Here is a 72089-nt window from a genome sequence, read left to right as displayed (position 1 = left end):
ACACAGAGAGTGGGGTCCACGCACCGCGAAGGGTCCCCGACCTCCACACAGAGAGTGGGGTCCACGCACCGCGAAGGGTCCCAGCCTCCACACAGAGAGTGGGGTCCACGCACCGCGAAGGGTCCCAGCCTCCACACAGAGAGTGGGGTCCACGCACCGCGAAGGGTCCCCGGACCCCACACAGAGAGTGGGGTCCACGCACCGCGAAGGGTCCCAGACTCCACACAGAGAGTGGGGTCCACGCACCGCGAAGGGTCCCAGACTCCACACAGAGAGTGGGGTCCACGCACCGCGAAGGGTCCCAGACCCCACACAGAGAGTGGGGTCCACGCACCGCGAAGGGTCCCAGCCTCCACACAGAGAGTGGGGTCCACGCACCGCGAAGGGTCCCCGACTCCACACAGAGAGTGGGGTCCACGCACCGCGAAGGGTCCCAGCCTCCACACAGAGAGTGGGTCCACGCACCGCGAAGGGTCCCAGCCCCCACACAGAGAGTGGGGTCCACGCACCGCGAAGGGTCCCCGACCTCCACACAGAGAGTGGGGTCCACGCACCGCGAAGGGTCCCAGCCTCCACACAGAGAGTGGGGTCCACGCACCGCGAAGGGTCCCAGCCTCCACACAGAGAGTGGGGTCCACGCACCGCGAAGGGTCCCAGCCTCCACACAGAGAGTGGGGTCCACGCACCGCGAAGGGTCCCCGACCCCACACAGAGAGTGGGGTCCACGCACCGCGAAGGGTCCCCGCCTCCACACAGAGAGTGGGGTCCACGCACCGCGAAGGGTCCCCGACTCCACACAGAGAGTGGGGTCCACGCACCGCGAAGGGTCCCCGACTCCACACAGAGAGTGGGGTCCACGCACCGCGAAGGGTCCCAGCCTCCACACAGAGAGTGGGGTCCACGCACCGCGAAGGGTCCCAGCCTCCACACAGAGAGTGGGGTCCACGCACCGCGAAGGGTCCCAGCCTCCACACAGAGAGTGGGGTCCACGCACCGCGAAGGGTCCCCGACCTCCACACAGAGAGTGGGGTCCACGCACCGCGAAGGGTCCCAGACTCCACACAGAGAGTGGGGTCCACGCACCGCGAAGGGTCCCAGCCTCCACACAGAGAGTGGGGTCCACGCACCGCGAAGGGTCCCAGCCTCCACACAGAGAGTGGGGTCCACGCACCGCGAAGGGTCCCCGACCTCCACACAGAGAGTGGGGTCCACGCACCGCGAAGGGTCCCAGCCTCCACACAGAGAGTGGGGTCCACGCACCGCGAAGGGTCCCCGACCTCCACACAGAGAGTGGGGTCCACGCACCGCGAAGGGTCCCAGCCTCCACACAGAGAGTGGGGTCCACGCACCGCGAAGGGTCCCCGCCTCCACACAGAGAGTGGGGTCCACGCACCGCGAAGGGTCCCAGCCTCCACACAGAGAGTGGGGTCCACGCACCGCGAAGGGTCCCCGCCTCCACACAGAGAGTGGGGTCCACGCACCGCGAAGGGTCCCAGCCTCCACACAGAGAGTGGGGTCCACGCACCGCGAAGGGTCCCCGACCTCCACACAGAGAGTGGGGTCCACGCACCGCGAAGGGTCCCAGCCTCCACACAGAGAGTGGGGTCCACGCACCGCGAAGGGTCCCAGCCTCCACACAGAGAGTGGGGTCCACGCACCGCGAAGGGTCCCAGACTCCACACAGAGAGTGGGGTCCACGCACCGCGAAGGGTCCCAGCCTCCACACAGAGAGTGGGGTCCACGCACCGCGAAGGGTCCCCGACTCCACACAGAGAGTGGGGTCCACGCACCGCGAAGGGTCCCCGACTCCACACAGAGAGTGGGGTCCACGCACCGCGAAGGGTCCCCGCCTCCACACAGAGAGTGGGGTCCACGCACCGCGAAGGGTCCCAGCCTCCACACAGAGAGTGGGGTCCACGCACCGCGAAGGGTCCCCGACTCCACACAGAGAGTGGGGTCCACGCACCGCGAAGGGTCCCCGACTCCACACAGAGAGTGGGGTCCACGCACCGCGAAGGGTCCCAGCCTCCACACAGAGAGTGGGGTCCACGCACCGCGAAGGGTCCCCGACTCCACACAGAGAGTGGGGTCCACGCACCGCGAAGGGTCCCAGCCTCCACACAGAGAGTGGGGTCCACGCACCGCGAAGGGTCCCAGACTCCACACAGAGAGTGGGGTCCACGCACCGCGAAGGGTCCCAGCCTCCACACAGAGAGTGGGGTCCACGCACCGCGAAGGGTCCCAGCCTCCACACAGAGAGTGGGGTCCACGCACCGCGAAGGGTCCCCGACTCCACACAGAGAGTGGGGTCCACGCACCGCGAAGGGTCCCAGCCTCCACACAGAGAGTGGGGTCCACGCACCGCGAAGGGTCCCAGCCTCCACACAGAGAGTGGGGTCCACGCACCGCGAAGGGTCCCAGCCTCCACACAGAGAGTGGGGTCCACGCACCGCGAAGGGTCCCAGCCTCCACACAGAGAGTGGGGTCCATGCACCGCGAAGGGTCCCAGCCTCCACACAGAGAGTGGGGTCCATGCACCGCGAAGGGTCCCAGCCTCCACACAGAGAGTGGGGTCCACGCACCGCGAAGGGTCCCCGACTCCACACAGAGAGTGGGGTCCACGCACCGCGAAGGGTCCCAGCCTCCACACAGAGAGTGGGGTCCACGCACCGCGAAGGGTCCCCGACTCCACACAGAGAGTGGGGTCCACGCACCGCGAAGGGTCCCAGCCTCCACACAGAGAGTGGGGTCCACGCACCGCGAAGGGTCCCAGCCTCCACACAGAGAGTGGGGTCCACGCACCGCGAAGGGTCCCGACCTCCACACAGAGAGTGGGGTCCACGCACCGCGAAGGGTCCCAGCCTCCACACAGAGAGTGGGGTCCACGCACCGCGAAGGGTCCCAGCCTCCACACAGAGAGTGGGGTCCACGCACCGCGAAGGGTCCCCGACTCCACACAGAGAGTGGGGTCCACGCACCGCGAAGGGTCCCAGCCTCCACACAGAGAGTGGGGTCCACGCACCGCGAAGGGTCCCAGCCTCCACACAGAGAGTGGGGTCCACGCACCGCGAAGGGTCCCCGACTCCACACAGAGAGTGGGGTCCACGCACCGCGAAGGGTCCCAGCCTCCACACAGAGAGTGGGGTCCACGCACCGCGAAGGGTCCCAGCCTCCACACAGAGAGTGGGGTCCACGCACCGCGAAGGGTCCCCGCCTCCACACAGAGAGTGGGGTCCACGCACCGCGAAGGGTCCCAGCCTCCACACAGAGAGTGGGGTCCACGCACCGCGAAGGGTCCCAGCCTCCACACAGAGAGTGGGGTCCACGCACCGCGAAGGGTCCCCGACCTCCACACAGAGAGTGGGGTCCACGCACCGCGAAGGGTCCCAGCCTCCACACAGAGAGTGGGGTCCACGCACCGCGAAGGGTCCCAGCCTCCACACAGAGAGTGGGGTCCACGCACCGCGAAGGGTCCCAGCCTCCACACAGAGAGTGGGGTCCACGCACCGCGAAGGGTCCCCGCCTCCACACAGAGAGTGGGGTCCACGCACCGCGAAGGGTCCCAGCCTCCACACAGAGAGTGGGGTCCACGCACCGCGAAGGGTCCCCGCCTCCACACAGAGAGTGGGGCCCACGCACCGCGAAGGGTCCCCGACCTCCACACAGAGAGTGGGGTCCACGCACCGCGAAGGGTCCCAGCCTCCACACAGAGAGTGGGGTCCACGCACCGCGAAGGGTCCCCGACTCCACACAGAGAGTGGGGTCCACGCACCGCGAAGGGTCCCAGCCTCCACACAGAGAGTGGGGTCCACGCACCGCGAAGGGTCCCCGCCTCCACACAGAGAGTGGGGTCCACGCACCGCGAAGGGTCCCCGCCTCCACACAGAGAGTGGGGTCCACGCACCGCGAAGGGTCCCAGCCTCCACACAGAGAGTGGGGTCCACGCACCGCGAAGGGTCCCAGCCTCCACACAGAGAGTGGGGTCCACGCACCGCGAAGGGTCCCAGCCTCCACACAGAGAGTGGGGTCCACGCACCGCGAAGGGTCCCAGCCTCCACACAGAGAGTGGGGTCCACGCACCGCGAAGGGTCCCAGCCTCCACACAGAGAGTGGGGTCCACGCACCGCGAAGGGTCCCAGCCTCCACACAGAGAGTGGGGTCCACGCACCGCGAAGGGTCCCAGCCTCCACACAGAGAGTGGGGTCCACGCACCGCGAAGGGTCCCCGACTCCACACAGAGAGTGGGGTCCACGCACCGCGAAGGGTCCCAGCCTCCACACAGAGAGTGGGGTCCACGCACCGCGAAGGGTCCCCGACTCCACACAGAGAGTGGGGTCCACGCACCGCGAAGGGTCCCAGCCTCCACACAGAGAGTGGGGTCCACGCACCGCGAAGGGTCCCAGCCTCCACACAGAGAGTGGGGTCCACGCACCGCGAAGGGTCCCCGACTCCACACAGAGAGTGGGGTCCACGCACCGCGAAGGGTCCCGGCCTCCACACAGAGAGTGGGGTCCACGCACCGCGAAGGGTCCCCGACCTCCACACAGAGAGTGGGGTCCACGCACCGCGAAGGGTCCCGACTCCACACAGAGAGTGGGGTCCACGCACCGCGAAGGGTCCCAGCCTCCACACAGAGAGTGGGGTCCACGCACCGCGAAGGGTCCCCGACTCCACACAGAGAGTGGGGTCCACGCACCGCGAAGGGTCCCCGCCTCCACACAGAGAGTGGGGTCCACGCACCGCGAAGGGTCCCAGCCTCCACACAGAGAGTGGGGTCCACGCACCGCGAAGGGTCCCAGCCTCCACACAGAGAGTGGGGTCCACGCACCGCGAAGGGTCCCCGACCTCCACACAGAGAGTGGGGTCCACGCACCGCGAAGGGTCCCCGACTCCACACAGAGAGTGGGGTCCACGCACCGCGAAGGGTCCCAGCCTCCACACAGAGAGTGGGGTCCACGCACCGCGAAGGGTCCCCGCCTCCACACAGAGAGTGGGGTCCACGCACCGCGAAGGGTCCCCGGCCCCACACAGAGAGTGGGGTCCACGCACCGCGAAGGGTCCCCGCCTCCACACAGAGAGTGGGGTCCACGCACCGCGAAGGGTCCCCGACTCCACACAGAGAGTGGGGTCCACGCACCGCGAAGGGTCCCCGCCCCACACAGAGAGTGGGGTCCACGCACCGCGAAGGGTCCCCGACCCCACACAGAGAGTGGGGTCCACGCACCGCGAAGGGTCCCAGCCTCCACACAGAGAGTGGGGTCCACGCACCGCGAAGGGTCCCAGCCTCCACACAGAGAGTGGGGTCCACGCACCGCGAAGGGTCCCCGACTCCACACAGAGAGTGGGGTCCACGCACCGCGAAGGGTCCCAGCCTCCACACAGAGAGTGGGGTCCACGCACCGCGAAGGGTCCCAGCCTCCACACAGAGAGTGGGGTCCACGCACCGCGAAGGGTCCCAGCCTCCACACAGAGAGTGGGGTCCACGCACCGCGAAGGGTCCCAGCCTCCACACAGAGAGTGGGGTCCACGCACCGCGAAGGGTCCCAGCCTCCACACAGAGAGTGGGGTCCACGCACCGCGAAGGGTCCCGACTCCACACAGAGAGTGGGGTCCACGCACCGCGAAGGGTCCCCGCCTCCACACAGAGAGTGGGGTCCACGCACCGCGAAGGGTCCCAGCCTCCACACAGAGAGTGGGGTCCACGCACCGCGAAGGGTCCCCGCCTCCACACAGAGAGTGGGGTCCACGCACCGCGAAGGGTCCCAGCCTCCACACAGAGAGTGGGGTCCACGCACCGCGAAGGGTCCCCAGCCTCCACACAGAGAGTGGGGTCCACGCACCGCGAAGGGTCCCAGCCTCCACACAGAGAGTGGGGTCCACGCACCGCGAAGGGTCCCCGACCTCCACACAGAGAGTGGGGTCCACGCACCGCGAAGGGTCCCCGACTCCACACAGAGAGTGGGGTCCACGCACCGCGAAGGGTCCCCGACTCCACACAGAGAGTGGGGTCCACGCACCGCGAAGGGTCCCAGCCTCCACACAGAGAGTGGGGTCCACGCACCGCGAAGGGTCCCCGACTCCACACAGAGAGTGGGGTCCACGCACCGCGAAGGGTCCCCGACTCCACACAGAGAGTGGGGTCCACGCACCGCGAAGGGTCCCGACTCCACACAGAGAGTGGGGTCCACGCACCGCGAAGGGGCCCCGACTCCACACAGAGAGTGGGGTCCACGCACCGCGAAGGGTCCCAGCCTCCACACAGAGAGTGGGGTCCACGCACCGCGAAGGGTCCCCGACCCCACACAGAGAGTGGGGTCCACGCACCGCGAAGGGTCCCCGACCTCCACACAGAGAGTGGGGTCCACGCACCGCGAAGGGTCCCAGCCTCCACACAGAGAGTGGGGTCCACGCACCGCGAAGGGTCCCAGCCTCCACACAGAGAGTGGGGTCCACGCACCGCGAAGGGTCCCGCACTCCACACAGAGAGTGGGGTCCACGCACCGCGAAGGGTCCCAGCCTCCACACAGAGAGTGGGGTCCACGCACCGCGAAGGGTCCCCGACCTCCACACAGAGAGTGGGGTCCACGCACCGCGAAGGGTCCCAGCCCCACACAGAGAGTGGGGTCCACGCACCGCGAAGGGTCCCCGACCTCCACACAGAGAGTGGGGTCCACGCACCGCGAAGGGTCCCCGACCCCACACAGAGAGTGGGGTCCACGCACCGCGAAGGGTCCCCGACCTCCACACAGAGAGTGGGGTCCACGCACCGCGAAGGGTCCCAGCCTCCACACAGAGAGTGGGGTCCCACGCACCAAGAAGGGTCCCCTGACTCCACACAGAGAGTGGGGTCCACGCACCGCGAAGGGTCCCCGACTCCACACAGAGAGTGGGGTCCACGCACCGCGAAGGGTCCCAGCCTCCACACAGAGAGTGGGGTCCACGCACCGCGAAGGGTCCCCGACTCCACACAGAGAGTGGGGCCCACGCACCGCGAAGGGTCCCCGGCCTCCACACAGAGAGTGGGGTCCACGCACCGCGAAGGGTCCCTAGCCCCACACAGAGAGTGGGGTCCCACGCACCGCGAAGGGTCCCGCCTCCACACAGAGAGTGGGGTCCACGCACCGCGAAGGGTCCCAGCCTCCACACAGAGAGTGGGGTCCACGCACCGCGAAGGGTTCCCGACTCCACACAGAGAGTGGGGTCCACGCACCGCGAAGGGTCCCAGCCTCCACACAGAGAGTGGGGTCCACGCACCGCGAAGGGTCCCAGCCTCCACACAGAGAGTGGGGTCCACGCACCGCGAAGGGTCCCCGACTCCACACAGAGAGTGGGGTCCACGCACCGCGAAGGGTCCCCGACCTCCACACAGAGAGTGGGGTCCACGCACCGCGAAGGGTCCCAGCCTCCACACAGAGAGTGGGGTCCACGCACCGCGAAGGGTCCCCGACTCCACACAGAGAGTGGGGTCCACGCACCGCGAAGGGTCCCAGCCTCCACACAGAGAGTGGGGTCCACGCACCGCGAAGGGTCCCAGCCTCCACACAGAGAGTGGGGTCCACGCACCGCGAAGGGTCCCAGCCTCCACACAGAGAGTGGGGTCCACGCACCGCGAAGGGTCCCAGCCTCCACACAGAGAGTGGGGTCCACGCACCGCGAAGGGTCCCCGCCTCCACACAGAGAGTGGGGTCCACGCACCGCGAAGGGTCCCAGCCTCCACACAGAGAGTGGGGTCCACGCACCGCGAAGGGTCCCAGCCTCCACACAGAGAGTGGGGTCCACGCACCGCGAAGGGTCCCAGCCTCCACACAGAGAGTGGGGTCCACGCACCGCGAAGGGTCCCAGCCTCCACACAGAGAGTGGGGTCCACGCACCGCGAAGGGTCCCCGACTCCACACAGAGAGTGGGGTCCACGCACCGCGAAGGGTCCCCGACCCCACACAGAGAGTGGGGTCCACGCACCGCGAAGGGTCCCCGGCCCCACACAGAGAGTGGGGTCCACGCACCGCGAAGGGTCCCCGACTCCACACAGAGAGTGGGGTCCACGCACCGCGAAGGGTCCCAGCCTCCACACAGAGAGTGGGGTCCGCGCACCGCGAAGGGTCCCCGACTCCACACAGAGAGTGGGGTCCACGCACCGCGAAGGGTCCCCGCCCCACACAGAGAGTGGGGTCCACGCACCGCGAAGGGTCCCCGACCTCCACACAGAGAGTGGGGTCCACGCACCGCGAAGGGTCCCCGCCTCCACACAGAGAGTGGGGTCCACGCACCGCGAAGGGTCCCCGACCCCACACAGAGAGTGGGGTCCACGCACCGCGAAGGGTCCCCGACTCCACACAGAGAGTGGGGTCCACGCACCGCGAAGGGTCCCCGGCCTCCACACAGAGAGTGGGGTCCACGCACCGCGAAGGGTCCCCGACTCCACACAGAGAGTGGGGTCCACGCACCGCGAAGGGTCCCCGACTCCACACAGAGAGTGGGGTCCACGCACCGCGAAGGGTCCCCGACTCCACACAGAGAGTGGGGTCCACGCACCGCGAAGGGTCCCCGCCTCCACACAGAGAGTGGGGTCCACGCACCGCGAAGGGTCCCCGACTCCACACAGAGAGTGGGGTCCACGCACCGCGAAGGGTCCCAGCCTCCACACAGAGAGTGGGGTCCACGCACCGCGAAGGGTCCCCGACCCCACACAGAGAGTGGGGTCCACGCACCGCGAAGGGTCCCAGCCTCCACACAGAGAGTGGGGACCACGCACCGCGAAGGGTCCCAGCCTCCACACAGAGAGTGGGGTCCACGCACCGCGAAGGGTCCCCGACCCCACACAGAGAGTGGGGCCCACGCACCGTGAAGGGTCCCAGCCTCCACACAGAGAGTGGGGTCCACGCACCGCGAAGGGTCCCAGCCTCCACACAGAGAGTGGGGTCCACGCACCGCGAAGGGTCCCAGCCTCCACACAGAGAGTGGGGTCCACGCACCGCGAAGGGTCCCAGCCTCCACACAGAGAGTGGGGTCCACGCACCGCAAAGGGTCCCAGCCTCCACACAGAGTGTGGGGCCCACGCACCAAGAAGGGTCCCTGACTCCACACAGAGAGTGGGGTCCACGCACCAAGAAGGGTCCCCGGCCCCACACAGAGAGTGGGGTCCACGCACCGCGAAGGGTCCCAGCCTCCACACAGAGAGTGGGGTCCACGCACCAAGAAGGGTCCCCGGCCCCACACAGAGAGTGGGGTCCACGCACCGCGAAGGGTCCCAGCCTCCACACAGAGAGTGGGGTCCACGCACCGCGAAGGGTCCCCGACCCCACACAGAGAGTGGGGTCCACGCACCGCGAAGGGTCCCAGCCTCCACACAGAGAGTGGGGTCCACGCACCGCGAAGGGTCCCCGACCCCACACAGAGAGTGGGGTCCACGCACCGCGAAGGGTCCCCGACTCCACACAGAGAGTGGGGTCCACGCACCGCGAAGGGTCCCCGACTCCACACAGAGAGTGGGGTCCACGCACCGCGAAGGGTCCCAGCCTCCACACAGAGAGTGGGGTCCACGCACCGCGAAGGGTCCCCGACCCCACACAGAGAGTGGGGTCCACGCACCGCGAAGGGTCCCCGACTCCACACAGAGAGTGGGGTCCACGCACCGCGAAGGGTCCCTGACTCCACACAGAGAGTGGGGTCCACGCACCGCGAAGGGTCCCCGACTCCACACAGAGAGTGGGGTCCACGCACCGCGAAGGGTCCCAGCCTCCACACAGAGAGTGGGGTCCACGCACCGCGAAGGGTCCCCGACTCCACACAGAGAGTGGGGTCCACGCACCGCGAAGGGTCCCCGACCCCACACAGAGAGTGGGGTCCACGCACCGCGAAGGGTCCCAGCCTCCACACAGAGAGTGGGGTCCCACGCACCGCGAAGGGTACCAGCCTCCACACAGAGAGTGGGGCCCACGCACCGCGAAGGGTCCCTCACTACACACAGAGAGTGGGGTCCACGCACCGCGAAGGGTCCCAGCCTCCACACAGAGAGTGGGGTCCACGCACCGCGAAGGGTCCCCGACCCCACACAGAGAGTGGGGTCCACGCACCGCGAAGGGTCCCCGACCCCACACAGAGAGTGGGGTCCACGCACCGCGAAGGGTCCCCGACCCCACACAGAGAGTGGGGTCCACGCACCGCGAAGGGTCCCGACCTCCACACAGAGAGTGGGGTCCACGCACCGCGAAGGGTCCCCGACCCCACACAGAGAGTGGGGTCCACGCACCGCGAAGGGTCCCAGCCTCCACACAGAGAGTGGGGTCCACGCACCGCGAAGGGTCCCGACTCCACACAGAGAGTGGGGTCCACGCACCGCGAAGGGTCCCCGACTCCACACAGAGAGTGGGGTCCACGCACCGCGAAGGGTCCCAGCCTCCACACAGAGAGTGGGGTCCACGCACCGCGAAGGGTCCCCGACCCCACACAGAGAGTGGGGTCCACGCACCGCGAAGGGTCCCCGACTCCACACAGAGAGTGGGGTCCACGCACCGCGAAGGGTCCCCGACTCCACACAGAGAGTGGGGTCCACGCACCGCGAAGGGTCCCAGCCTCCACACAGAGAGTGGGGTCCACGCACCGCGAAGGGTCCCCGACCCCACACAGAGAGTGGGGTCCACGCACCGCGAAGGGTCCCCGACTCCACACAGAGAGTGGGGTCCACGCACCGCGAAGGGTCCCGACTCCACACAGAGAGTGGGGTCCACGCACCGCGAAGGGTCCCCGACTCCACACAGAGAGTGGGGTCCACGCACCGCGAAGGGTCCCAGCCTCCACACAGAGAGTGGGGTCCACGCACCGCGAAGGGTCCCCGACCCCACACAGAGAGTGGGGTCCACGCACCGCGAAGGGTCCCCGACCCCACACAGAGAGTGGGGTCCACGCATCGCGAAGGGTCCCAGCCTCCACACAGAGAGTGGGGTCCACGCACCGCGAAGGGTCCCAGCCTCCACACAGAGAGTGGGGTCCACGCACCGCGAAGGGTCCCTCACTCCACACAGAGAGTGGGGTCCACGCACCGCGAAGGGTCCCAGCCTCCACACAGAGAGTGGGGTCCACGCACCGCGAAGGGTCCCCGACCCCACACAGAGAGTGGGGTCCACGCACCGCGAAGGGTCCCCGACCCCACACAGAGAGTGGGGTCCACGCACCGCGAAGGGTCCCCGACCCCACACAGAGAGTGGGGTCCACGCACCGCGAAGGGTCCCCGACCCCACACAGAGAGTGGGGTCCACGCACCGCGAAGGGTCCCCGACCCCACACAGAGAGTGGGGTCCACGCACCGCGAAGGGTCCCAGCCTCCACACAGAGAGTGGGGTCCACGCACCAAGAAGGGTCCCTGACTCCACACAGAGAGTGGGGTCCACGCACCGCGAAGGGTCCCCGACTCCACACAGAGAGTGGGGTCCACGCACCGCGAAGGGTCCCAGCCTCCACACAGAGAGTGGGGTCCACGCACCGCGAAGGGTCCCCGACTCTACACAGAGAGTGGGGCCCACGCACCGCGAAGGGTCCCCGGCCCCACACAGAGAGTGGGGTCCACGCACCGCGAAGGGTCCCTGACCCCACACAGAGAGTGGGGCCCACGCACCGCGAAGGGTCCCCGGCCCCACACAGAGAGTGGGGTCCACGCACCGCGAAGGGTCCCAGCCTCCACACAGAGAGTGGGGTCCACGCACCGCGAAGGGTCCCCGGCCCCACACAGAGAGTGGGGTCCACGCACCGCGAAGGGTCCCCGACCCCACACAGAGAGTGGGGTCCACGCACCGCGAAGGGTCCCCGACTCCACACAGAGAGTGGGGTCCACGCACCGCGAAGGGTCCCCGACTCCACACAGAGAGTGGGGTCCCACGCACCGCGAAGGGTCCCAGCCTCCACACAGAGAGTGGGGTCCACGCACCGCGAAGGGTCCCAGCCTCCACACAGAGAGTGGGGTCCACGCACCGCGAAGGGTCCCCGACCCCACACAGAGAGTGGGGCCCACGCACCGCGAAGGGTCCCAGCCTCCACACAGAGAGTGGGGTCCACGCACCGCGAAGGGTCCCAGCCTCCACACAGAGAGTGGGGTCCACGCACCGCGAAGGGTCCCAGCCTCCACACAGAGAGTGGGGTCCACGCACCGCGAAGGGTCCCAGCCTCCACACAGAGAGTGGGGTCCACGCACCGCGAAGGGTCCCAGCCTCCACACAGAGAGTGGGGTCCACGCACCGCGAAGGGTCCCGACTCCACACAGAGAGTGGGGTCCACGCACCGCGAAGGGTCCCCGGCCCCACACAGAGAGTGGGGTCCACGCACCGCGAAGGGTCCCAGCCTCCACACAGAGAGTGGGGTCCACGCACCGCGAAGGGTCCCCGCCTCCACACAGAGAGTGGGGTCCACGCACCGCGAAGGGTCCCAGCCTCCACACAGAGAGTGGGGTCCACGCACCGCGAAGGGTCCCCGACCTCCACACAGAGAGTGGGGTCCACGCACCGCGAAGGGTCCCAGCCTCCACACAGAGAGTGGGGTCCACGCACCGCGAAGGGTCCCCGACCCCACACAGAGAGTGGGGTCCACGCACCGCGAAGGGTCCCCGACTCCACACAGAGAGTGGGGTCCACGCACCGCGAAGGGTCCCCGACCCCACACAGAGAGTGGGGTCCACGCACCGCGAAGGGTCCCAGCCTCCACACAGAGAGTGGGGTCCACGCACCGCGAAGGGTCCCCGACCCCACACAGAGAGTGGGGTCCACGCACCGCGAAGGGTCCCCGACTCCACACAGAGAGTGGGGTCCACGCACCGCGAAGGGTCCCAGCCTCCACACAGAGAGTGGGGTCCACGCACCGCGAAGGGTCCCAGACTCCACACAGAGAGTGGGGTCCACGCACCGCGAAGGGTCCCAGCCTCCACACAGAGAGTGGGGTCCACGCACCGCGAAGGGTCCCAGCCTCCACACAGAGAGTGGGGTCCACGCACCGCGAAGGGTCCCAGCCTCCACACAGAGAGTGGGGTCCACGCACCGCGAAGGGTCCCCGACTCCACACAGAGAGTGGGGTCCACGCACCGCGAAGGGTCCCCGACCCCACACAGAGAGTGGGGTCCACGCACCGCGAAGGGTCCCCGACCCCACACAGAGAGTGGGGTCCACGCACCGCGAAGGGTCCCCGACCTCCACACAGAGAGTGGGGTCCACGCACCGCGAAGGGTCCCCGACCCCACACAGAGAGTGGGGTCCACGCACCGCGAAGGGTCCCAGCCTCCACACAGAGAGTGGGGTCCACGCACCGCGAAGGGTCCCCGACTCCACACAGAGAGTGGGGTCCACGCACCGCGAAGGGTCCCAGCCTCCACACAGAGAGTGGGGTCCACGCACCGCGAAGGGTCCCAGCCTCCACACAGAGAGTGGGGTCCACGCACCAAGAAGGGTCCCCGACTCCACACAGAGAGTGGGGCCCACGCACCGCGAAGGGTCCCCGACTCCACACAGAGAGTGGGGTCCACGCACCGCGAAGGGTCCCTCACTACACACAGAGAGTGGGGTCCACGCACCTCGAAGGGTCCCAGCCTCCACACAGAGAGTGGGGTCCACGCACCGCGAAGGGTCCCAGCCTCCACACAGAGAGTGGGGTCCACGCACCGCGAAGGGTCCCCGACCCCACACAGAGAGTGGGGTCCACGCACCGCGAAGGGTCCCCGACTCCACACAGAGAGTGGGGTCCACGCACCGCGAAGGGTCCCAGCCTCCACACAGAGAGTGGGGTCCACGCACCGCGAAGGGTCCCAGCCTCCACACAGAGAGTGGGGTCCACGCACCGCGAAGGGTCCCCGACCCCACACAGAGAGTGGGGTCCACGCACCGCGAAGGGTCCCAGCCTCCACACAGAGAGTGGGGTCCACGCACCGCGAAGGGTCCCAGCCTCCACACAGAGAGTGGGGTCCACGCACCGCGAAGGGTCCCCGACTCCACACAGAGAGTGGGGTCCACGCACCGCGAAGGGTCCCAGCTCCACACAGAGAGTGGGGTCCACGCACCGCGAAGGGTCCCCGACTCCACACAGAGAGTGGGGTCCACGCACCGCGAAGGGTCCCCGACCCCACACAGAGAGTGGGGTCCACGCACCGCGAAGGGTCCCCGACTCCACACAGAGAGTGGGGTCCACGCACCGCGAAGGGTCCCCGACTCCACACAGAGAGTGGGGTCCACGCACCGCGAAGGGTCCCAGCCTCCACACAGAGAGTGGGGTCCACGCACCGCGAAGGGTCCCAGCCTCCACACAGAGAGTGGGGTCCACGCACCGCGAAGGGTCCCAGCCTCCACACAGAGAGTGGGGTCCACGCACCGCGAAGGGTCCCCGACCCCACACAGAGAGTGGGGTCCACGCACCGGGAAGGGTCCCCGACCCCACACAGGGAGTGGGGTCCACGCACCGCTAAGGGTCCCAGCCTCCACACAGAGAGTGGGGTCCACGCACCGCGAAGGTGTCCCAGCCTCCACACAGAGAGTGGGGTCCACGCACCGCGAAGGGTCCCAGCCTCCACACAGAGAGTGGGGTCCACGCACCGCGAAGGGTCCCCGACTCCACACAGAGAGTGGGGTCCACGCACCGCGAAGGGTCCCCGACTCCACACAGAGAGTGGGGTCCACGCACCGCGAAGGGTCCCCGACTCCACACAGAGAGTGGGGTCCACGCACCGCGAAGGGTCCCCGACTCCACACAGAGAGTGGGGTCCACGCACCGCGAAGGGTCCCCGACCCCACACAGAGAGTGGGGTCCACGCACCGTGAAGGGTCCCCGACCCCACACAGAGAGTGGGGTCCACGCACCGCGAAGGGTCCCCGACTCCACACAAGAAGTGGTGACAGTCTCCACAGCGAGACCAATGCACAATTCCACACAGGGAACGCTGCAAGACTCCACAGAGAGAGTGACACAAGCTTCCACAGCGAGCTCATGGACACACTCCATGATGAAAGCAACGCAAGACTCCAGGGCGCAGTCCTTGCATGAACAAGACCATGAGGGTCTAGCAACCTTATCTTAGCAACCAGCAGCAGATGATGCGTGTCTGCCATGCTCAAGTGAACAACAAGAAGACTATGACAGTCTACCACGCTACAGTTGTGATGTTGTACGTAATAAGTAATGGCATGATGGGAAAACTGGTCAATTACTTGGTACAATGTAAGAGAAACTGATTTTGCATGACTCAAAACCTGAATACGATCAGAGAAGGTCAAGCTGTTCCAAAATGCCTGACCTCCGCAAATTCTGATAAGACTAACTCGCCATAACCCAAAGCAGTCTAAATACAAGATAAGGTCAGGAAAGAACAAGTCTCCTCTGACTTTTTAATATTCCATCAAAGGACAAAATAATGGTCTGAGTGATGAGACAAAGAGTCCTGGAAGGTCAGCAAGGTGAAGCGTGTTTTATGATATTGCTTATGTTTGTACTTCTGAGTGAATTCCTGACCAAGCTGTAGCCACGTAATCCTGATTCTGATAATGTATAAATACTGAGCTGATTCTCTGTGAAAGCGCCAACGTAGGAAGGAATCAGCAGTGATAGTAACTGCTCTCTGACCTCAACTTTCAGCCATTACTGCATGCAGTCTTTCGTAAATAAAGTCTTGTTATTTTTCCATAACGGGCGTTGTTGAATCTTTCTACCACAGTCCAGAAGCGGGAAAAATATTGACTTCTACATTTGACGCTGCGAAGCAAAAACCAATACCCTGAGTGAATTCCGTGGGGGACTGAAGAAGTGATCGAGCCACGACCCGGAGGGAAGAGACGGACGCTGGCACAAGGTAAGATTCACTTTGATCTCGCTCTCTCTCTGGGATCTGTGAAGCCACCCCTCGTCCCTGACGGAGGAAACTAACAGGTGACGGTTCTCGAATCTAAATGTGACTGTGAGTAGGGTATTTAGGGTCAGATTGTGGTTAACCTTAGGTCAGAGACCTCCTGCTCTTGTTTTCAAATCCACATCAGGTTTATACAGGTTTACCTTGGGCCAGGGGCCCTGTGAGGTGATTTTGCAAAAAGGACTTTTGTGTGAAACATTTTTTGCCAGGGGCATAATACACTGACGTTATGGGACAAACTTTAGACAAGATTGGGGGCAATTCTCCTCTGTTCTTTATGTGTTCAGAAACCCCTTCTCAAGAACATAATTTCTGTAGATTGTCAGCTGCTTTAAACAATAAATTAGGGAACGATATCTGGCCGCTAGGTGGCACTTGGCACTTGGAACTTTGACAATTGCTTTGCTGCAGAAAAAGCGATTTGGGAAAAAAACACGGCCTTCAAATGGAAAGCTTTAGGGCGCGATTCTCCGCTCCCCACGCGGCGTGGGAGAATCGCGGGAGGGCCCCCCCCCCCGACAAAATTCATGCCCCCCCGGTGCCCCCTGCGATTCTCTTGTGGGGGGTGTACAGGGGAAAGAGCACCACGACTGTGCTCGGGAGGGAACAGGTCCACGATCGGTGCCCACCGATCGTCGGGCCGGCGTCTCAATCGGACGCACTATTTCCCCTCCGCCGCCCCGCAAGATCAAGCCGCCACGTCTTGCGGGGCGGCCGAGGGGAAAGACGGCCACCGCGCATGCACGGGTTCGAGCTGTCAGCCGTAGTGACGTCAGCCGCGCATGCGCGGGTTGGAGCCGGCCGGCCGCGTCATTCTCGGCAAGACGCCCCCCCGACAGACAGTTACAGAGCGCCGCTCCTAGCCCCGGCGGGAGGGGAGAATAGGGGGAGGGGAGCGGCCTCCAAGGCCGTCGTGAAACTCGGCCAAGTTCACAACGGCCCTCCCCGATTGTTCCTGGAAAAACAGTCCACTAAACGCCATGAGCAATCACTCTGGATGAGTTGGAGGGATAACGCCTGCAGAAAAGGGATTGATGAGTGTGTGGACCGTAAAGTAAAAAATGAGGAAACTTTAAAATTGGAATGTGAGCTTTGGGATAGAAAACATCAACACACTAAACAGCAATTCGGCAATAAGAGACCTCCTCTCACTAGGCAAGTAGGGCTAGCCCATCGGGTTCAATGAAAGGAGGATCCTCCCAGTTGCTCTGACATGCCAATGTTTCCCTTTTCAGGCCACACTGAGGACGAGGAGGAGTTGACCCCTAGACCTCCCCTATGTCCCACATTCCCTGCTCCGTCAGTGCAACCACCCAAGTCCAGCCTCCCCATTGTGATGTTGTGCAAGATATTTTTATTGTACTGACACGGGGGAACAGCCCGAGCCGCTTTGCCTCCTTGCTCCCTGGCTCAAAACACGCAGGGAACTGCCATACGCCTGTCGTACGCTTGCACTTTTCAAGGAGACACATCCGGAGTGAGGCACATCTAGAGTGGGAATTGCAACTTGGTAATTTGGTGCAGTGAGGTAATTCAGTGCAGAGTGAAAGAAGGTGCTTTTTCAGAGGTGCCTTTTTAACCCTGGTGAGTGACTGGTAAGTAGTTTTTCTTTTCATTGTCTAATTTATTTATTTTTATTTTGAAATTGTAGTTGTATAAGTTTACCTAAGGTTTAAGACATGGCAGGCGATCCCAGACCCATGTCATGCTCCTCGTGTGCGATGTGGGAGCTCAGGGACACGTCCACTGTCCCTGGCTCCTTCACGTGCAAGAAGTGTGTTCAGTTGCAGCTCTTGTTAGACCGCTTGACGGCTCTGGAGCTGCGGATGGACTCACTTTGGAGCATCCGCGATGCTGAGGAGGTCATGGATAGCACGTTTAGCGAGTTGGTCACACCGCAGGTGAAGGTTACTGAGGGAGATAGAAAATGGGTGACCAAAAGACAGAGCAAGAGTAGGAAGGCAGTGCAGGTGTCCCCTGCGGTCATCTCCCTGCAAAACAGATATACCGCTTTGGATACTGTTGGGGGAGATGGCTCACCAGGGGAAGGCAGCAGCAGCCAGGTTCATGGCACCGTGGCTGGCTCTGCTGCACAGCAGGGCAGGAAGAAAAATGGCAGGGCTATAGTGATAGGGGACTCGATCGTAAGGGGAATAGACAGGCGGTTCTGTGGACGCAATCGAGACTCCAGGATGGTATGTTGCCTCCCTGGTGCAAGGGTCAAGGATGTCTCGGAGCGGCTGCAGGACATTCTGGGGGGGGGGGGGGGGGGAGGGTGAACAGCCAGCTGTCGTGGTGCACATAGGCACCAACGATATAGGTAAAAAACGGGATGAGGTCCTACAAGCGGAATTCAGGGAGTTAGGAGTTAAACTAAAAAGTAGGACCTCAAAGGTAGTAATCTCAGGATTGCTACCAGTGCCACGAGCTAGTCAGAGTAGGAATGTCAGGATAGATAGGATGAATGCGTGGCTCGAGAGATGGTGCAAGAGGGAGGGATTCAAATTCCTGGGGCATTGGGACCGGTTCTGGGGGAGGTGGGACCAGTACAAACCGGACGGTCTGCACTTGGGCAGGACTGGAACCGAAGTCCTAGTGTTTTCTAGAGCTGTTGGGGAGGGTTTAAACTAATGTGGCAGGGGGATGGGAACCGATGCAGGAAGTTGGAAGGTAGTAAAACAGGGACAGAAGCAAAAGGAAGTAAGGGGAAAAGTGCAAGGCAGAGAAGACATAGTCAAAAATCTAAAAGGGCGACAGTACAAGGTACAGTGACTGAAGGGAGCTCAGTGAATAGGCCCAGTAATAACAAAAGGAATAAAACTGGAGATGTTAAGATTCAAAACAGAGGTAAAAAAAAACAACATAAGTGTACTTTACCTGAATGCTCATAGTATTCGGAATAAATTAATGAGTTGATGGCACAAATCATCGTGAATGACTATGGTTTAGTGGCCATTACTGAAACATGGTTAAAGTATGGTCACGACTGGGAGTTAAATATCCGAGGGTATCAAACTATTCGGAAGGACAGAGTGGATGGTAAGGGAGGTGGTGTTTCTCTGTTATTTAAGGATGACATCCAGGCAATAGTAAGGGATGACATCGGTGCTATGGAGGATAAGGTTGAATCCATTTGGGTGGAAATCAGGAATAGTAAGGCGATAAAGTCACTGATAGGAGTAGTCTATCGGCCACCAAATAGTAACATTATGGTGGGGCAGGCAATAAACAAAGAAATAACTGATGCATGTAGAAATCGTACAGCAGTTATAATGGGGGATTTTAATCTACATGTCGATTGGTTTAACCAGGTCAGTCAAGGCAACCTTGAAGAGGAGTTTAACGAAATGAAAAAAAAGAAAATCGCTCATTGTCACGAGTAGGCTTCAAATGAAGTTACTGTGAAAAGCCCCTAGAAACATGTTTATAGAATGTATCCGCGATAGTTTCCTAGAACAGTATGTAATGGAACCTACGAGGGAACAAGCAGTCCTAGATCTTGTCCTGTATAATGAGACAGGATTGATTCATGATCTCATAGTTAGGGATCCTCTCGGAAGGAGCGATCACAATATGGTGGAATTTGAAATACAGATGGAGGGTGAGAAATTAAAATCAAATACTAGTATTTTGTGTTTAAACAACGGAGATTACAATGGGATGAGAGAAGAACTAGCTAAGGTAGACTGGGAGCAAAGACTTTATGGTGGAACAGTTGAGGAACAGTGGAGAACCTTCCATGCGATTTTTCACAGTGCTCAGCAAAGGTTTAAACCAACAAAAATGAAGGACGGTAGAAAGAGAGAAAATCGACCGTGGATATCTAAGGAAATAAGGGAGAGTATCAAATTGAAGGAAAAAGCATATAAAGTGCCAAAGATTGCTGGGAGACTAGACGACTGGGAAATCTTTAGGGGGCAACAGAAAGCTACTAAAAAAGCTATAAAGAAGAGTAAGATAGAGTATGAGAGTAAACTTGCTCAGAATATAAAAACAGACAGTAAAAGTTTTTACAAATATATAAAACAAAAAAGAGTGGCTAAGGTAAATATTGGTTCTTTAGAGGATGAGAAGGGAGTTTTAATAATGGGAGATGAGGAAATGGCTGAGGAACTGAACAGGTTTTTTGGGTCGGTCTTCACAGTGGAAGACACAAATAAACTGCCAGCGACTGATAGAAATGAGGCTATGGCAGGTGAGGACCTTGAGAGGATTGTTATCACTAAGGAGGGAGTGATGGGCAAGCTAATGGGGCTAAAGATAGACAAGTCTCCTGGCCCTGATGGAATGCATCCGAGAGTGCTAAAAGAAATGGCTAGGGAAATTGCAGATGCACTAGTGATAATTTACCGAAATTCACTAGACTCTGGGGTGGTCCCGGTGGATTGGAAATTAGCAAACGTGACACCACTGTTTAAAAAAGGAGGTAGGCAGAAAGCAGGAAATTATAGGCCAGTGAGCTTAACTTCGGTAGTAGAGAAGATGCTGGAATCTATCATCAAGGAAGAAATAGCGAGGCATCTGGATAGAAATTGTCCCATTGGGCAGATGCAGCATGGGTTCATAAAGGGCAGGTCGTGCCTAAATAATTTAGTGGAATTTTTTGAGGACATTACCAGTGCAGTAGATAACGGGGAGCCGATGGATGTGGTATATCTGGATTTCCAGAAAGCCTTTGACAAGGTGCCACACAAAAGGTTGCTGCATAAGATAAAGATGCATGGCATTAAGGGTAAAGTAGTAGCATGGATAGAGGATTGGTTAATTAATAGAAAGCAAAGAGTTGGGATTAATGGGTGTTTCTCTGGTTGGCAATCAGTAGCTAGTGGTGTCCCTCAGGGATCCGTGTTAGGCCCACAATTGTTCACAATTTACATAGATGATTTGGAGTTGGGGACCAAGGGCAATGTGTCCAAGTTTGCAGATGACACGAAGATGAGTGATAAAGCGAAAAGTGCAGAGGATACTGGAAGTCTGCAGAGGGATTTGGATAGGTTAAGTGAATGGGCTAGGGTCTGGCAGATGGAATACAATGTTGACAAATGTGAGGTTATCCATTTTGGTAGGAATAACAGCAAACGGGATTATTATTTAAACGATAAAATATTAAAGCATGCCGCTGTTCAGAGAGACGTGGGTATGCTAGTGCATGAGTCACAGAAAGTTCGTTTACAGGTGCAACAGGTGATTAAGAAGGCAAATGGAATTTTGTCCTTCATTGCTAGAGGGATGGAGTTTAAGACTAGGGAGGTTATGTTGCAATTGTATAAGGTGTTAGTGAGGCCACACCTGGAATATTGTGTTCAGTTTTGGTCTCCTTACTTGAGAAAGGACGTACTAGCGCTGGAGGGTGTGCAGAGGAGATTCACTAGGTTAATCCCAGAGCTGAAGGGGTTGGATTATGAGGAGAGGTTGAGTAGACAGGGACTGTACTCGTTGGAATTTAGAAGGATGAGTGGGGATCTTATGGAAATATTTAAAATTATGAATGGAATAGATAGGATAGATGCGGGCAGGTTTTTTCCACTGGCGGGTGAAAACAGAACTAGGGAACATAGCCTCAAAATACGGGGAAGTAGATTTAGGACTGAGTTTAGGAGGAACTTCTTCACCCAAAGGGTTGTGAATCTATGGAATTCCTTGCCCAGTGAAGCAGTTGAGGCTCCTTCATTACATGTTTTTAAGGAAAAGATAGATAGTTTTTTGAAGAATAAAGGGATTAAGGGTTATGGTGTTCGGGCCGGAAAGTGGAGCTGAGTCCACAAAAGATCAGCCATGATCTCATTGAATGGCGGAGCAGGCTCGAGGGGCCAGATGGCCGACTCCTGTACCTAGTTCTTATGTTCTTATGCACGTGAGATTTTAGTGGCTTCCAATAAATTAGATGAAAATGGTATAAAAGATGCCAAACAGCAAGAACTACATAGTTGGAGTGAATTTGGGTATACACGGAAGTACCAGATAGGGGACAAAGAGCTCTATCCCACATAGGGATTTGCACGGAAAAGGTTTTTCCGGATGGAACTTATAAGGCAAAGGCCAGGCTTGTGGCAAGGGGATTTGAAGAAAACTTAGAAGATCAGGATTTAAGGGTAGATTCACCTAAGGCAGGAAAGGTTATTTTAAAGATCTTCTTGTCTCTATTAGCCACAAAGGCATGGGAATGCAAATCTATAGATATAAAAGCTGCCTTTTTGCCGGGGCATCAGCTTCAGAGACACATTTTTCTCCATCCTCCTAAAGAGGCAGCTAACACAGAAGGGCTACTCTGGAAGTTGAACAAATGTTTATATTTCAGGGGCTTTTCACAGTAACTTCATTGAAGCCTACTCGTGACAATAAGCGATTTTCATTTTCATTTCATTTCATTTCATTTTCATATGGATTAAATGATGCGTCTGGAGTCTGGTATTTTTCGGTAAGGTCAGTTTTGTTAAAGTTTGGCTGTTGCCAGTTGAAAGCAGATCCGGCAATGTTTTACTGGCATTACAAGGAAATCTTTCTGGCTTCTTTCTGATGCATGTCGATGATTTTTTGTGGGGTGGGACTAGTGATTTTGAAGCTTTTGTAATCTCTGGTTTGAGGAAAGAATTCAGGGTTGGAAGTCAGGCTTCCGGTGCATTTAAATATATTGGACTGGAAATCGGACAGACTAAGTTAGGGGCAACTTTACGTCAGCAATCTCATTTGGAGAGCATCAGCCCAATAGCAATTAGTCGGAGTCCGGTTTCACAAAAAGACGCAGTGGTTTCAAAGATGGAAAAAGAGCGACTGCACAGTTTAATTGGGCAACTGAACTGGTTAGGCAGACAGACTAGACTGGACATGAGTTTTGATGTCTTAGAGTTGAGTACAAAAATTAATGATCACAAAGTGGAAGACATAATAAGGGTAAATAAAGCGTTGGTCAAACTAAAAATGCAGGAGTGTGTTTTGAGGTTCCCAGTTTTAGGTTTATAGTTTATAGAGATGTGTCCTATGCACATTTATGTGATGGGGTTTCAAGCGCAGGAGGTTTTATAATTTTCCATTTGGGGAACAATGGTAAATGTTGCCCTCTTATGTGGAAAACAATGAAAGTAAGGAGAGTGGTCAAAAGCACTTTGGCTGCTGAGACGTTAAGCCTTGTAGAGGCGGTGGATATGGCATTTCATATATCTCCGATATTGACAGAAATTTTGGGATTAGGGGATTTGGGTAACATACCCACTGAGTGTCACATTGACAATAAGTCCCTGTGGGGAAAAAGTGCACTCTACAAAAAGTGTCAATGAGAAAAGGCTCAGGATAGACATCGTAAGTTTGAAGCAGATGTTGGACAGAGGAGAGGTAGCAAAAATTAAATGGGTCGACAGAAGCTATCAATTGTCAGACTGTTTAACATAAAGAGGGGCTAGTTCACAGAAACTTTTGAATATTGTTCATGAAGGGCACCTGTTTCTGTGACTTTGTTTTTTTTTTCCTTCCAAAACGTAAAAAAAGAAGGGGGGGAAATTGCGTATGTTTTTGAGTTTCTTGTAATTTTGTTTTCACAAAATTATTTTTTTTCTCCAAGGAAGGGGAAACTGTTAAGGAATAGGTTAAGAGACATTCCAATTAAATGTCTCATTTATGTTAAGTATCCAATAATTGACACTGATATGTAAAGAAGCTTCAGGCATTTGATGTGATGATAGAGTTTTTGGACAGAAGTGTGTGAAAGGAAACTAAAGGTGTTTGTGAGAAGGAGCAGAACTTTTGACTCTTTATACAACAGCAGCTAGACAGCTGACATTTTGTCCTTCATACTGAGAGGATTTGAGTCTCGGAATAGAGATGTTTTACTGCAATTGTGTTGGGCATTGGTGAGGCCACACCTGGAGTATTGTGCCCAGTTTTGGTGTCCTTATCTGAGGAAGGATGTTCTTGCTATGGAGGGAGTGCAGCAAAGGATTACCCGGCTGATTCCTGGGATGGTGGGACTGTCAGATGAGGAGAGACTAAATCGGTTAGGATTATATTCATTGGAGTTTAGGAGAGTGAGGGAGGGTCTCAGAAAACTCTAAAATTCTAACAGGATTAGACAGATTCAGAAAGAATGTTCCCGATGGTGGGGGAGTCCCAGAACTCGGGGTCATAGTTTGAAGATAAGGGGTAAACCTTTTAGGACTGAGGTGAGGAGAAATGTCTTCACCCAGAGAGCGGGGAATCTGTGGAATTCACTCCCACAGAAAGTAGTTGAGGCCAAAATGATTAGCGGAGCAGGCTAGAAGGGCTGAATGGCCTCCTCCTGTATCTCTGTATGTTTCTATGTCGGGATTCTATGAACCAGATCCCAAATTAAATTCCTCCCCGACCCACCCAGATTGGGGAGATTTTCTAAACAGGGAAGAAATTCCCAACACCAGATCGATGACTGATCCATGAATTGTTGAGTGTCGGTCTCTATCTCTCCAGTGATATCCCATTGACAGAGTTAGAAACACTGCTCAGAGTGGAGTTTGACAGGTTGACGTGTCGGACTGCACGCGGTGTGAGCTGTCACCTGACCAATATGGAGCTCGCTCTCCAAGTGTCACATCTCCCAATAAATTACTCTCCGTCTCTTCATTCTTTCTCATTCTTTAATTTTACATCTCAACATCTTAACAGAATCATTTCACTGAAATGTGGAGAGTTTATCTGATGTGAAAGTAGTGATGTGATCATTGACCCAGATTGATTTGTGAGGAAGAATCTAACACGAGACCAAATGTGTAAATGCATCAGCCTCTTTATTTCACAGTGAGAATTCATTCCCAGCAGTTTGAAAAACAAAAGACAAACAAAGACTAGAAGATGATGGATTATTTACTGCACCACACAAACCTGTGAATGGCTAACTTGCTAACAGGAGTCAGATCTGAATCCATCATTTTCTCAATCACAGATTCAGTCTGTCGATATTCCCAAAGTCAGCCTTTGATTTGATTTGATTTATTATTGTGACATGTATTAGTATACAGTGAAATGTATTGTTTCCTGCATGCTGTACAAACAATGCTGGTTTGTAGGGGCTGGTTTAGCTCACTGAGCTAAATCGCTGGCTTTTAAAGCAGATCAGGCAGGCCAGGACCACGGTTCGATTCCCGTACCAGCCTCCCCGGACAGGCGCCGGAAAGTGGCGACTAGGGGCTTTTCACATTAACTTAATTGAAGCCTACTCGTGACAATAAGCGATTTTCTTTTCTTTTCTTTCTTTTCAATGCATACCGTACACAGGGAAGGAAGGAGAGACTGCAGAATATAATGTTACAGTTATAGCAAGGTGTAGAGAAAAGATCAACTTAATACGAGGTAGGTCCATTTAAAAGTCTGATGGCAGTAGGGAAGAAGCTGTTCTTGAGTCGGTTGGTACGTGACCTCAAACTTTGGTGTCTTTTTCCTGACGGAAGGAGGTGGGAGAGAGTGTGCCTGGGGTCCTTAATTATTCTGGCTGCCTTTCTGAGGCAGCGGGAATTATAGACAGAGTCAATGGATGGCAGGCTGGTTTGCGTGATGGACTGGGCTACATTCACAACGTCTTGTAGTTTCCTGCGGTCTTTGGCAGAGCAGGATCCATCCCAAAGTGTGATACAAGCAGAAAGAATGCTTTCTGTGGTGCATCTGCAGAAGTTGGTGAGGGTCATAGCTGACATTCTAAATGTCCTTAGTCTTCTGAGAAAGTAGAGTCGTTGGTAACTATAGTGTCGGCATGGGGGGGACCAGGACAGGCTGTTGGTGATCTGGACACCTAAGAACTTGAAGCTCTCGACCCTTTCTACTTGGTTCCCATTGATGTAGACAGGGGCATGTTCTCCATTACGCTTCCTGAAGTCGATGACAATCTCCTTCGTTTTGTTGACATTGAGGGAGAGATTATTCTCATCGCACCCGTTCACCAGATGGGTTTGAGGAGATCTGAATGGAAACTTTATTCCATCTTCAGTCTCTGGATTCTAATTTTAGATTGGGATTCTTCTCCGGTTTAAGGACTAGTTGAAAATGAAATGAAATGAAATGAAAATGAAAATTAAATGAAATGAAAATTGCTTATTGTCACGAGTAGGCTTCAAATGAAGTTACTGTGAAAAGCCCCTAGTCGCCACATTCCGGCGCCTGTTCGGAGAGGCTGTTACGGGAATCGAACCGTGCTGCTGGCCTGCGTGGTCTGCTTTCAAAGCCAGCGATTTAGCCCTATGCTAAACAGCCCACACCTGGGTCAGCAAACTGCCACTTTCACTTTCCTGAGCTGGGCCCATCTGTTTCCTGAACTTGGACTGATCTGAGTCAGACCAAACCCGATTGAGAAACAACCTTTTTAATCATCCCCACCACAATATCCAGTGTTTGATTCTCAGGTCTGGCAGGAAAAGGGAATATTTTACTGCCCACACAGGATGTTGTGTCCATTAGCAGGTTTGTCCAGTGAGTGACGTGTTCTTCCTACAGTGTCCAGTATCTATACCACACAGTCTGTTATATGGTCCATTCCCATTATATTTCACAGCACAGGACACAGAACTATTCAAACATTGAAGCAAAATCTTCCAGATGATGTGATGAAAATCTCATTATTTTACAAATGGTGATCACACTGTCGCTTTACAGTTTAAACATTCCCTTGTAATTAAATAATTCCATCTGGAACTAACTCCGAGTGAGAGAGCCCAGGAACAGTCCCACATCTGATCACTCCATAATTTCACATTGAACAGCTTCAATACTCTGTGCTCTGTAACAAATCCCAACTCTTTTCACATCAACTTGAAACATTCTGGTCAGTATGATGGATAAATATGAATATATTCCATCGCTGTGTGAAGATAGAACATTCTGGAACTATATCTGACACTAGGACCATCTCAGTCTCAGTTTCACAATTCATTGAAAGCAAGATGACAGAAAAAGCAAATTAGTGCAGTGATTAATCCCCGTTCCCCAATAGAGGGCCCAGCACCCGGTACTATTGAGTTTTGCCCTGTATCTGTGCAGTGTGGAGACGTGTTCAGCAATGAATTTGAGACGTTGAAGGAAGGCCTAATTATAAACAATATTAATGGGAAATAGAGCAGGCGGGACTCAGAGACAGTCAAATATATCAGGGCTGGAGTCACATGTACGGTTAACGTGTGGGTGGACAATCACGTGTTTGCTCCACATTTGGTTGGTTCAGTGAGTGGTGAAGAACATGGCAGGTAGAATATGATGTGATGATGTTTGGGCTCCTTAGTTAAGGGTGGATGATCCGAGTTTAGTGGGAGTACATTCCCTGTTTATTAGACAGATTACACACTCGAGGGACAGTGTGGGAAGGTGGAGTTAAGGTCGAAGATCAGCCATGATCTTCCTGAACGGTGGAGCGGACTTGAAGAGTCTCTGTTTCTATTTAATTTTCAACAGACATTGCGTTCCCTTAAACGTCCTTCTTGGGGTAAGGAGATTAAAACTATGAATAAAGAACAAAGAAAAATGACAGCACAGGAACAGGCCCTTCGGCCCTCCAAACCTTCGCCGATCCAGATCCTCTATCTAAAACTGTCGCAAATAACAAAGAAAAATTAAACTATGCTCAGTATTCCAGATTAAACCCAATGGAAAGTTAAACACTCAGAATAGAGTTAAGCACTTCTCACTGTTTGATGCCTTGAAAGGTACAGAACCTTCCAGAAAACCTTCATTATCCTGTCTTCATAAAACCCATTGCCATTAGCCCATGTGTGGTAAAAAAAGACATGGAAAAAAATGTGCTATTGAAGGGTCGGTTGTCTTGTTCCAAATCCTTCAGTAATTGAATCACACGTTCTTCAGTTTGCTGATCATCAACTTTCGTGTCAAAAGCCCTGTAACAGAATTAAGAACAGAGGAATTTAATTTTTATCTTCCTGACAAATTCTGTTTGGAAAGTCGGTTGCCAGGACAACAGGGGCAGGGGTTGACCATTCAGCCCATTGAGCGGCCTGCACCAGTCAGTTAGTCCACAGCTGGAGTAAGATCATCGAGAAGCTGGCCAAATGGGCAGGCAAGTGGCAGATAGAGTTTAACACAGAGAAATGTGAGGTGATGCATTTTACAGAAAGGGTGGAGAGAGTCAATGCAGACTAAATGGCACAGTTCTAAAGAGAGTGCAGTAGCAGAGGGACCTCGGGCTGCCACCGTGACTGGACAGGCAAAAGCAACAAGAGGCCGGTGTGAACATCACTTCCATCCGATAATCGATATGGAAGCAGAACTGACCCCCCCAGAATAGATTAGAACATAGAACACAGAAAAATATAGCACAGAACAGGCCCTTCGGCCCACCATGTTGTGCCAAACTTTTGTCCTAGATTAAGAACAAATTAATCTACACCCCATTATTCTACCCTAATCCATGTACCTATCCAATAGCCGCTCGGAGGACCCTAATGTTTCTGACTCAACTACTTCCACAGGCAGTGCATTCCATGCCCCACTACTCTCTGGGTAAAGAACCTACCTCTGACATCCTCCCTATATCTTCCACCATTCACCTTCAATTTATGTCCCTTTGTAATGGTTTGTTCCACCCGGGGAAAAAGTCTCTGACTGTCTACTCTATCTATTCCCCTGATCATCTTATAAACCTCTATCAAGTCGCCCCTCATCCTTCTCCGCTCTAATGAGAAAAGGCCTAGCACCCTCAACCTTTCCTCGTAAGACCTACTCTCCATTCCAGGCAACATCCTGGTAAATCTCCTTTGCACCTTTTCCAAAGCTTCCCCATCCTTCCTAAAATGAGGTGACCAGACTGCACACAGTACTCCAAATGTGGCCTTACCAAGGTTTTGCATCATCACCTCACGGCTTTTAAGTTCAATCCCTCTGCTAATGAACGCTAGCACACCATAGGCCTTCTTCACAGCTCTAACCACTTGAGTGGCAACTTTCAGAGATCTATAAACATAGACCCCAAGATCTCTCTGCTACTCCACATGGCCAAGAACCCTACCGTTAACCCTGTATTCCACATTCATATTTGTCCTTCCAAAATGGACAACCTCACACTTGTCAGGGTCAAACTCCATCTGCCAAATCTCAGCCCAGCTCTGCATCCTATCAATGTCTCTTTGCAGCCGACAACATCACTCCTCAATATCCACAACTCCACCAATCTTCGTATCGTCTGCAAATTTACTGACCCACAATTCAACTCCCTCATCCAAGTCATTTATGAAAATCACAAACAGCAGAGGACCCAGAACTGATCCCTGCGGTATGCCACTGGTAACTGGGCTCCAGGCTGAATATTTGCCATCCACCACAACTCTCTGTCTTCTATCGGTTAGCCAGTTTGTTATCCAACTGGCCAAATTTCCCACTATCCCATGCCTCCTTACTTTCTGCATAAAGTTACCATGGGGAACCTTATCAAATGCCTTACTAAAATCCATGTACACTACATCCACTGCTTTACCTTCATCCACATGCTTGGTCACCTCCTCAAATAATTCAACAAGACTTGTGAGGCAAGACCTACCCCACATAAATCCGTGCTGACAATCCCTAATCAGGCAGTGTCTTTCCAGATGCTCAGAAATCCTATCCCTCAGTACCACTTCCATTACTTTGCCTACCATAGAACATAGAACATTACAGCGCAGTACGGGCCCTTCGGCCCTCGATGTTGCGCCGACCTGTGAAACCATCTGAAGCCTATCTGACCTACACTATTCCATTTTCATCCATATATCTATCCAGTGACCACTTAAATGCCCTTAAAGTTGGCGAGTCTACTACTGTTGCAGGCAGGGCGTTCCACACCCCTACTACTCTCTGAGTAAAGAAACTGCCTCTGACATCTGTCCTATATCTACTACCCCTCAATTTAAAGCTATGTCCCCTCGTGTTGGTCATCACCATCCGAGGAAAAAGACTCTCACTGTCCACCCTATCTAACCCTCTAACTATCTTATATGTCTCTATTAAGTCACATCTCAGCCTTCTCCTTTCTAACGAAAACAACCTCAAGTCCCTGAGCCTTCCCTCATAAGACCTTCCCTCCATACCAGCAACATCCTAGTAAATCTCCTCTGAACCCTTTCCAAAGCTTCCACATCCTTCCTATAATGTGGTGACCAGAACTGCACGCAGCACTCCAGGTGCGGCCGCACCAGAGTTATGTACAGCTGCAGCATGACCTTGTGGCTCCGAAACTCAATCCCCCTGCTGATAAAGGCTAGCACACCATATGCCTTCTTAACAGCCCTATTAACCTGGGTGGCAACTTCCAGGGATTTATGTACCTGGATGCCGATATCTCTCTGTTCATCTACACTACCAAGAATCTTGCCATTAGCCCAGTACTCTGCATTCCTGTTAATCCTTCCAAAGTGAACCACCTCACACTTTTCCGCATTAAAGTCCATCTGCCACCTCTTTGCCCAGCTCTGCAGCTTATCTATGTCCCTCTGTAACCTATAACATCCTTCAGCACTATCCACAACTCCACCGACCTTCGTGTCATCTGCAAATTTACTAACCCATCCTTCTACACCCTCTTCCAGGTCATTTATAAAAATGACAAACAGCAGTGGCCCCAAAACAGATCCTTGCGGTACACCACTAGTAACTGAACTCCAGGATGAACATTTGCCATCAACCACCACCCTCTGTCTTCTTTCAGCTAGCCAATTACTGATCCAAACCGCTAAATCACCTTCAATCCCGTACTTCCGTATTTTCTGCAATAGCCGACCGTGGGGAATCTTATCAAACGCCTTACTGAAATCCATATACACCACATCAACCGCTTTACCCTCATCCACCTGTTTGGTCACCTTCTCAAAAAACTCAATAAGGTTTGTGAGGCATGACCTACCCTTCACAAAACCGTGTTGACTATCGCTAATCAAGATGATTATAAACCCTATCTCTTATAAACTTTTCCAACATTTTACCCACAACTGAAGTAAGGCTCACAGGTCTATAATTACCAGGGTTGTCCCTATTCCTTTTCATGAACAGGGGCACGACATTCACCACTCTCCAATCCCCTGGTACCACCCCTGTTGACAGTGAGGACGAAAAGATCATTGCCAACGGCTCTGCATTTTCATCTCTTGCTTCCCATTGAATCCTTGGATATATCCCGTCAGGCCCGGGGGCCTTGTCTATCCTCAAGTTTTTCAAAATGCCCAACACAACTTCTTTCTGAACAAGTATCTCCTCGAGCTTACCAGTCTGTTTCACACTGTCCTCTCAAACAATATGGCCCCTCTCATTCGTAATTACTGGAAAAAAGTACTCGTTCAAGACCTCTATCTCTTCAGAATCAATACACAATCTCCCGCTACTCTCCATGATCAGACATACCCTCACTCTAGTCATTCTCATATTTCTCACCTCTGTGTAAAAGGCCTTGGGGTTTTCCTTGATCCTACCCGCCAAAGATTTTTCATGCCCTCTCTTAGCTCTCCTAATCCCTTTCTTCAGTTCCCTCCTGGCTATCTTGTATCCCTCCAGCGCCCTGTCTGAACCTTGTTTCCTCAGCCTTACATAAGTCTCCTTATTCCCCTTAACAAGACATTCAACCTCTCTTGTCAACCATGGTTCCCTCACTCGACCATCTCTTCGCTGTCTGACAGGGACATACATATCAAGGACACATAGTATCTGTTCCTTGAACAATTCCACATTTTCATTGTGTCCTTCCCCGACAGCCTTTGTTCCCAATTTATGCACTTCAGTTCTTATCTGACAGCATCATATTTACCCTTCCCCCAATTGTAAACATTTCCCTGTTCCACGCACCTATCCCTCTCCATTACTATTTTATACATCTCAATCTCAAGGGGCAGGTTTAGCTCACTGGGCTAAATCGCTGGCTGTTAAAGCAGACCAAGCAGGCCAGCAGCACGGTTCGATTCCCGTACCAGCCTCCCCGGACAGGCGCCGGAATGTGGCGACTAGGGGCTTTTCACAGTAACTTCATTGAAGCCTACTCATGACAATAAGCCATTTTGATTTTGATTTTGACTAAAGTGAAAGTCACAGAATTGTGGTCACTACCTCCAAAATGCTCCCCCACTAACAAATCTATCACCTGCCCTGGTTCATTACCAAGTACCAAATCCAATATGGCCTCCCCTCTGGTCAAACAATCTACATACTGTGTTAGAAAAGCTTCCTGGACACACTGCACAAACACCACCCCATCCAAACTATTTGACCTAAAGAGTTTCCACTCAATGTTTGGGAAGTTGAAGTCACCCATGACTACTACCCTGTGACTTCTGCACCTTTCCAAAATCTATTTCCCAATCTGTTCCTCCACATCTCTGCTGCTATTGGGGGGCCTATAGAAAACTCCCAACAAGGTGACTGCTCCTTTCCTATTTCTGACTTCAACCCATATTACCTCAGTAGGCAGATCCTCCTCGAACTGCCTTTCTGCAGCTGTTATACCATCTCTAATTAACAATGCCACCCTCCCACCTCTTTTACCATCCTCCCTAATCTTGTTGAAACATCTATACCCAGGGACCTCCAACAACCATTTCTGCCCCTCTTCTATCCAAGTTTCCGTGATGGCCACCACATCGTAGTCCCAAGTACCGATCCAGGCCTTAAGGTCACCCACCTTATTCCTGATGCTCGTTGCGTTGAAGTATATACACTTCAACCCATCTCCTTGCCAGCAAGTACTCTCCTTTGTCAGTGTTACCTTCCCCACTGCCTCCCTACATGCTTTGACATCCTGAACATCAGCTACCTTAGTTGCTGGAATAAAATCCGGTTCCCATTCCCCTGCCAAATTAGTTTAAACCCTCCCGAAGAGTACTAGAAAACCTCCCTCCCAGGATATTGGTGCCCCTCTGGTTCAGATGCAACCCGTCCTGCTTGTACAGGTCCCACCTTCCCCAGAATGCGCTCCAATTATCCAAATACCTGAAGCCCTCTCTCCTACACCATTCCTGCAGCCACGTGTTCAACTGCATTCTCTCCCTATTCCTAGCCTCGCTATCACGTGGCACCAGCATTAAACCAGAGATGACAACTCTGTCTGTCCTGGCATTTAACTTCCAGCCTAACTCCCTAAACTCGTTTATTACATCCACACCCCTTTTGATGAAAAAAATGAAATGAAAATGAAAATGGCTTATTGTCACGAGTAGGCTTCAAATGAAGTTACTGTGGAAAGCCCCTAGTCGCCACATTCCGGCGCCTGTTCGGGGAGGCTGGTACGGGAATCGAACCGTGCTGCTGGCCTGCTTGGTCTGCTTTAGGGGCAGTTTAGCTCACAGGGCTAATTGCTGACTTTGAAAGCAGACCAAAGCAAGCCAGCAGCACGGTTCGATTCCCGTACCAGCCTCCCCGAACAGGCGCCGGAATGTGGCGACTAGGGGCTTTCCACAGTAACTTCATTTGAAGCCTACTCGTGACAATAAGCCATTTTCATTTCATTTCATTTAAAAGTCAGCAATTTAGCCCAGTGTGCTAAACAGCCCCTTTTCCTACCTACGTCGTTGGTACCAATGTGCACCACGACTTCTGTCTGCTCAACCTCCCCCTTCAGGATCCTGAAGACACGATCCAAGACATCCTTGGCCCAGGCACCCGTGAGGCATCGTACCTTCCGGGAGTCTCGCTCGCGACCACAGAATCTCCGATCTATTCCCCTAACCATTGAATCTCCTACTACTATTGCTTTTCTACTCTCCCCCCTTCCCTTCTGAGTCCCAGAACCAGACGCACTGCGAGAGAACTGGCCGCTAGGGCCTTCCCCTCAACATCATCCTAAACAGTATACTTGATTTGAAGGGGAATGGCCACGAGGGATCCCAGCACTGTCTGCCCGTTCGTTTTCTTTCCCCTGACTGTAACACAGCTACTCTTGTCCTGTACCTTGGGTGTGGCTACCTCCCTGTTACTCTTCTCTATAAACCCCTCTGCTTCCTGGATGATCCGAAGTTCATTGATCTCCAGCTCCAGTTCCCTAACACGGTCTCTGAGGAGCTGGAGCTGGGTGCACATCCCGCAGGTATAGTCCACGGGGACACAAGTGGTATCCCTTACCACCCACATCCTACAGGAGGAGCATGCAACTGCTCTAGCCTCAATCCCCTCTTACCTTACAGAATATAGCTGCCCTGTGGACCAATTGGATCTCCGCCCTCTGACTCTGCTCCCAATAAGCTGTACTCTCTGTATACTCCCTCTGACTCTGCTCCCAATAAGCTGCACTCTCTGTATACTCCCTCTGACTCTGCTCCCAATAAGCTGTACTCTCTGTAAACTCCCTCCGACTCTGCTCCCAATAAGCTGTACTCTCTGTAAACTCCCTCCGACTCTGCTCCCAATAAGCTGTACTCTCTGTATACTCCCTCCGACTCTGCTCCCAATAAGCTGTACTCTCTGTATACTCCCACTGACTCTGCTCCCAATAAGCTGTACTCTCTGTATACTCCCTGCTCCCTTCTTGCTGTTTGAGGAAATGTTGGAAACAAAATCAAAGGGGCACCTTCCTCCCTCCTCACCCAACTCCCTTAGTCACCAAACTCTCACTATAGCACTCAAATGCACCCAAATTCAGCACTCCCTCAGTCACCAAACTCTCACTATAGCACTCAAATGCACCCAAATTCAGCACTCCCTCAGTCACCAAACTCTCACTATAGCACTCAATTGCACCCAAATTCAGCACTCCATCAGTCACCAAACTCTCACTATAGCACTCAAATGCACCCAAATGCAGCACTCACACAGTCACCAAACTCTCACCATAGCACTCAAATGCACCCAAATGCAGCACTCCATCGGTCACCAAACTCTCCCTATAGCACTCAAATGCACCCAAATTCAGCACTCCCTCAGTCACCAAACTCTCACTGTAGCACTCAAATGCACCTAAATGCAGCACTCCCTCAGTCACCAACCTCTCCCTATAGCACTCAAATGCACCCAAATGCAGCACTCCCTCAGTCACCAAACTCTCCCTATAGCACTCAAATGCACCCAAATTCAGCACTCCCTCAGTCACCAAACTCACACTGTAGCACTCAAATGCACCCAAATGCAGCACTCCCTCATCTCCAACGTCTCCCTATAGCACTCAAATGTACCCAAATGCAGCACTCCCTCAGTCACCAAACTCTCCCTATAGCAATCAAATGCACCCAAATTCAGCACACCCTCAGTCACCAAACTCTCACTGTCGCACTCAATTGCACCCAAATTCAGCACTCCCTCAGTCACCAAACTCTCACTGTAGCACTCAATTGCACCCAAATTCAGCTCTCCCTCAGTCACCAAACTCTCACTATAGCACTCAAATGCACCCAAATGCAGCACTCCCTCAGTCACCAAACTCTCCCTATAGCATTCAAATGCACCCAAATTCAGCACTCCCTCAGTCACCAAACTCTCACTGTAGCACTCAAATGCACCCAAATGCAGCACTCCCTCATCTCCAACCTCTCCCTATAGCACTCAAATGTACCCAAATGCAGCACTCCCTCAGTCACCAAACTCTCCCTAAAGTACTCAAATGCACCCAAATTCAGCACTCCCTCAGTCACCAAACTCTCACTGTAGCACTCAAATGCACCCAAATTCAGCACTCCCTCTGTCACCAAACTCTCACTATAGCACTCAAATTCACCCAAATTCAGCACTCCCTCAGTCACCAAACTCTCCCTATAGCACTCAAATGCACCCAAATTCAGCACACCCTCAGTCACCAAACTTTCACTGTAGCACTCAAATGCACCCAAATTCAGCACTCCCTCAGTCACCAAACTCTCCCGATAGCACTCAAATGCACCCAAATTCAGCACTCCCTCAGTCACCAAACTCTCACTGTAGCACTCAAATGCACCCAAATTCAGCACTCCCTCAGTCACCAAACTCTCACTATAGCACTCAAATGCACCCAAATTCAGCAGCCCTCAGGCACCAAACACTCAATGTAGCACTCAAATGCACCCAAATTCAGCACTCCCTCAGTCACCAAACTCTCACTGTAGCACTCAATTGCACCCAAATTCAGCACTCCATCAGTCACCAAACTCTCACTATAGCACTCAATTGCACCCAAATTCAGCACTCCCTCAGTCACCAAACTCTCACTATAGCACTCAAATGCACCCAAATTCAGCACTCCATCAGTCACCAAACTCTCACTATAGCACTCAAATGCACCCAAATGCGGCACTCCCTCACTCACCAAACTCTCCCTATAGCACTCAAATGCACCCAAATTCAGCACTCCCTCAGTCACCAAACTCTCACTATAGCACTCAATTGCACCCAAATTCAGCACTCCCTCAGTCACCAAACTCTCACTATAGCACTCAAATGCACCCAAATTCAGCACTCCATCAGTCACCAAACTCTCACTATAGCACTCAAATGCACCCAAATGCAGCACTCCCTCAGTCACCAAACTCTCCCTATAGCACTCAAATGCACCCAAATTCAGCACTCCCTCAGTCACCAAACTCTCACTATAGCACTCAAATGCACCCAAATTCAGCACTCCCTCAGTCACCAAACTCTCCCTATAGCACTCAAATGCACCCAAATTCAGCACTCCCTCAGTCACCAAACTCTGCCTATAGCACTCAAATGCACCCAAATTCAGCACTCCCTCAGTCACCAAACTCTCACTGTAGCACTCAAATGCACCCAAATTCAGCACAGCCTTAGTCACCAAACTCTCACTGTAGCACACAAATGCACCCAAATTCAGCACAGCCTTAGTCACCAAACTCTCACTATAGCACTCAAATTCACCCAAATTCAGCACTCCCTCAGTCACCAAACTCTCCCTATAGCACTCAAATGCACCCAAATTCAGCACTCAGTGCAAACCAATCCTCTGCCATTCCTGCGGGAAAACGCCAGTGTGAGAAACATTCTTCACAATGTAGTGTGCCAAAGTCAGGATGCCTGGCACTGCCCACAGAGTTGAGGATGGCGAGCGCCCACAACCCTGGACCCTTGAACATCACAGCAGTGGGGTGGGGCAGATTGGGCCCTTGAATCTTCCGTATTATGTATTCTGGAGGTTGTCCTTCTCCTGGCCTGTTTCTGGGTGACCAATGTTCCTGGAAATCTATCTGCATTTTCAGGAGGTCCACCTTCTTTTGTCAACATGGCTCAGTGTTGTTGGCCATCTTTTCAATATGACACCCGGGCAGGAGGGCGGACTCCACACCATCCAGGCCTGACCCACTGCTGAAAACAGCGGAAAACACCCAGGGGAATAATTAATGATGGGTGGGAAGATTCAGAGTGTTTTCCAGCAAGACGCCGCAGCAGGAACACTCCACATTCCCGCCCACACCACGGCACTCAAAACGGGAGAATCCCGCCCCAGGCTGAGTGATGTTGATACAAGAGCTGAGAGAAAGGAAACATCAATCACAATATATCAGTCACTAAACTCACCTGCCATAGAACCAAACACGAGGTTCAGTTTGTAATGTAACTGTTGGATCTGTTGGTTCAGGTGGGTTGTTGACTTCGGGAACTATCCGGAGATATACACTGAATCTTTGTTGTATTTTGCCATTTTCTAAATATCCAAAAACTCCCCAAGGTGCAGTGAGAGGGACAACAGTACCTGTAGACAGAGAGACAGAGAATTTAACTGGGTAATCAGCTTACGGGGAGTAAAAAGTTACAGGTGAGGGGGCAGGGTGACTTTGTTGAAATGTGGAAAATGTTGTGATATCACTTTAATGGAATATGCAAATGAACAAGTAGCCAGGATGTAGAGCAGCACTTGATGAACTAACTCCACCATCAACAACAACCAAACAAATCATCCTAAAGCCCTGACAATCGTGGCTGGAAACTTCAACCAGGCCGACCTCAGGAATGTTCCACCCAAACTCCATCAACATATCTCCTGCTCTGCCAGAGGTACAAACACCCTGGACCACTGCTACACGGGCATCAAAGGATTCTCCCGCTCCATTCCCCAACCACACTTTGGCAAATCCAACCACAAGTCAGTATTCCTACTTCCGGCTTACAAACAGCAACACCAGCGTGATGCATCGGAACAGCTTCTTCCCCACAGCTACTGGACTCCTCAACGACTCCCCCCCGGACTGATCTGTTCAATGTAAGAACACTATTCACGATGCTCTATGCTGCTCTTGCTCATGTTTTTGCTTTGTTTGGCCCCTTGCTCCGCACTGTAACCAGTCACTGTCGATGTCCCATATGTCAATGTTCTCTGTTGATTATTATTTTGTCTGCTTTGTACGTACTGTGTACGTTCCCTCGGCCGCAGAAAAATACTTTTCACTGTACTTCGGTACATGTGACAATAAATCAAATCAATCAGCACGTGCCCAGCATGGTCCCATTGAGTGGCGGACTGGCCAGGGTGCCAGCTTGCCCGATGGCAAGTGGGCCCCTGATGAAGTGGACCCCCTATATCAAATAAAAATGCAATAAAGAAAGAAACACAGACAACCATTTTAGTAATAAAAAGGAATAGGAAAAAAAAGAGAACAGGACACAAATAAGCAGTGCATGAAAAGGAACGAAGCAGGGGAGATAGTGGAAGGATGTGGAATAAGGGGGCCCAGGTCGGGAATAATTAAGGAAATTCCATGTTTTCAGCAAGAGTGTGTGAATTTAAAGATAAAGTTACAAATCGTGATTTGAGATGGTCGGCAACTTCAAAGGATATCAAGCAGTAGTCTTGGTTCAGCCGGTACATCGGTCCGGGGCCCGGAGAGCCAGGAAGGGGCCCGTGAATCTCTGAAGGGCCCTTAAAAATTATAATTAATTAGATAAATAAATCTCCAACTTCTTTCCTGAGATTTGTATTCTAACTTAATAAAATATAATTGTTTTTAAAAAGAGCAATACCAAATAAAAATGCAATAAAGAAACAAACAAATAATCACTCAGTGTATGAAGGAACGAAGCAGTGTTAAATGGATGTGAAAAGGAGTGGAGGGGGGGGGTGGGGGGGGGGGGGGGGAGGTGTTGGTTCACCCGGGTCAGACATAGTTGGAAATCCACGTTTTCAGCAAGAGTGTGTGAATTTAAAGATAAAGTTACAGTTCGTGATTTGAGATGGTCGGCACCTTGAAAGGATTTCAAGCAGTACATAGGGTCGTGAGGTCACCGAAAAGGAGAAGCGGTACCTCTGACCGGGAATCATGAGGTCAAAGATATTGAAGTGATAAGCCATGATCGGTAAACTCAAAGGGTTGCGACTTGTAACACTACACTGGTATCAAACTGGACCCTATCTCCCTACACCCCTTTCACAATCCTGCTTCCACATTGCCATCTTGACATCATCAAGCCATCAGAACAACCCCCCTGACCCCCACAACACACCTCACACTCCTCCCCTGGTCAAACTTTGTACCTTTGTTGTGGTGGCTGCTGAGTGTCACAGAGCTGCCCAGAAAGACACTGCTGTGTGTCACTGCTGGAAGGTCAGACAGCACAGAGCTGCCCAGATAGACACTGGTGTGTGTTCCTGCTGGAAGGGCAGACAGCACAGAGCTGCCCAGATAGACACTGGTGAGTGTCCCTGCTGGAAGTGCAGACAGCACAGAGCTGCCCAGATAGACACTGGTGTGAGTCACTGCTGGAAGGGGCAGACAGCACAGAGCTGTTCAGATAGACACTGGTGTGTGTCCCTGCTGGAAGGGCAGACAGCACAGAGCTGCCCAGATAGACACTGGTGTGAGTCACTGCTGGAAGGAGGAGACAGCACAGAGCTGTCCAGATAGACACTGGTGTGTGTCCCTGCTGGAAGGGCAGACAGCACAGAGCTGCCCAGATAGACACTGGTCTGTGTCACTGCTGGAAGGGCAGACAGCACAGAGCTGCCCAGATAGACACTGGTGTGTGTCCCTGCTGGAAGGGCAGACAGCACAGAGCTGTCCAGATAGACACTGGTCTGTGTCACTGCTGGAAGGGCAGACAGCACAGAGCTGCCCAGATAGACACTGGTCTGTGTCACTGCTGGAAGGGCAGACAGCACAGAGCTGTGCAGATAGACACTGGTGTGTGTCACTGCTGGAAGGGCAGACAGCACAGAGCTGCCCAGATAGACACTGGTGTGTGTCACTGCTGGAAGGGCAGACAGCACAGAGCTGCCCAGATAGACACTGGTGTGTGTCACTGCTGGAAGGGCAGACAGCACAGAGCTGTCCAGATAGACACTGGTGTGTGTCCCTGCTGGAAGGGCAGACAGCACAGAGCTGCCCAGATAGACACTGGTGTGTGTCACTGCTGGAAGGGCAGACAGCACAGAGCTGCCCAGATAGACACTGGTCTGTGTCACTGCTGGAAGGGGGAGGAGGAGGCCCCTGTACTCGCCAAGCTGGCACAGTATTGAACAGGAAACGGTGACACAGGAGTGTCCATGTGTCCAGCAGCATGGAGCTGTCCATGAAGTCTCGCTGGTCATGTAGATGGAAGGTAAGAACTGGTTTGCCCGGCAGAGTGGTGAGCAGCGAAATGAGAGGCAGTGGCGTAGTGGTATTGTTGCTGGGCCAGTAATCCAGAGACTTAGGGCACTGCTCTGGGGACCCACATGGGCGGCACGGTAGCACAGTGGTTAGCACTGTTGCTTCACAGCAACAGGGACCCGGGTTCGATTCCCGGCTTGGGTCACTGTTTGTGTAGATTGTCGTGGGTTGTCAATTTTAGAAATGTTTTGTCTTATCACATGGCTTCAGTGACGTCATTGTGTGGGCGGAGCTGGGCTGTGGCTCTGAGTTTTACTTTCATTTTCACTTTTAACTGCTGTATTCAGACAGAGAAGTATCTTGGAGTCTCTCTCTCTCTACCGTCAGTGTAACAGCTGTTTCCAGGCAGCTTGGTAACTTGAAATTAAATAATTACTTTCTGGAATGAATTCAAACCCACTGTTTTGGGAAGCAAACAGGAGCATGAAATGAAAATCGCTTATTGTCACGAGTAGGCTTCAATGAAGTTACTGTGAAAAGCCCCTAGTCGCCACATTCCAGCACCTGTTCGGGGAGGCTGGTACGGGAATTGAACCGTGCTGCTGGCCTGCCTTAGTCTGCTTTCAAAGCCAGCGATTTAGCCCAATGTGCTAAACCAGCCAGCCCTAGAGGATTTTCACAGTAACTTCATTGCAGTGTTAATGTTAGCCTATTTGTGACAATCATGAAGATTATAATAAAGAATGATTATTTGGCCACTTTCCAGCAGTATGTAATCCAATCTGGTTACACTATCTTAGTAGGCTCCACAACTGAAGTGGCTGGTTTAGCACAGTGGGCTAAACAGCTGGCTTGTAATGCAGAACAATGCCAGCAACGTGGGATCAATTCCCGTACCAGCCTCCCCAAACAGTCTTCGGAATATGGCAAGTCGCGACGTTTCACAGTAACTTCATTTGAAGCCGACTCGTGACAATAAGCGATTTTCATTTCATTTTAGTAACTTCATTTGAGGCCTACTCGTGAAAATAAGCGATTATTATTATTATTACGTGGTGGGGTTCCCAGGAATCTGCTGCTCAGTTACCCTCAACCACCATTAACCATTAAACATTCACCCTCAACCACCATTAACCATTAAACATTCCGCCTCAAACACCATAAACCATTAAACATTCCCCCTCAACCACCATTACCCATTAAACATTCACCCTCAACCACCATTAACCATTAAACATTCACCCTCAACCACCATTAACCATTAAACATTCAGCCTCAGCCACCATTAACCATTAAACATTCACCCTCAACCACCATTAACCATTAAACATTCACCCTGTACCACCATTAACCATTAAACATTCACCCTCAACCACCATTAACCATTAAACATTCACCCTGAACCACCATTAACCATTTAACATTCAGCCTCAACCACCATTAACCATTCACCCTCAACCATCATTAACCATTAAACATTCACCCTCAACCACCATTAACCATTAATCATTCACCCTCAACCACCATTAACCATTAATCATTCACCCTCAATCACCATAAACCATTAAACATTCACCCTCACCCACCATTAACCATTAACCATTCAGCCTCAACCACCATTAACCATTAAACATTCACCCTCAACCACCATTAACCATTAAATAACTGGGGGTCTTTCAAAAAGGTGTTAACTGGGGTTCAGGGTGAGCACATTCCTCTTAGAGTGAAGGGTAAGGCTGGGAGAAGGAGGGAACCCTGGATGACTCGGGATATTAAAGCCATGGTCAAAAGGAAGAAGGAGGCATTTAACAGGCTGAGGCAGCTGGGATCAAGTGGATCCCTTGAAGAGAACAGGGCTTGTCGGAGTAGAGTTAAGAGAGAAATCAGGAGGGCAAAAAGGGGACATGAGATTGTCTTGGCAGAGAAGGCAAATGGTAATCCAAAGAGCTTTTTCAGATACATAAAGGGTAAAAGGGTGAGTAGGGAGAGGGTAGGGTCTCTTCAGGATAAACAGGGTTATCTATGTGCAGATCCACAAGGGATTGGAGAGGTCCTAAATGAATATTCTCGTCCGTATTTACTGTTTATCAAGGGGATTTAAATCTACATGTCGATTGGTTTAACCAGGTCGGTCAAGGCTACCTTGAGGAGGAGTTTATTGAATGTATCCGCGATAGGTTCCCAGAACAGTATGTAATGGAACCTACGAGGGAACAAGCGGTCCTAGATCTTGTCCTGTGTAATGAGACAGGATTGATTCATGATCTCATAGTTAGGGATCCTCTCGGAAGGAGCGATCACAATATGGTGAAATTTAAAATACAGATGGAGGGTGAGAAAGTAAAATCAAATACTAGTGTTTTGTGTTTAAACAAAGGAGATTACAATGGGATGAGAGAAGAACTAGCTAAGGTAGACGGGGAGCAAAGACTTTATGGTGGAACAGTAGTGGAACAGTGGAGAACCTTCCATGCGATTTTTCACAGTGCTCAGCAAAGGTTTATACCAACAAAAAGGAAGGATGGTAGAAAGAGGGAAAATCGACCGTGGATATCTAAGGAAATAAGGGAGAGTATCAAATTGAAGGAAAAAGCATATAAAGTGGCAAAGATTGCTGGGAGATTAGAGGACTGGGAAATCTTTAGGGGGCAACAGAAAGCTACTAAAAAAGCTATAAAGAAGAGTAAGATAGAGTATGAGAGTAAACTTGCTCAGAATATAAAAACAGACAGTAAAAGGTTTTACAAATATATGAAACAAAAAAGAGTGGCTAAGGTAAATATTGGTCCTTTAGAGGATGAGAAGGGAGTTTTAATAATGGGAGATGAGGAAATGGCTGAGGAACTGAACAGGTTTTTTGGGTCGGTCTTCACAGTGGAAGACACAAATAACATGCCAGCGACTGATAGAAATGAGGCTATGGCAGGTGAGGACCTTGAGAGGATTGTTATCACTAAGGAGGTAGTGATGGGCAAGCTAATGGGGCTAAAGATAGACAAGTCTCCTTGCCCTGATGGAATGCATCCCAGAGTGCTAAAAGAAATGGCTAGGGAAATTGCAGATGCAGTAATGATGATTTACCAAAATTCACTAGACTCTGAGGTGGTCCCGGTGGATTGGAAATTAGCAAACATGACACCACTGTTTTAAAAAGGAGGTAGGCAGAGAGCAGGAAATTATAGGCCAGTGAGCTTAACTGCGGTAGTAGGGAAGATGCTGGAATCTATCATCAAGGAAGAAATAGCAAGGCATCTGGATAGATATTGTCCCATTGGGCAAACGCAGCATCGGTTCAGAAAGGGCATGTCATGCCTAACTAATTTAGTGGAATATTTTGAGGACATTACCAGTGCAGTAGATAATGGGGAGCCAATGGATGTGGTATATCTGGATTTCCAGAAAGCCTTTGACAAGGTGCCACACAAAAGGTTGCTGCATAAGATAAAGATGCATGGCATTAAGGGTAAAGTAGTAGCATGGATAGAGGATTGGTTAATTAATAGAAAGCAAAGAGTGGGGATTAATGGGTGTTTCTCTGGTTGGCAATCAGTAGCTAGTGGTGTCCCTCAGGGATCCGTGTTGGGCCCACAATTGTTCACAATTTACATAGATGATTTGGAGTTGGGGACCAAGGGCAATGTGTCCAAGTTTGCAGATGACACTAAGATGAGTGGTAAAGCGAAAAGTGCAGAGGATACTGGAAGTCTGCAGAGGGATTTGGATAGGTTAAGTGAATGGGCTCGGGTCTGGCAGATGGAATACAATGTTGACAAATGTGAGGTCATCCATTTTGGTCGGTATAACAGCAAACGGGATTATTATTTAAATTATAAAATATTAAAGCATGCCGCTATGCAGAGAGACGTGGGTGTGCTAGTGCATGAGTCACGGAAAGTTGGTTTACAGGTGCAACAGGTGATTAAGAAGGCAAATGGAATTTTGTCCTTCATTGCTAGAGGGATGGAGTTTAAGACTAGGGAGGTTATGTTGCAATTGTATAAGGTGTTAGTGAGGCCACACCTGGAGTATTGTGTTCAGTTTTGGTCTCCTTACTTGAGAAAGGACATACTGGCACTGGAGGGTGTGCAGAGAAGATTCACTAGGTTAATCCCAGAGCTGAAGGGGTTGGATTATGAGGAGAGGTTGAGTAGACTGGGACTGTACTCGTTGGAATTTAGAAGGATGACGGGGGATCTTATAGAAACATTTAAAATTATGAAGGTAATAGATAGGATAGATGTGGGTAGGTTGTTTCCACTGGCGGGTGAAAGCAGAACTAGGGGACATAGCCTCAAAATAAGGGGAAGTAGATTTAGGACTGAGTTTAGGAGGAACTTCTTCACCCAAAGGGTTGTGAATCTATGGAATTCCTTGCCCAGTGAAGCAGTTGAGGCTCCTTCATTACATGTTTTTGAGGTAAAGATAGATAGTTTTTTGAAGAATAAAGGGATTAAGGGTTATGGTGTTCGGGCCGGAAAGTGGAGCTGAGTCCACAAAACATCAGCCATGATCTCATTGAATGGCGGAGCAGGCTCGAGGGGCCAGATGGCCTACTCCTGTACCTAGTTCTTATTTTCTTATGTTTAGAAAAGCCGGAATGTTCGGTAAATTGGGGAAATAAAAAGTGATGCCTTGAGGAATGTACGTATTACGGAGAAGGAGGTGCTGGAAGTATTAACGCGCATCAAGATCGATAAATCCCCGAGACCTGATGAAATGTATCCCAGGGCATTGTGGGAGGCTAGGCAGGAAATTATCGGCCCCCTAGCTGAGATATTTAAATCATCAACAGCCACAGGAGAGGTGCCTGAAGATTGGAGGGTAGCAAATGTTGTGCCCTTGTTTAAGAAGAGCTGTAGGGATAAGCCTGGGAACTACAGACCGGTTAGCCTGACTTCTGTCGTGGGTAAATTGTTAGAAGATATTCTGAGGGGCAGGATCTACGGGCATTTAGACAGGCAAGGGCTAATTAGGGAAAGTCAGCCTGGCTTTGTGAGGGGAAAATCATGTCTCACCAATTTGTGTTTTTTGAAGGGGTAACCAAGAAGGTAGATGAGGGCAGCGCAGTCGACGTTGTCCAAATGGACTTTAGCAAGGCCTTTGACAAGGTACCGCATGGTAGGTTGTTGCAAAAGGTTAAATCTCACGGAATCCAGGATGAGGTAGCCAATTGGATGCAGAATTGGCTCGGCGACCGAAGCCAAAGGGTGGTTGTGGAGGGTTGTTTCTCAAACTGGAGGCCTGTAACCAGCGGTGTGCCTCAGGGATCGGTGCTGGGTCCACTGTGATTTGTTATATATATTAATGATGTGGATGAGAATGTAGGAGACATGGTTAGTAAGTTTGCAGATGACACCAAGATTGGTGCCATAGTGGACAGTGAAGAAGGTTCTATAAGATTGCAACAGGATCTTGACCAATTGGGCCAATGGGCCGATGAATGGCAGATGGAGTTTAATTTGGATAAATGTGAGGTGATGTATTTGGTGGATCGAATCGGGGCAGGACCTACTCAGTGAATGGTAGGGAGTTGGGGAGAGTTACAGAACAAAGAGATCTAGGGGAACAGGTTCATATCTCCTTGAAGGCAGAGTCACAGGTGGACAGGGTGGGGAAGAAGGCATTCAGCAGGCTAGGTTTTATTGGCCAGAATATTGAATACAGGAGTTGGGACGTCTTGTTGAAGTTGTACAAGACATTGGTCAGACCACACATGGAATACTGTGTTCAGTTCTGGGCACCCTATTATAGGAAGGATATTGATAAACTAGAAAGAGTACAGAAGAGATTTACGAGGCTGCTACCAGGACTTGATGGTCTGAGTTATAAGGAGAGGCTGGATAGGCTGTGACTATTTTCCCTGGAGCGTAGGAGGCTTAGGGGTGATCTTATAGAGGTTTATAAAATAATGAGGGGCATGGATAAGTTGATAGTCACCATCTTTTCCCGAAGGTAGAGGAGTCTGGAACTAGAGGGCACAGGTTTACGGTGAGGGGAGAGATACAAAAGAGACCAGAGGGGGCATTTCTTCACACAGAGGGTGGTCTGGAACGGGCTGCCACAGGCAGTGGGAGAGACGTGTACTTGTCCTTTAAAAAGCAGTTAGACAGTTACATGGGCAGGGTGGGTATGGATGGATATGGACCAGATGTGGGCAAGTGGGACCAGCTTAGTGATAGAAACTGGGCAGCATGGACCAGCTGGGCCGAAGGGCCTGTTACCATGCTGTAAACATCTATGACTCTTCGTGCTTCGGGGATCCTGGGATATGAGAACAAAGAACAAAGAAAATGACAGCACAGGAACAGGCCCTTCGGCCCTCCCAGCCTGCACCGATCCAGATCCTTTATCTAAACATGTCTCCTATTTTCCAAGTTCTACTTCCCTCTGTTCCCGCCCATTCATATACCTGTCTAGATGCTTCTTAAATGATGCTATCGTGCCCACCTCTACCACCTTCGCTGGTAAAGCGTTCCAGGCACCCACCACCCTCTGCGTAAAAAACTTTCCACGCACATCTCCCTTAAACTTTCACCCTCTCACCTTGAAATCGTGACCCCTTGTAACTGACACCCCCACTCTTGGGAAAAGCTTGTTGCTATCCATACCTGTCCATACCTCTCATAATTTTGTATGTCTGTATGCTGTATGCCTTCTTGACCACTCTATCAACCTGCGTTGTCACCTTCAGGGTACAATGGACCTGAACTCCCAGATCTCTCTGCACATCAATTTTCCCAAGACCCTTCCATTGACCATATAGTCCGCTCTTGAATTTGATCTTCCAAAATGCATCACCTCGCATTTGCCTGGATTGAACTCCATCTGCTATATCTCTGCCCAACTCTCCAATCTATCTATATTTTGTTGTATTCTCTGACAGTCCTCCTCGCTATCTGCAACTCCACCAATCTTAGTATCATCTGCAAACTTGCTCATCAGACCACCTATACCTTCCTCCAGGTCATTTATGTAGATCACAAACAACAGTGGTCCGAGCACGGATCCCTGTGTAACACCACTAGTCACCCTTCTCCATTTTGAGACACTCCCTTCCACCACTACTCTCTGTCTCCTGTTGCCCAGCCGGTTCTTTATCCATCTAGCTAGTACACCCTGAACCCCATACGACTTCACTTTTTCCATCAACCTGCCATGGGAAACCTTATCAAACGCCTTTCTAAAGTCCATGTATACGACATCTACAGCCCTTCCCTCACCAATTAACTTTGTCACTTTCTCAAAGAATTCTATTAGGTTTGTAAGACATGACCTTCCCTGCACAAAACCATGCTGGCTATCACTGATAAGTCTATTTTCTTCCAGATGTGAATAGATCCTATCCCTCAGTATCTTCTCCAACAGTTTGCCTACCACTGACGTCAAGCTCACAGGTCTATAATTCCCTGGATTATCCCTGCTACCCTTCTTAAACATAGGGACAAAATTAGTAATTCTCCAGTCCTCCGGGACCTCACCCGTGCTCAAGGATGCTGCAAAGATATCTGTTAAGGCCCCAGCTATTTCGACCCTCGCTTCCCTCAGTAACCTGGGATAGATCCCATCCGGTCCTGGGGACTTGTCCACCTTAATGTCTTTTAGAATACCCAAAACTTCCCCCTTCCATATGACAACTTGAACGAGAGTATTTAAACATCCATCCCGAGCCTCAACATCCGTCTTGTCCCTCTCCTTTGTGAATACCGATGCAAAGTACTCATTAAGAATCTCACCCATTTCCTCTGAGTCCACGCATAAATTCCCTCTTTTGTCTTTAAGTGGGCCAATCCTTTCTCCAGTTACCCTATTGCTCCTCACATACGAATAAAATGCTTTGGGATTTTCCTTAACCCTGTTAGCCAAAGATATTTCATGACCCCTTTTAGCCCTCTTTATTGGGCGTTTGAGATTTGTCCTAATTTCCCGATATTCCTCCAAAGCTTCATCAGTTTTGAGTTGCCTCGATCCTATGTATGCTTCCTTTTTCATCTTAGCTCGTCTCACAATTTCACCTGTCATCCATGGTTCCCTAATCTTGCCATTTCTATCTTTCATTTTCACAGGAACATGTCTGTCCTGCACTCTAATCAACCTTTCCTTAAAAGACTCCCACATTTCAAATGTGGATTTACCCTTAAACAGCTGCTCCCAATCCACATTCCCGAGCTCCTGCCAAATTTTGTTATACTCTGCCTTTCCCCAATTTAGCATTCTTCCTTTCGGACCCCTCTTGTCCTTGTCCATGAGTATTCTAAGACTTACGGAATTGTGATCACTATTCCCAAAGTAATCACCGACTGAAACATCAACCACCTGGCCGGGATCATTCCCCAATACCAGGTCCAGTATGGCCCCTTCCTGAGTTGGACTATTTACATACTGCTCTAAAAAACTCTCCTGGATGCTCCTTACAAATTCTGCTCCATCTACGCCTCCAACACTACACGAATCCCATTCAATGTTGGGGAAGTTAAAATCTCCCATCACAACCACCCTATTGCTCCTACATTTTTCTATAATCTGTCTGCATATTTGGACCTCTACTTCATGCTCGCTTTTGGGAGGCCTGTAGTAAAGTCCCAACAATGTTACTGCACCCTTCCTATTTCTCAGCTCCACCCATATTGCCTCAGTGCTCAAATCCTCCATCGTGCCCTCCTTAATCACAGCTGTGATATCATGTCTGACGAGTAATGCAACTCCTCCACCCCTTCTACCTCCCTCTCTATCCCTCCTGAAGCATCTATACCCTGGGATATTCAGTTGCCAGTCCTGCCCTTCCCTCAACCAAGTCTCAGTAATACCAATAACATCATATTCACAGATACTGATCCAAGCCCTAAGTTCATCTGCCTTACCTGCTACACTTCTCGCATTAAAACAAATGCACCCCAGACCACCTTTGCGTTCATCATCTCTTCCCTATCTACTCTTCCCCTTAGTCACATTGAGTTTATTATTCAGTACCTTACTTGCTTCAGTTGTTGCTTCTTTACTGACCTGTAACTTCCTAATCTGGTTCCCATCCCCCTGTCACATTAGTTTAAAACCTCCCCAACAGTGTTAGCAAAAGCACCCCCTAGGACATTGGTTCCAGTCCAGCCCAGGTGTAGACCATCCAGTTTGTAATGGTCCCACCGCCCCCAGAACCGGTTCCAATGTCCCAAAAATCTGAACCCCTCCCTCCTGCACCATCTCTCAAGCCACGTATTCATTCTGACTATTCTTGAATTTCTACTCTGACTGTCCCATGGCACTGGTAGCAATCCTGAGATACTACCTTTCAGGTCCTACGTTTACCTTGGGATCAGGGTATTGAACTTGATGATCAGTCATGATTATAATGAATGGCGGAGCAGGTTCGATGGGCTGAATGGCCTCCTCCTGCTTCTATTTTCTCTGTCTATTTCTATGTATGTAAGTAGCCCAAATATCGCCTCAAGCCACTAGTCCCATGTGACCGAGGATCGCTCTGGGATTGACAATTCTTTGGTCAGTGTGTCAGTCTGTACAGAAAGTTTCAAACCTGACAGGTTAAAGAGTGAACGGTTGTTTTATAATCTGTTGTTACTTTGAAGGAACATCTGACATACCTGCAACATTCCCACAACGTGCATAACTGAATAGTTTCTCCAGACCGATCGCCAGCGCTCTTTCAATATCCGCTACATTAACTTCAGTTTGAACCCATTGCCGAGATTCTAATTCCGCCTCATCATAATTCTAAAACAAGAAAATAAAATCAAAGAACAAAGAACAAAGAAAAATACAGCACAGGAACTGGCCCTTCGGCCCTCCAAGACTGCGCCGATCCAGATCCTCTATCGATAACTGTCACCTATTTTCTAAGGATCTGTACCCTCTGTTCCCTGCCCAATCATGTATCTGTCTAGATACATCTTAAATGACTCTATCATGTCTGCCTCTAACACCTCCAGGCACCCACCACCCTCTGCGTAAAGAACCTTCCACGCATATCTCCCTTAAACCTTTCCCCTCTCACTTTGAACTAGTGAACCCGAGTAACTGAATCCCCCACTCTGGGAAAAAGCGTGTTGCTATCCACCCTGTCCATACCTCTCATGATTTTGTAGACCTCAATGAGGTCCCCCCTCAACCTCCGTCTTTCTAATGAAAACAATCTAATCTCCTCAACCTCTCTTCATTGCTAGCTCCCTCCATCCCAGGAAACATCCTGGTGAACCTCCTCTGCACCTTCTCCAAAGCATCCACATCCTTTTGGTAATGTGGCGACCAGAACTGTACGCAGTATTCCAAATGTGGCCTAACCAAAGTCCTATACAACTGCAACATGACCTGCCAACTCTTGTACTCAATACCCCTTCCGATGAAGGCAAGCATGCCGTAAGCCTTCTTGACCACTCAATCGACCTGCACAGCCACCTTCAAGGTACAATGGACCTGATCATCCAGATCTCTCTGCACATCAATTTTCCCCAGGGCTTTTTCATTTACCGTATAGTTCACTCTTGAATTGGATCTTCCAAAATGCAACACCTCGCATTTGACTGGATTGAACTCCATCTGCCATTTCTCCGCCCAACTTTCCAATCTATCTATATTTTGCTGTTTTCTCTGACAGTCCCCTTCACTATCTGCTTCTCCACCAATCTTAGTATCATCTGCAAACTTGCTCATCAGACCACCTATACCTTCGTCCAGATTATTTATGTATGTCACAAACAACAGTAGTCCGAGCACGGATCCCTGTGGAACACCACTAGTCACCTTTCTCCATTTTGAGATACTCCATCCACCACTACTCTCTGTCTCCTGTTGCCCAGCCAGTTCTTTATCCATCTAGCTAGTACACCCTGAACCCGATGAGACTTCACTTTCTCAATTAGCCTACCATGGGGAACCTTATCAAATGCCTTACTGAAGTCCATGTATATGACATCTACAGCCCTTCCCTCATCAATCAACTTTGTCACTTCCTCAAAGACTTCTATTAAGTTGGTAAGACATGACCTTCCCTGCACAAACCATGTTGCCCATCACTGACAAGCCCATTTTCTTCCAAATGGGAATAGATCCTATCCCTCAGTATCTTCTCCAGCAGCTTCCCTCCCACTGACGTCAGGCTCACCATCAATCACCATTTGACACAACTGAACTTGCACCAAAACACAACTGTGTTAGAACATAGAACATAGAACCGTACAGCACGGTACAGGGCCTTTGGCCCACGATGTTGTGCCGACCATTTATCCTAATCTAAGATCAACCTAACCTCCACCTCTTCAATTTACTGCTGTCCATGTGTCTAAGAGTCGCTTAAATGTCCCTAATGACTCAGACTCCACCACCTCTGCTGGCAATGCATTCCACACACCCACCACTCTCTGTGTAAAGAACCTTCCTCTGACATCTCCCCTATACCTTCCTCCAATCACCTTAAAATTCTGTCCCCTTGTGACAGCCATTTCCACCCTGGGGAGAAGTCTCTGGCTATCTACTCTATCCATGCCTCTCATCACCTTGTACACCTCTATCAAGTCATCTCTCTTCCTTCTTCGCTCCAGTGAGAAAAGCCCTAGCTCCCTCAACCTTTCTTCACAAGACATGCCCTCCAGTCCAGGCAGCATCCTGGTAAATCTCCTCTGCACCCTCTCCAAAGAATCCACATCCTTCCTATAATGAGGCGACCAGAACTGGACACAATATTCCAAGTGTCGTCTAACCAGGATTTTATAAAGCTGCAGCAAAACCTTGCGGCTCTTAAACTCAATCCCCCTGTTAATGAAAGCCAACACACCATATGCCTTCTTAACAACCCTATCAACCTGAGTGGCAACTATGAGGGATTTATTTACGTGGACCCCAAGATCTCTCTGTCCCTCCACACTTCCAAGAATCCTGCCTTTAACCCTGTATTCAGCATTCAAATTTGACCTTCCAAAATGAATCACTTCACATTTATCATTGTCGAACTCCATCTGCCACTTCTCAGCCCAGCTCTGCATCCTGTCAATGTCCTGTTGTCACCTGCAACATCCCTCAACACTATCTACAACTCCACCAACCTTTGTGTAATCGGCAAACTTCCACTTCCTCATCCAAGTCATTTATAAAAACCACAAAGAGCAGAGGTCCCAGAACAGATCCCCGCGGGACACCACTGGTCACCGACCTCCAGGCAGAATACTTTCCATCCACTACCACTCGCTGTCTTCTTTCAGCCAGCCAATTCTATATCCAGACAGCCAAATTTCCCTGTATCCCATGCCCCCTGACTTTCTGAATGAGCCTACCATGGGGAACCTTATCAAATGCCTTACTGAAATCCATATACACCACATCCACTGCCCGACCTTCATCAATGTGTCTCGTCACATCCTCAAAGAATTCAATGAGGCTTGTGAGGCATGACCTGCCCCTCACAAAGCCATGCTGACTATCTTTAATCAAACTATGTTTTTCAAAATAATCATAAATGCTATCTCTCAGAATCCTTGCCAATATTTTGCTCACCACAGATGTAAGACTGATGGGTCTGTAATTCCCAGGGATTTCCCTATTCCCTTCCTTGAACAGGGGAACAACATTCGCCTCCCTCCAATCATCCGGTACTACTCCAATGGAGAGCGAGGATGCATCGCCAACTGCGCAGAAATCTCCTCCCTCGCTTCCCGTAGTAACCTTGGGTATATCCCATCAGGCCCAGGGGACTTATCTAACCTGATGCTTTTCAAAATGCCCAGCAAATCCTCCTTCTTAATATCAACCTGTTTGAGCCTATTAAATAACCTTAAACAATCCCCACATTACTGTTGTACATTTCCCCAAGAACAATTGTTCCCACTTTATGCTCCTCAGCTCCTGTCTAATAGCAATATAATTTCCCCTTTCCCAATTAAATACCTTCCCGTACTGTGTGTTCCTATCCCTCTCCATGACTATGGTAAAGGTCAAGGAGTTGTGGTCACTGTCACCGAAATGCTCTCCCACCGAGACATCTGACACCTGGTCTTGGTTCGTTGCCGAGCACCAAGTCCAATATGGCCTCTCCCTTAGTCGGACAATCCACATATTGAGTCAGGAATCCTTCCTGTACATACCTGACAAAATCTGCTCCATCCAAACCATTTGCAGTAAGGAGGTTCCAGTCAATGGGCGGGATTTTCCCCTACCTGGCGTGACGGGGGGTCCCGGCGTAGGGGAGTGGCACCAACCACTCCGAGGTCGGGCCTCCCCAAAGGTGGGGAATTCTCCGCACCTTTGGGGGCTAGCCCCGTGCCGGATTGGTTGGCACCAGAAGACTGGCGCAAAAAACCGGCGCCCCCGGCAGCGGGGCTGGCCGAAAGGCTTTCGCCGCTCGGCGCATGCGCCGGCGGTGACGTTAGTGGCCAGCTGCCGCTGACGTCACCACCGGCACATGCGCGATGTGGGTTTCTCTTCCGCTTCCGCCATGGCAGAGGCGCCCAGGGCACTGGCCCGGAGTCTGAGCGGGGGGCCCCGATCGCGGGCCTGGCCACCGTGGGGGCACCCCCCGGGGTCCGATCGACCCCCAGAGGTGGTTCAAACCTCGGCGGCGGGAGAGGCCTCCCAGCGGCGGGACTTCAGTCCATCGCGGGCCGGAGAATCGCCACAGGGGCCTCTCCAATCGGAGTGGCGTGATTCCAGCCGCCGCCACTTCCCGGGTGGCGGAGAATCTCTGCCACGGCGGGGGCCGGATTTTCGGCGGCCCCAGGCGATTCTCCGACCCTGCTGGGGGGTCGGAGAATTTCGCCCAATATTAGGGAAGTTGAAGTAACCCATGGCAACAACTCTGTTACTTCTCCACCTTTCCAAGATCTGCCACCCAATCTGTTCCTCCATGTCTCTGCTGCTTTTGGAGGGCCTATAGAAAACTCCCAATAAAGTGACTGCTCTTTTCTTGTTTCTGACTTCCCCCCCATACTGACTCAGTAGACAAACCCTCCACAGCTACCTCCTTTGCTGCAGCTGTGGTGTACTCCCTAATTAACAGTGCCACTCCCCCTCCTCTTTTATCTCCCTCCCTATTCCTCTGAAAATATCTAAACCCCGGAACATCTAACAAACATTCCTGCCCCTGTGAAATCCATGTCTCCGTAATGGCCACAACATCGCAGTTCCAAGTACTGATCCATGTTCTAAATTCATCTCCCTTATTCCTGACACTCCTTGCATTGAAACAGATACACTTTAACCCATTCCACTGAGTGTAACTTTGCCCTATCAACTGTTTATCCTTCCTCACAGACTGGCTGCAGACTATTTCTGTCTGTTCAACAGCTATCCTATCCTCTGATCCATAGCTCTGGTTCCCATCCCCCTGCCAAACTAGTTTAAACCTCCTGAAGAGCTTTAGCAAACCTCCCACCCAGGATATTGGTGCCCCTCCAGTTTAGGTGCAACCTGTCCTTCATGTACAGGCCTGTCCTCGGTTCCCAGGTGTGGGAGCAGTATTCATGTCCTGCATGGACTGACCTGGGAAAAGAGTTTGGAGTTATTGATGGGAGACTTGGCATCCCCACTTCCAGATGGATTTTCCTGACCCCCTCATGCACTCTTTCAACTTTAGAGTTATCCTGCACATTGGGCCTGAGTCCTTCCCCTTGGGCTTTCAATGAAAACAAATATGGAGAATGTTATTGACGGCCATCGACACTGAATCATGTCCAGTCATTGTGTTTCCCTTTGACAGTTTTACCACATTATTTAAACAGAGAGGTTTGAATGGGTCAGAAATTGGGCCACGTATCCAGGCACTAATCCAGGCTGAAAGCAAACAATGTCATTGGACCATAAGGAATAGGAGCTGGAATAGGCCCGATAGCTCCTCAAGGCTGTTCCACCAATCAACAAGGTCATGCTTCAGGATGGGGGGTTTGGGGGAGTGTCGGGGAGGATTTGTGGGTCGGGGGGGGGGGTCAGGAGGGAGTGTCGGGGAGGGGTCGGGGTCAGAGAGGGGTTGGGAAGGTGTCGGGTATTTGGGGGGAGTGTCGGGGAAGGGTCGAGGAGGGGTCGGGGGTCGGGTGTGTGGGGGGGAGTGTCGGGAAGGGTTTGGGTGTGGGGACGAGTGTCGGAGAGGGAACAAGGGTGGGGGGAGTATCGGGGAGGGGTCGGGGATGGGGTGGTGGGGGGGGGAGTGTTGGGGTGGGGTCGGGGGTAGGACATCACGTTAGCACAATGGCTAGCACTGTTGCTTCACAGCACCAGGAACTGGGTTCGATTCCCGGCTTGGGTCACTGTCTGTGCAGAGTCTGCACGTTCTCCCCGTGTCTGCGTGGGTTTCCTCCGGGTGCTCCGGTTTCCTCCCACAAGTCCCGAAAGACGTGCTGTTAGGTGAATTGGACATTCTGAAATCTCCCTCAGTGACCTGAACAGGCGCCGGAATGAGGTGACTAGGGGCCTTTCACAGTAACTTCATTGCTGTGTTAATGTCAGCCTACTTGTGACAATAAAGATTATTATTATTATCCTGCCCACATTCATCATAATCTTGTCCACCTCGATCAGATCGCCCCTCAGACTTCTCTGCTCCTGGGAAAACAACCCAAGCCGATCTAACCTCTCTCCATAACTGAAATGTTCCATCCCAGGCAGCATCCTGGTGAATCTCCTCTGCACCCCCTCCAGTACAATCACATCCTTCCTATAATGTGGTGACCAGAATTACACACAGTCCTCCAGCTGTGACCTCACCAAAGTTCTCCAACTCCAACATGACCTCCCTGCTTTTGGAATCTCGGCCTCGATTGATAACAGCGAGTGTCCCATTTGCCTTTTTCCCACCCTATTAACCTGCCCTCTGCCTTCAGAGACCCACCCTCAGCTTCCTGCCTCCCCTCCAATGATGGATCCAATATATCCCTTTGCCTTGGGTCCCATGGGCCCTGACTTGATCAATCTGTCAATAGGGACCTTATCAAAAGCCTGGCTAAAGTCCATATCGGCCACTCCAAATGCATTCTCCACATCAACACTCCTGGTTACCACATCAAATAATTCAACTGTATTTGTCAAGAAAGACCTTCCCTAAACTAATCCACGCTGACTATTCCTGATTAATCCGTGTCTAACGTACAGATAGATTCTGTCCCTCAGAATACTTTCCTGATCCCAGCCTTGAATTTAGAAATCATTAACTGTGTGAGTGCCGGGTCCCAGGATGTCTGAACCTCCCGGGGCAGATATTTCACTGTTTATTCCAGTTCACACACTCAGCATTGACAAGCCTCCCTGCCTGAGTGACACAGATGTTTGACAGTAAAGAGAGTAAAGGGGACTCGACCCAAAAATACAGGCATTAAATAATGTCCACTGGTACGAACATTACAGAGAGCAGTAAACTCTGAACTATATTCACCTTGTCCTTAATGATGACTTCGGATTTAAGGCAGTCATCCCATTCACAGAGTTCGATCACCTCTTCTACTGGATTCTGTGCAGCGAGATGGTTCCAGAAGAGGACAGACACGGTTAAGAAGATTCTCAGCATCTTGGTGTCGGGACAGGTCACTGGTGAATTCACTGAATGACCCTCAGCACCTTCAGCTCGATCTGCAGTTTGAGCAGAGAGCTCAGAGATTTTTATACTGTTTTATTGGGATGATTTTGAATAAAGTTTAGCTCCGAGAACATCAAATGCTTCAGAAATGCCCCAGCTGATTAACTATGGAAATGTTTTCAAAGCTGGTACAAAAGGTGACATCACACGGGATCAGGGGTGAGCTGGCAAGATGGATACAGAACTGGCTGGGTCATAGAAGGCAGACAGTAGCAATGGAAGGGTGCTTTTCTGATTGGAGGACTGTGACTAGTGGTGTTCCACAGGGATCAGTGCTGGGACCTTTGCTCTTCGTAACATATATAAATGATTTGGAGGGTGTACGAACATGGTGAAAAGGCGAGTAGGATGCTGGCTCATCAGCTCCGCAAGCGGGATGCGGCTAAAGAAATTGCTGGAGTGAGAGACAAGAGTGGGAATGTGGTGCGGAAGGGGGTAGAGGTGAATGAGGTCTTCAAGGATTTTTACCGGGAACTGTACCGGTCGGAGCCAACGGGGGAGAGGAGGGGAATGGAGAGGTTTCTCGACGGGCTTTCTTTCCCGAAGGTGCAGGAGGAGCAGGTGGAGGGGTTGGGTGCGCCGATTGAGCTGGAGGAGCTAGTTAAGAGGATCGGGCAGATGCAGTCAGGGAAGGCATCGGGGCCAGATGGGTTCCCGGTGGAATTTTATAAAAAGTTTGTGGACCTAGTGGGCCCCTTGCTGGTGCGGACACTTAATGAAGCGTGGGAAGGGGGGACTTTGCCCCCGACGATGTCGCGGGCGCTGATTTCGTTAATTTTAAAGAGGGACAAGGACCCCCTGCAGTGTGGTTCATACAGGCCCATATCTCTCCTCAACGTAGATGCCAAGGTGCTGGCAAAAATCCTGGCCACCAGGATAGAGGGCTGTGTGCCAGGGGTTGTACACGAGGACCAGACAGGTTTTGTGAAGGGAAGGCAGCTGAACACGAATGTGCGGAGATTGTTGAATGTCATCATGATGCCGGCGATTGAGGGGGAGGCAGAGATAGTGGTGGCGCTGGATGCGGAGAAGGCCTTCGATAGAGTGGAGTGGGGGTACTTATGGGAGGTGTTGGGGAGGTTTGGATTTGGTGAAGGGTTCATTAGATGGGTGAGGCTGCTATATGAGGCCCCGATGGCGTGCGTGGCCACGAATGGGAGGAGGTCGGAGTACTTCCGGCTTTACCGAGGGACCAGGCAGGGTTGCCCCTTGTCCCCCTTGTTGTTTGCATTGGCAATCGAGCCGCTGGCGATGGCGTTGAGGGATTCAGAGAGGTGGAGAGGTTTGGTGCGAGGTGGGGAGGAACATAGGGTGTCGTTGTATGCCGATGACCTGTTACTGTATGTGGCGGACCCGGTGGGAGGGATGCCGGGGTGATGGAACTGCTAGCTGAGTTTGGGACCTTTTCAGGTTATAAACTAAATTTAGGCAAGAGCGAGGTGTTTGTGGTGCACCCTGGAGACCAGGAGGAAGGAATTGGTAGGCTCCCGCTTAGGCGGGCAGGGGAGAGCTTTAGGTACCTGGGGGTGCAGGTGGCCAGGGACTGGGGGACTCTTCACAAACATAATTTCACCAGACTTGTAGATCAGATGGAGGAGGAGTTCAAGAGGTGGGACATGCTGCCATTGTCGTTGGTGGGGAGGGTACAGTCCGTCAAAATGGCGGTGCTTCCGAGGTTCTTGTTCCTCTTTCAGTGCCTACCCATCTTTATCCCCAGGGCCTTCTTTAGGAGAGTGACTAGCAGTATTTTGAGCTTTGTGTGGGCACATGGGACTCCAAGAGTGAAGAGGGTATTCCTGGAGCGAGGGAGGGATGGAGGTGGGCTAGCGCTGCCCAACCTTCTGGGGTACTATTGGGCGGCCAATGTGTCAATGGTGCGTAAATGGGTGATGGAGGGGGGAGGGGCGGCGTGGAAAAGAATGGAGATGGCGTCATGTAGAGGTACGAGCCTGGGTGCCATGGCAACGGCGCCGTTGCCGCTCTCCCCTAAGAGGTTTACCACAAGCCCGGTGGTGGCGGCGACCCTAAGAATCTGGGGACAGTGGAGACGGCATAGGGGGGAAACAGGGGGCTCGATGGAGGCTCCACTGGGTGGCAACCATCGGTTCATCCCAGGGAACAGGGATGGGGGATTTAGGGGGTGGCAAAGGGTGGGCATCAGTAAATTGAGGGACCTGTTTATTGACGGGAGGTTTGCGGGCCTGGGGGAACTGGAAGATAAATTTGGCCTTCCCCAAGGGAACATGTTCAGATACCTGCAGGTAAAGGCGTTTGCTAGGCGACAGGTAGAGGAGTTCCCTTTGCTGCCCTCGCGGGGGACGATGGACAGAGTGCTTTCGGGGGTGTGGGTCGGAGAGGGGAAGGTGTCTGACATCTATAAGGTAATGCAGGAGGTGGAGGAGTCGTCAGTGGAGGAGCTGAAGGCTAAATGGGAGGAGGAACTCGGGGAGCAGATAGAGGACGGGACTTGGGCGGATGCCTTGGAGAGAGTCAACTCTTCCTCCTCATGTGCGAGGCTTAGTCTCATCCAATTTGAGGTGCTGCACCGGGCCCACATGTCCGGGACTAGGATGAGTAGGTTCTTTGGGGGTGAGGACAGGTGCACCAGATGTTCGGAGAGTCCAGTGAATCACGCCCATATGTTCTGGGCATGCCCAGCACTGGAAGAATTCTGGAAGGGGGTGGCGGGGACGGTGTCGAGGGTGGTTGGTTCCAGGGTCAAACCAGGGTGGGGACTCACGATGTTTGGGGTTGGGGTGGAGCCGGGAGTGCAGGAGGCGAAAGATGCCGGTGTGCTGGCCCTTGCGTCCCTAGTAGCCCGGTGGAGGATCTTGCTACAGTAGAAGGATGTGAGGCCCCCAAGTGTGGAGACCTGGATCAGTGACATGGCGGGATTTATAAAATTGGAAAGGGTCAAATTTGCCCTGAGAGGATCAATACAAGGGTTCTATAAACGATGGCAGCCTTTTCTGGACTTCCTGGCTCAAAGATAGGTATCTGGGTCAATGGCAGCAGCAACCCGGCGGGGGGGGGGGGGGGGGGAGGGGGGGGAGAAGGGGGGGGGTTACCTTATTGTAGTTTCTATTATGTAACTTTATATTGTGTTAATTTGCGTTGTTGTTAAAATGCTGTGTTGTTCATGGAGGTGGGGCGAATGTTTATGATTGCTAATATTATTGTTATTTTTGGTATTTTATTATGGTTCATTGTTGTATAAATTCAAAATTTTTCAATAAAAATTATTTTAAAAAATTTTAAAAATGATTTGGAGGAAAATGTAACTGGTCTGATTATTAAGTTTGCCGACGACACAAAGGTTGGTGGAATTGCGGATAGCGATGAGGACTGTCAGAGGATACAGCAGGATGTAGATTGTTTGGAGATTTGGGCAGAGAGATGGCAGATGGGGTTTAATCTGGAGAAATTTGAGGCAATGCATTTTGGAAGGTCTAATGCATGGAGGGAATATATAGTGAATGGTAGAACCCTCAAGAGTATTGACAGAGAGATCTCGGTGTACAGGTCACTGAAAGGGGCAACACAGGTGAAGTCACTGGAAGGGGCAACGCAGGTGGAGAAGGTCGTCAAGAAGGCATACGGCATGTTTAAACTAATGTGGCAGGGGGATGGGAACCCGATACAGGAAGTTGGAAGGTAGTAAAACAGGGACAGAAGCAAAAGGAAGTAAGGGGAAAAGTGCAAGGCAGAGAAGACATAGTCAGAAATCCATAAGGGCGACAGTACAAGGTACAGTGACTGAGGGGAGCACAGTGAATAGGCCCAGTAATAACAAAAGGAATAAAACTGGAGATGTTAAGATTCAAAACAGAGGTAAAAAAACCAACATAAGTGTACTTTACCTGAATGCTCGTAGTATTCGGAATAAAGTAAATGAGTTGATGGCACAAATCATCGTAAATGACTATGATTTAGTGGCCATTACTGAAACATGGTTAAAGGATGGTCACGACTGGGAGTTAAATATCCGAGGGTATCAAACTATTCGGAAGGACAGAGTGGATGGTAAGGGAGGTGGTGTTGCTCTGTTATTCAAGGATGACATCCGGGCAATAGTAAGGGATGACATCGGTGCTATGGAGGATAAGGTTGAATCCATTTGGGTGGAAATCAGGAATAGTAAGGCGAAAAAGTCACTGATAGGAGTAGTCTATCGGTCACCAAATAGTAACGATATGGTGGGGCAGGCAATAAACAAAGAAATAACTGATGCATGTAGAAATGGTACAGCAGTTATCATGGGGGATTTTAATCTACATGTCGATTGGTTTAACCAGGACGGTCAAGGCAACCTTGAGGAGGAGTTTATAGAATGTATCCGCGATAGTTTCCTAGAACAGTATGTAATGGAACCTACGAGGGAACAAGCGGTCCGAGATCTTGTCCTGTGTAATGAGACAGGATTGATTCATGATCTCATAGTTAGGGATCCTCTCGGAAGGAGCGATCACAATATGGTGGAATTTAAAATACAGATGGAGGGTGAGAAAGTAAAATCAAATACTAGTGTTTTGTGTTTAAACAAAGGAGATTACAAGGGGATGAGAGAAGAACTAGCTAAGGTAGACTGGGAGCTAAGACTTTATGGTGGAACAGTTGAGGAACAGTGGAGAACCTTCCATGCGATTTTTCACAGTGCTCAGCAAAGGTTTATACCAACAAAAAGGAAGGACGGAAGAAAGAGGGAAAATCGACCGTGGATATCTAAGGAAATAAGGGAGAGTATCAAATTGAAGGAAAAATCATATAAAGTGGCAAAGATTGCTGGGAGATTAGAGGACTGGGAAATCTTTAGGGGGCAACAGAAAGCTACTAAAAAAGCCATAAAGAAGAGTAAGATAGAGTATGAGAGTAAACTTGCTCAGAATATAAAAACAGACAGTAAAAGTTTTTACAAATATATAAGACAAAAAAGAGTGGCTAAGGTAAATATTGGTCCTTTAGAGGATGAGAAGGGAGTTTTAATAATGGGAGATGAGGAAATGGCTGAGGAACTGAACAGGTTTTTTGGGTCGGTCTTCACAGTGGAAGACACAAATAACATGCCAGCGACTGATAGAAATGAGGCTATGACAGGTGAGGACCTTGAGAGGATTGTTATCACTAAGGAGGGAGTGATGGGCAAGCTAATGGGGCTAAAGGTAGACAAGTCTCCTGGCCCTGATGGAATGCATCCCAGAGTGCTAAAAGAGATGGCTAGGGAAATTGCAGATGCACTAGTGATAATTTACCGAAATTCACTAGACTCTGGGGTGGTCCCGGTGGATTGGAAATTAGCAAACGTGACGCCACTGTTTAAAAAAGGAGGTAGGCAGAGAGCAGGAAATTATAGGCTAGTGAGCTTAACTTCGGTAGTAGGGAAGATGCTGGAATCTATCATCAAGGAAGAAATTGCGAGGCATCTGGATAGAAATTGTCCCATTGGGCAGACGCAGCATGGGTTCGTAAAGGGCAGGACATGCCTAACTAATTTAGTGGAATTTTTTGAGGACATTACCAGTGCAGTAGATAACGGGGAGCCGATGGATGTGGTATATCTGGATTAAGGGTAAAGTAGTAGCATGGATAGAGGATTGGTTAATTAATAGAAAGCAAAGAGTTGGGATAAATGGGTGTTTCTCTGGTTGGCAATCAGTAGCTAGTGGTGTCCCTCAGGGATCCTTGTTGGGCCCACAATTGTTCACAATTTACATAGATGATTTGGAGTTGGGGACCAAGGGCAATGTGTCCAAGTTTGCAGATGACACTAAGATGAGTGGTAAAGCGAAAAGTGCAGAGGATACTGGAAGTCTGCAGAGGGATTTGGATAGGTTAAGTGAATGGGCTCGGGTCTGGCAGATGGAATACAATGTTGACAAATGTGAGGTTATCCATTTTGGTAGGAATAACAGCAAACGGGATTATTATTTAAACGATAAAATATTAAAGCATGCCGCTGTTCAGAGAGACTTGGGTGTGCTAGTGCATGAGTCACAGAAGGTTGGTTTACAAGTGCAACAGGTGATTAAGAAGGCAAATGGAATGTTGTCCTTCATTGCTAGAGGGATGGAGTTTAAGACTAGGGAGGTTATGTTGCAATTGTATAAGGTGTTAGTGCGGCCACACCTGGAGTATTGTGTTCAGTTTTGGTCTCCTTACTTGAGAAAGGACATACTGGCACTGGAGGGTGTGCAGAGGAGATTCACTAGGTTAATCCCAGAGCTGAAGGGGTTGGATTATGAGGAGAGGTTGAGTAGACTGGGACTGTACTCGTTGGAATTTAGAAGGATGAGGGGGGATCTTATAGAAACATTTAAAATTATGAAGGGAATAGATAGGATAGATGCGGGCAGGTTGTTTCCACTGGCGGGTGAAAGCAGAACTAGGGGACATAGCCTCAAAATAAGGGGAAGTAGATTTAGGACTGAGTTTAGGAGGAACTTCTTCACCCAAAGGGTTGTGAATCTATGGAATTCCTTGCCCAGTGAAGCAGTTGAGGCTCCTTCATTACATGTTTTTAAGGTAAAGATAGATAGTTTTTTGAAGAATAAAGGGATTAAGGGTTATGGTGTTCGGGCCGGAAAGTGGAGCTGAGTCCACAAAAGATCAGCCATGATCTAATTGAATGGCGGAGCAGGCCCGAGGGGCCAGATGGCCTACTCCTGCTCCTAGTCCTTATTATGTTCTTATTATGTATCAAATGATACCACCACAAGGTTCAACCGGATATCCATCAAAGAGCCAAACAACCAGTTAGTTAGTTCAAGATCAATGGTACTTTATTTACACACAAGATTAACTTACACATGCAACATAGACACTACTAGTTAAACTACACCGAACAACTATGACAACCTGTACTTAACTTCAGGCACCAGGCTTAGGTCAGAGGTACAGTGGCCTTTGTTCGAGTCTGGGTCTATCGGGTTTGGAGAAGTAACTGCTGCTCAGCTGGGCCCATCCGTCTGGTAGCGGGCGTTGAACTTGAACTGCTTCTTGTGGTGCAACAATTGATCCAGCAGAGGGAAGCAAAGCGGAGCTACTGATTGGCTGTTCCGGGGAGATTTGCATACGTGCAGTGCGGTCAGTGTAATTTGAAGGTGGTTTGTGGAGGGGCTGTTGTCAAGTGACAGTTAAACCCAAAACATTTCCTCAGTGTTTCCCCCCCTACCTCCTCCTCTAACCCGAAAGAAAACAACCATTGTTACCTCGGGAAGGTAAGTTTATCTCTTTAAAAACTTACCTTGAAGGGTGACATCACAGCAAAGCAGTGACCTGATTGGCTGTTAAGGAAAGTGCTCCAATTAGCAGTAGCTGGGAGAAATTTAACTCTGTGCGTTGGTAAGTATTGTGATTGTAAGTAAAATCTTTATTCCTTTAATTTATTCATCTTTTGATACTTTATTTGTAATCAGTTAAGGTAAAGTGTGAAAATGGCAGGAGATCCCAGACCCGTGTTATGCTCCTCGTGCTCAACGTGGGAGTTCAGGGACGCTGGCCGATGCCCCTGACTCCTTCATGTGCAGGAAGTGTGTCCAGCTGCAGCTCCTGTTAGACCGCATGACGGCTCTGGAGCTGCGGATTGGCTCACTTTGGAGCATCCGCGATGCTGAGGAGGTCGTGGATAGCACGTTCAGTGAGTTGGTCACACCGCAGATTAGGATTGGTGAGGGAGACAGGGAATGGGTGACCAAAAGGCAGAGAAAGAGCAGGAAGGCAGTGCAGGTGTCCCCTGCGGTCATCTCCCTCCAAAACAGGTATACCGTTTTGGATACTGTTGGGGGAGATGACTCACCAGGGGAAGGCAGTAGTAGCCAGGCTCATGGCACAGAGTGGCTGGCTCTACTGCACAGAAGGGCGGGAAAAAGACTGGCAGGGCTATAGTCAAAGGGGATTCAATCGTAAGGGGAGTAGACAGGCGTTTCTGTGGTCGAAAACGAGACTCCCGAATGGTATGTTGCCTTCGGGTGCTCGGGTCAGGGATGTCTCAGATCAGATGCAGGACATACTGAAGGGGGAGGGTGAACAGCCAGTTATCGTGGTGCATATAGGCATCAACTATATAGGTAAAAAACGGGATGAGGTCCTACAATCAGAATCTAGAGAGTTAGGAGATAAGTTAAAAAGTAGGACTTCAAAGGTAGTAATCTCAGAATTGCTACCAGTGCCACGAAACAGTCAGAGTAGAAATTTAAGAATAGTCAGTATGAATACGTGGCTTGAGAGATGGTGCAGGAGGGAGGGGTTCAGATTTTTTGGACATTGGAACCGGTTCTGGGGGCAGTGGGACCATTACATATCGGATGGTCTACACCTGGGCAGGACTGGAACCAATATCCTAGGGGGTGCTTTTGCTAACACTGTTGGGGAGGTTTTAAACTAATGTGGCAGGGGGATGGGAACCAGATTAGGAAGTTAGAGGTCAGTAAAGAGGCAGCAACTAAAGCCAGTAAGGTACTGGATAATAAACTCAATGTGACTAAGGGGAAGAGTAGACAGGGAAGAGATGATGAACGCAAAGGGGCAGGTGGTCTGAGGTGCCTTTGTTTTAATGTGAGAAGTGTAACAGGTAAGGCAGATGAACTTAGGGCTTGGATCAGTACCTGGGAATATGATGTTATTGGTATTACTGAGACTTGGTTGAGGGAAGGGCAGGACTGGCAACTGAATATCCCAGGGTATAGATGCTTCAGGAGGGATAGAGAGGGAGGTAGAAGGGGTGGAGGAGTTGCATTACTGGTCAGAGATGATATCACAGCTGTGATTAAGGAGGGCACGATGGAGGATTCGAGCACTGAGGCAATATGGATAGAGCTAAGAAATAGGAAGGGTGCAGTAACATTGTTGGGACTTTACTACAGGCCTCCCAAAAGTGAGCGTGAAGTAGAGGTACAAATATGTAGACAGATTATAGAACAATGTAGGAGCAATAGGGTGGTTGTGATGGGAGATTTTAACTTTCCCAACATTGAATGGGACTCATGCAGTGTTGGAAGCGCAGATGGAGCAGAATTTGTAAGGAGCATCCAGGAGAGTTTTTTAGAGCAGTACATAAATAGTCCAACTCGGGAAGGGGCCATACTGGACCTGGTATTGGGGAATGATCCCGGCCAGATGGTTGACGTTTCAGTCGGTGATTACTTTGGGAATAGCGATCACAATTCCGTCAGTTTTAGAATACTCATGGACAAAGACGAGAGTGGTCCTAAAGGAAGAGTGCTAAATTGGGGAAAGGCAGAGTATAACAAAATTCGGCAGGAGCTAGGGAATGTGGATTGGGAGCAGCTGTTTAAGGGTAAATCCACATTTGAAATGTGGGAGTCTTTTAAGGAAAAGTGATTAGAGTGCAGGACAGACATGTTCCTGTGAAAATGAGAGATAGAAATGGCAAAATTAGGGAACCATGGATGACGGGTTGAATTGTAAGACTAGCTAAAATGAAAAAGGAAGCATACATAAGATTGAGGCGACTCAAAACTGATGAAGCTTTGGAGGAATATCGGGAAAGTAGGACAAATCTCAAACGCCCAATAAAGAGGGCTAAAAGGGGTCATGAAATATCTTTGGCTAACAGGGTTAATGAAAATCCCAAAGCCTTTTATTCGTATATAAGGAGCAAGAGGGAAACTAGAGAAAGGATTGGCCCACTCAAAGACAAAATAGGGAATTTATGCGTGGAGTCAGAGGAAATGAGTGAGTTTCTTAATGAGTACTTTGCATCGGTATTCACCAAGGAGAGGGACATGATGGATGTTGAGGCTAGGGATGGATGTTTAAATACTCTAGGTCAAGTCGGCATAAGGAAGGGGGAAGTTTTGGGTATTCTAAAAGACATTAAGGTGGACAGGTCCCCAGGACCAGATGGGATCTATCCCAGGTTACTGAGGGAAGCAAGGGACAAAATAGCTGGGGCCTTAACAGATATCTTTGCAGCATCCTTGAGCACGGGTGAGGTCCCGGAGGACTGGAGAATTGCTCATGCTGTCCCTTTGTTTAAGAAGGGTAGCAGGGATAATCCAGCGAATTATAGACTTGCGTCAGTGGTAGGAAAACTGTTGGAGAAGATACTGAGGGATAGGATCTATTCACATTTGGAAGAAAATAGACTTATCAGTGATAGGCAGCATGGATTTGTGCAGGGAAGGTCATGTCTTGCAAACCTAATAGAATTCTTTGAGGAAGTGACAAAGTTAATTGATGAGGGAAGGGCTGTAGATGTCATATACATGGACTTCAGTAAAGCATTTGATAAAATTTCCCATGGCAGGTTGATGGAAAAAGTGAAGTCGTATGGGGTTCAGGGTGTACTAGCTAGATGGATAAAGAACTGGCTGGGCAACAGGAGACAGAGAGTAGTGGTGGAAGGGAGTGTCTCAAAATGGAGAAGGGTGACTAGTGGTGTTCCACAGGGATCCGTGCTTGGACCACTATTGTTTGTGATATACATAAATGATCTGGACGAAGGCATCAGTGGTCTGATGAGCAAGTTTGCAGATTATACTAAGATTGGTGGAGTTGCAGATAGCGAGGCGGACTGTCATAGAATACAGCAAAATATAGATAGATTGGAGAGTTGGGCAGAGAAATGGCAGATGGAGTTCAATCCAGGCAAATGCGAGGTGATGCATTTTGGAAGATCTAACTCAAGAGCAGACTATATGGTCAATGGAAGAGTCCTGGGGAAAATTGATGTACAGAGAGATCTGGGAGTTCAGGTCCATTGTACCCTGAAGGTGGCAACGCAGGTCGATAGAGTGGTCAAGAAGGCATACAGCATGCTTGCCTTCATCGGAAGGGGTATTGAGTACAAGAGTCTGGCAGGTCATGTTACAGTTGTATAGGACTTTGGTTCGGCCACATTTGGAATACTGCGTGCAGTTCTGGTCGCCACATTACCAGAAGGATGTGGATGATTTAGAGAGGGTGCAGAGGAGGTTCACCAGGATGTTGTCTGGTATGGAGGGTGCTAACTATGAAGAAAGGTTGAGTAGATTAGGATTGTTTGTGTTGGAAAGACGGAGGTTGAGGGGGGACCTGATTGAGGTCTACAAGATTATGAGAGGTATGGACAGGGTGGATAGCAACAAGCTTTCCCCAAGAGTGGGGGTGTCAGTTACAAGGGGTCACGATTTCAAGCTGACAGGGGGAAAGTTTAAGGGAGATGCGCGTGGAAAGTTTTTTACGCAGAGGGTGGTGGGTGCCTGGAACGCTTTGCCAGCGGAGGTGGTAGAGGCGGGCACGATAGCATCATTTAAGATGCATCTAGACAGATATATGAATGGGTGGGGAACAGAGGGAAGTAGACCTTGGAAAATAGGCAACAGGTTTAGAATTAGAATTAGAACAGGACAGCACAGAACAGGCCCTTCGGCCCTCAATGTTGTGCCGAGCAATGATCACCCTACTCAAGCCCACGTATCCACCCTATACCAGTAACCCAACAACCCCCATTAACATTATTTTTTAGGACACTAAGGGCAATTTAGCCTGGCCAATCCACCTAACCCGCACATCTTTGGGCTGTGAGAGGAAACCGGAGCGCCCGGAGGAAACCCACGCACACACGGGGAGGACGTGCAGACTCCGCACAGACAGTGACCCAGCCGGGAATCGAACCTGGGACCCTGGAGCTGTGAAGCATTGATACTAACCACCATGCTACCGTGCTGCCATTAGATAAAGGATCTGGATCGGGGCAGGCTGGGAGGGCCGAAGGGCCTGTTCCTGTGCTGGAATTTTCTTTGTTCTTTGTTCTACAATTGGAGATGGACGTTGCCGGAGGGCCAGGTCCAAAAGAGATGGAACACATGTCAGTGTCTCTCTTTATCCTTGGCGGGTTTCCCGCTCTTTTGGCCGGTCCTTAGGCTTGGCCCCAATTAATTGGGCAGTTCTCGATCACTGCCTTCGTTCTGAGCCAATAAAGGGGCGTGTCCTAAGGGGTCATTGACCCTGTTGTTTATGCTCCATGAGTAAAGGGAGTGGCACCGAAATGTCTGGACTTGTATCGGTTACCTGAGTATCAATCCTTTGTCTTACGGAGATGGGCCATTAAAATGCTGAACGGTTGGGGGTTTCGATGCTGTCTGGATTCTCTGTTCACAAATATACATTCAGGGTCTGTGTCTGCCTGAATCTTACATTGTCCACATTTCCCTTTCGGCTTTGCCAACGTCCATGTTTCTTGTCGTAAGTGGTCATCCCAGATGGTTATACCAGCACTGCTCCTGGCACAGGTTGGCACTGTCAGGTAAGCACTGACAACCAGCGCCAGGGGGCACTGCCTTGGGTATGTCCTTCTCCCCCATCACCCCCTTCCCCCGGGGCTATATTTGCCTTAGTGAGGGGGAATCCTGTGTTGTGGAGGCCTGTAATGAGGTGCCAACACCATCGGCGAAGGGCATGTCGCCCTACTCTCATCAGATTTGATGCCCACCTCGCCATTTACACTCTTGGTGAAACACGTCACTAAGTCGTCGCCATCGCTGGGCTACCCCAGGCTCAGGAGGTAGTGAGAGAGAGAGAGAGAGAAATACAGCACAGAACAGGCCCTTCGGCCCACGATGTTGTGCCGAACTTTTATCCTAGGTTAATCATAGAATTTTGGACACAAAGGGCAATTTATCATGGCCAATCCACCCAACCTGCACATCTTTGGACTGTGGGAGGAAACCGAAGCACCCGGAGGAAACCCACGCACACACGGGGAGGATGTGCAGACTCCACACAGACAGTGACCCAAGTCGAAATTGAACTTGGGACCCTGGAGCTGTGAAGCAATTGTGCTATCCACAATGCTACCGTGCTGCCTTTAAGAAGAAATTAATCTACACTCCATTATTCTACCATAATCCATGTACCTATCCAATAGCCGCTTGAAGGTCTCTAACGTTTCCGACTCAACTTCTTCCACAGGTAGTGCATTCCATGCCCCCACTACTCTCTGGGTAAAGAACCTACCTCTGACATCCCCCCTATATCTTCCACCATTTATCTTAAATTTATGTCCCCTTGTAATGGTTTGTTCCACCCAGGGAAAAAATCTCTGACTGTTTACTCTATCTATTCCCCTGATCATCTTATAAACCTTTATCAAGTCGCCTCTCATCCTTCTCCGTTCTAATGAGAAAAGGCCTAGCACCCTCAACCTTTCCTCGTCAGACCTACTCTCCATTCCAGGCAACATCCTGGTAAATCTCCTTTGCACCTTTTCCAAAGCTTCCACATCCTTCCTAAAATGAGGTGACCAGAATTGCACACAGTACTCCAAATGTGGCCTGACCAAGGTTTTGTACAGCTGCATCATCACCTCACGACTCTTAAATTCAATCCCTCTGCTAATGAACGCTAGCACACCATAGGCCTTCTTCACAGCTCTATCCACTTGAGTGGCAACTTTCAAAGATCTATGAACATAGACCCCAAGATCTCTCTGCTCCTCTACATTGCCAAGAGCCCTACCATTAACCCTGTATTCCACATTCATATTTGTCCTTCCAAAATGGACAACCTCACACTTGTCAGGGTTAAACTCCATCTGCCACTTCTCAGCCCAGCTCTGCATCCTATCTATGTCTCTTTGAAACCGACAACAGCCCTCCTCACTATCCACAACTCCACCAATCTTCGTATCATCTGCAAATTTACTGACCCACCCTTCAACTCCCTCATCCAAGTCGTTAATGAAAATCACAAACAGCAGAGGACCCAGAACTGATCCCTGTGGTATGCCACTGGTAACTGGGCTCCAGGCTGAATATTTGCCATCCACCACCACTCTCTGTCTTCTATCGGTTAGCCAGTTCGTTATCCAACTGGCCAGATTTCCCACTATCCCATGCCTCCTTACTTTCTGCATAAGCCTACCATGGGGAACCTTATCAAATGCCTTACTAAAATCCATGTACACAACATCCACTGCTTTACCTTCATCCACATGCTTGGTCACCTCCTCAAAGAAGTCAATAAGACTTGTAAGGCAAGACCTACCCCTCACAAATCCGTGCTGACTATCCCTAATCAAGCAATGTCTTTCCAGATGCTCATAAATACTATCCCTCAGTACCCTTTCCATTACTTTGCCTACCACCGAAGTAAGACTAACTGGCCTGTAGTTCCCAGGGTTATCCCTATTCCTTTTCATGAACAGGGGCACGACATTCGCCACTCTCCAATCCCCTGGTACCACCCCTGTTGACAGCGAGGATGAAAAGATCATTGCCAACGGCTCTGCAATTTCATTTCTTGCCTCCCATAGAATCCTTGGATATATCCCGTCAGGCCCGGGGGCCTTGTCTATCCTCACGTTTTTCAAAATGCCCAACACATCTTCCTTCCTAACAAGTATCTCCTCGAGCTTACCAGTCTGTTTCACACTGTCCTCTCCAACAATATGGCCCCTCTCGTTTGTAAATACTGAAGAAAAATACTTGTTCAAGACCTCTCCTATCTCTTCAGACTCAATACACAATCTCCCGATACTGTCCTTGATCGGCCCTACCCTCGCTCTAGTCATTCTCATATTTCTCACATATGTGTAAAAGGCCTTGGGGTTTTACTTGATCCTACCCGCCAAAGATTTTTCATGCCCTCTCTTAGCTCTCCTAATCCCTTTCTTCAGTTCCCTCCTGGCTATCTTGTATCCCTCCAGCGCCCTGTCTGAACCTCATTTCCTCAACCTTACATAAGTCTCCTTCTTCCTCTTAACAAGACATTCAACCTCTCTTGTCAACCATGGTTCCCTCACTCGACCATCTCTTCCCTGCCTGACAGGGACATACATATCAAAAACACGTAGTACCTGTTCCTTGAACAAGTTCCACATTTCACTTGTGTCCTTCCCTGACAGCCTATGTTCCCAACTTATGCACTTCAGTTCTTGTCTGACAGCATTGTATTTACCCTTCCCCCAATTGTAAACCTTGCCCTGTTGCACACACCTATCCCTCTCCATTACTAAAGTGAAAGTCACAGAATTGTGGTCACTATCTCCAAAATGCTCCCCCACTAACAAATCTATCACCTGCCCTGGTTCATTACCAAGTACCAAATCCAATATGGCCTCCCCTCTGGTTGGACAATCTACATACTGTGTTAGAAAAGCTTCCTGGACACACTGCACAAACACTACCCCATCCAAACTATTTGACCTAAAGAGTTTACACTCAATGTATGTTTACACTCCTAGAGGAGGGCGCAGAAGGATGGGTGAGTAAATTTGCAGACGACACTAAAGTCGGTGGAGTTGTAGACAGTG

General features: G+C 51.1%; 1 protein-coding gene across 2 annotated transcripts; it reads right to left on the bottom strand.

Annotated features, from left to right (window-relative positions):
- Positions 1 to 26300: 26300 nt before the first annotated feature.
- On the bottom strand, positions 26301 to 56862 carry LOC119966952 (heme-binding protein 2-like). Of its 2 annotated transcripts, XR_005460878.1 has the most exons (5): positions 56639 to 56862; positions 49875 to 50004; positions 37277 to 37451; positions 27432 to 27708; positions 26301 to 27314 (listed from the first exon to the last, which is right to left on the bottom strand). XR_005460878.1 is itself a non-coding variant. In XM_038798906.1 (4 exons), the coding sequence occupies exons 1-4, from the start codon at positions 56768 to 56770 to the stop codon at positions 27546 to 27548; spliced, it is 600 nt and encodes a 199-aa protein (XP_038654834.1). In that variant the 5' UTR covers positions 56771 to 56862; the 3' UTR covers positions 26301 to 27545. The 2 variants fall into 2 exon arrangements, 1 of the variants encoding a protein (XP_038654834.1); XM_038798906.1 differs by having other exon boundaries at positions 26301 to 27708.
- Between the last annotated feature and the right edge of the window lie 15227 nt (positions 56863 to 72089).

This window comes from Scyliorhinus canicula, chromosome 6 (genome assembly GCF_902713615.1).
Source record: "Scyliorhinus canicula chromosome 6, sScyCan1.1, whole genome shotgun sequence".
Taxonomy (NCBI): Eukaryota; Metazoa; Chordata; class Chondrichthyes; order Carcharhiniformes; family Scyliorhinidae; genus Scyliorhinus; species Scyliorhinus canicula.
The sequence above is the reverse complement of the archived record's forward strand: the minus strand, read 5'-3'. Positions and strand labels throughout refer to the sequence as shown.

What these genes read in the sequence shown, in the direction of transcription:
- LOC119966952 (XM_038798906.1), bottom strand. Translation starts at nt 56,770, where the DNA reads ATGCTGAGAATCTTCTTAACCGTGTCTGTCCTCTTCTGGAACCATCTC. An exon ending in AAGTCATCATTAAGGACAAG is followed by an intron (nt 50,005 to 56,638) that starts GTGAATATAGTT and finishes TTCTTGTTTTAG; the next exon opens with AATTATGATGAGGCGGAATT. An exon ending in ACGTTGTGGGAATGTTGCAG is followed by an intron (nt 37,452 to 49,874) that starts GTATGTCAGATG and finishes CTCTGTCTACAG; the next exon opens with GTACTGTTGTCCCTCTCACT.